At 46.4% G+C, this 72,089-nt stretch overlaps 2 protein-coding genes across 4 annotated transcripts; one reads left to right on the top strand and one right to left on the bottom strand.

Moving 5' to 3' along the window:
• The first annotated feature begins 19,142 nt into the window (after window positions 1-19,142).
• On the top strand, window positions 19,143-48,965 carry LOC120850173 (zinc finger protein 791). 3 transcript variants are annotated; one of them, XM_040222603.3, is made up of 3 exons: window positions 19,143-19,230; window positions 28,112-28,215; window positions 31,685-32,337. In XM_040222603.3, exons 2-3 carry the CDS (start codon window positions 28,188-28,190, stop codon window positions 32,272-32,274), a joined length of 618 nt encoding a protein of 205 aa, XP_040078537.2. In that variant the 5' UTR covers window positions 19,143-19,230; window positions 28,112-28,187; the 3' UTR covers window positions 32,275-32,337. The 3 variants fall into 3 exon arrangements, with proteins under 3 accessions (XP_040078537.2, XP_042142705.1, XP_042142706.1); XM_042286771.1 differs by lacking the exons at window positions 19,143-19,230; window positions 31,685-32,337 and adding exons at window positions 40,048-40,151; window positions 45,453-48,965 and having other exon boundaries at window positions 27,461-28,215; XM_042286772.1 differs by lacking the exon at window positions 19,143-19,230 and having other exon boundaries at window positions 27,461-28,215.
• Window positions 48,966-50,546: 1,581 nt separating this feature from the next.
• LOC121046101 (uncharacterized protein K02A2.6-like) lies at window positions 50,547-51,567 on the bottom strand (the record flags this gene model as incomplete). Its single annotated transcript, XM_040499858.2, has 1 exon — window positions 50,547-51,567. A coding segment is annotated over one exon (792 nt), but the record flags the coding sequence as incomplete, so codon positions are not given.
• Between the last annotated feature and the right edge of the window lie 20,522 nt (window positions 51,568-72,089).

Below are 72,089 nucleotides of genomic sequence, written 5' to 3'. Positions count from 1 at the left end.
TAACGTTTCGATTACGTTTCCGTTCCGCCAAAAAATATCGTTTTTTTCGTTTTTCGTTTTTGGTTTTCGTTTTGTTCCGATACCCTGGTTCCGAGGCCGCCGAGGCGTCGTCTGCCTGCGTCGTCCTCCTCGGCGCGCGACTTTTTTCAATACAAAAATAAGCAAAAAATTCACCCCACGACGCGCGTCTTTCTGCTGTGTGAATGTGCCTTCAAGAACCGTAGTAAAAGAAAAAAAAATAATAATAAGACTCCCCGTGGAGCATTATTAATTTTTCCTTCATGTGGAGAATTGAGGTCTATGTAGATGGATTAGGTATATCCTATCTTATCAAGATGTTCATATTTTGAACACCAAAAGCACTGCTTCTTCCTCCAACAACACTATCTCATAAGAAATGGTTGGTGCGGCGTATGAACAATGCGAAAAAATTCCTTAATCATTGAGTATTCAGTATTCAATATTCAGCTGCACCAGAACCCTTTTGGATCAGTGAGTCGCTCCCGAAGGAACGTCGCAGGCGCTCCTTCGGGAGCGCCTGCGAGTATAGGTGGCGTAAGTCGCCAACCGATTCAGAGATTTCAGGCTTCAACCCTTCAACTTTTACGAGCGTTTCGCCGCAGTAAGGTTGCAACACCTATTGGCTGAGAGAAAAAAGCAAAAACAAGCAAAACAACACAAACCGGAAGTGACGAAAGTTTTTGTTTTGTTTGTTTTTGCTTTCTTCAATTTCATTTTTTGTTTTTACTTTTTGTTTCTCCAAGTGTTTGTTGGGCGCTTTTCGTAGCGGTCGCGTCGGTGCCAGTGGTTTTTCTTGTATTATAAGTTGTCGTGTTATGTGCGGCGGTATTGCCGAGTGGAGTTGATCGTGATATTCAATGCTTGGGAACGAGCGTCGGCAGTGAAGTCCAAAGCGCATTCATGCAAGCTAACAGGCCCCGTCTCGCCACATGGAGGCCCGTGGGACGCTTGTTCGGAACGTAAAAGGTGAGTGGAATTTACCTACTGGTGGCGTTCGATCGTCGATTCTACACCGCTGTGGTGGAATTTGATAGCGCTTGGCTACCTCACGTAGCGTCGGGGACAAAGAAGAAGGTACTAGAGATAATCAACGGGAGTGGCATGTGGCTCCCGGGTGCCGCCTGCGCCGCATTTGCATTCAGTAATCGCACTGAAAGAAGGACCAAGCGCGTTGGGAATGTCAGCTTTTGACGAGCTCGTGCAGTCAATTAAAGCGTTCTGTCGAAAGACGGGATTTACAAACAGATCAGGCTTCGCGAATGGCCCTCCCGGCGCGTCGAATTTGTGGCGGGTAATAATGTTACTGTATCCTGGTAGGCCTGCGATGGTGTTTTCTGCACAAATACTGCATTCTGCCGTGTGGTACATTCACACCTGCAGCAGAACTGCTAAGCGATTCTGCTACAGGTTAATCGCGAACAGTTGTGCTCTTCCATGTTAAAGTGACAACAAATAAGTGCCTCTCTGTTCTACTTCTCCTTTGGTATTCAACTGGTTGTATTTTCTACTACATTTTGTTCAGAAAGCCACTGCGAGACAGGCATTATTGATGTATACTATCCAAAATAATGCTTGACCATGAGACGAGGTAACAGAAATACTTCTTTCTATATGTGCCTGCTTTTTGTGTTTTTGCAAGACAAGGTAACAGAAATACTTCTTTATGTGCCTGCTTTTTATGTTTTTGCAATTCACCGGCTAGACCACTCTTCTCATGGTTATTGTTTTGTTGGGTGTAAATTTTCCACCCCAGGTGTCGGATGCTTGCGGCTGATGGCTTCTACCTACTTGCATCAAACAGCGGGCCTGCACCTTCGCCGAGACAGCAGTAAAACAGTTCTGGGTAACTGCAGCGACCGGGTCACCGATGCCGTTCCACTTCCTACACTGCACTCCGCGTGGGTCAGAGGGCCAGCGCATGCCTTTTACGGGTTGTCGCCAGCCATAGTGAGTATGGCTTAGAGTCACGTCATGCGAGTGAAATGCTTGTCACCTGAGTGACGTCAGTGGGGGGGGGGGGGGGGGGGGGGGGGCGCCGCCGCCGCCGTTGTTACTGGGGCTATGACCGGTGGTCTGCGATCACAGACCACCGAGCACCATTGCATTGTTCCTGGACGAACTAGCCGCTCTTGAGAAAGAACAGGGTGCTTTGGGAAGAGCTATGGTGTCCGCTTTTTCACTAGCTCCAGCTGTCGCCACAGACATTTTATCAAAAGGAGCAACGTCTATGAATGAGTAGACGGCGCTGAATGGCCGCAAGGGGCCTCGCTTCTGACCGAGGGGGTCAAGATAGTCCCGTTTCAACAGAGGTACCTCTTGGGTTATTGTACAACACAGGAAATAAAGGGCTCGAAAGTTTTCTACCCCGACGAGGTATGGGTTATGGCAGGACCAATTTTCTCAAAGGTGCGAGTAGACACAAATGCGGCTTTGTTCCGTGGACACCTTCATGTGTGGTGGCACGAGGCAGTCATTGCTTAACCTTGCTTAAAGATCAACGACTGGACTGGTCAAGGGTGGCTTGCCTGAGAGTGGGACAGTAGACGGCTGTTATATACCAACTTTAGACTTCATTCACCCCTTAACTGACAGGGCACTGGAGGCTACATGCTCGGTGAACCAGCCGATTGTCAGTCTTGCATCACTTATCATGCCCCTTTCTCATACAGATGTGCAGATCGGACATGAGGCAATAAAAGCTTGGCCCACCAACCGCATGGCTCCTACCGCCCTGTCAGCGTAGGGGTGAACGGAGCGTAGGGGCGGCAGAGTTGGTGGGGTCTGCTGAGTGCTTCTGGCGTAGCAGCTCGGCAGTGGTGAGTTACTAGAGCACAAATTGCAATACCGCACTTTACTCTCAATGCTGCGAGCCATTGGAGCCAATCGAGTGCCGAAGGTGTGTCACGTGGCTTGTCCGTTGGGCGTAACGGCACGTGGAGCACAGTGTCACCTGGCAGCGACAGAGTTGGATTGGCTCCGGTGGCTCGTATCGTCGGCTGCGGTACAACACAAGGTGAAACGGAGTAGGATGTGATGGCATGTCGCATCACAGAAGGTGAGCAAAGTAAACAGATAAAAGTTTGATTTTTAGAGTGCCTTCAGAACGCATCACAGGCGTCCCAGGGCGGGCGAGGAGGAATCTCCTCGCCCATCGATATATTGACGGGGGACCGGGGGGAGAATGGCCTCTGGGGACTGGGCGGTGCCGAGAACAGGCAAGTGTGTGCGACCGGATCTCAGGTAATCGTGGGAGACGAGGCCTGGGGGCCCTCTTTGTGTTTAGCTTTGGCTTTACGTGCGAGTGCGAATATCGGTGTAATGTCGCATGTCTTTGCAGTTTAGATTGAGTGTTTTTGAGCGTTGTGTTTTAGGAACAAATAAAAGGGAACGGAATTCCCGCTTTTATGAAAGAACCAGGCTGGACTCTGGTTGTTTGACGGACCACGTGGGATCTGGCGTGTCGGCGGCAGTATGCGAATTCCTATGATGTGTCCTTTGAGTTTCATATATTTTGGTCTTGCATTTTAACCACTATTGTATAACTTGTTCACACCATTGTTTAACATGTTTGTTTCCTATGATTGCATTTACAATTGCACTGTGTAATGCCCCTGGCTCTGAGGGTAAAATAAAGGAATAGAAACAAACCAATTCTGTAAGCTGCCAAGTTCAATTACGATCTCCTCTTTCTGGATATGTACTGTATAGACTGAGCACCGGCCCTGGACAAGCGGGAGTCCATTGCCACAGACTGAATGCCAGCAGAGCTGCCGAGCCTCGCTTGTGTTTGGTCCCATGGTGGTGCCATTAGAGCACTGTGTGGGCCTACTTTTCGAGGCCAGTCCCGGGCCTCCTGGCAACCCGTTCTGTTCGTCCCGACAACAAAGTGCGCTTAGTCAGCATACAAAGACCACTGTTACACTTGTTTGAGCAAGATTGCAGCTTTAGCGGGCTGCTCGACTGCCATGTTGTGGCAGCATTTTTTGAAAATGAGTTTCTTTCGTAGGCTGCACTCAATTAGAAGGCTGGGAGGCATATTGAATCACATTTGTCCAATCTGTCTGCCAGAATGTGTGAAAGTAGAACAGATAGCACATCGCTCTTGGTAGAGCAGCTCAACCTTGACCAAGGTTTACGGTAGGCCTGCGCAGTGCTTTAGATAGAACACATCTAATTTCACTCTCCTTTATCACAGTGTGGAGCTAAAAACTAGTATGCCCTACCAGCTTGTGGTGGTGTGGTGACCATAGCTGGATGCCGGTGCTTTGCTTGGCAGGACTTAACCGAGAAAGTTTTCGCTTTTTGCCAAAAAGTTTCACTGAGGCACAGTATAGTTTGCTGCCTAATGTGATCGTAGAGCATGTATCCACCACTTTGAGCTACATGAGACTGGTTCGATCAAAATGAGAATTATATATTGTCCTTTCAGAAATACAAAGTAGTAAACTTTATAACTCTGCATATAATTCTTTTCTTCTTTTAAGCTTTCTTTTTGTGCAAACAACACCAAAAGCCGGCATTGAGTTAAGGTATGCCTAAAGTCGGCGGGACTTTGAACAACTCTATCGCATTGCCGCAAAGCAAGAAGAAAAAAAACAGCCTATCGTCTGCTTTTTTTCTCTGCTCTCTCTTCGGACTACTGGTATGCCGATAGAGCAAATAGTCGTAACCTGTTATAAAATAAGGTGCGCAAGTTGTGCATATAATGATGGCATGCAGTTAGGTAGTAAAAATAAGTGTCAGACGACACTTCACAAAGCAGAACAAAAAATTGCAATAAAATGCGGCAAAAAAAAAAACCAATATGCCTTTGCTTAGAAGCGGAGGGGAGAGAGGAGCGACAATTTGAAGCCACTTTATGGCGGCTGTGTTATGCAATTCCAAGGTGGCAGCGCCTATGCAACGGAGGGTGAAAAGATCTAGAATTTTAAAAATAAATTGAAGGGATGGCATGAAACCATTGGCAGGGGTCTGCTCTGCTAGCTCGGATGCGATGGGGGTTCACCATCACTCTGATGCAATCACTGTACCAAAGTGCGTGCCCTATTGTGCTGCACTCTATTTGATCAAAATAGAGAATTTGCACCACCAATGTGCTGAAAAATATATTTCCTCTATGCTCAAACTAATTGCTAAGGCTTCGTTATATGCCACTGTCTTATAGCTGATAGTTTTCAACTTTTGAATATTGGTTGATTTACTGTAGGTATGAAAACTTTTGGGAAACTGCAGCAGCTGACCACATGGTCACCCCCTTGCCAAAGCGGGGGGTGACCTGCAGACTGTTTGGAAGCCTAGCTTGTAGCCCAAGCTACTGTTGCATTAGTAGCAGACTGCATTTGGAAGACAGTGTGGCTGTAGCTAGCTTCAGTTGCTGCATTGGAATGTGCATCTATTGACATTAGGTGACCATAGCAGACACAACTTAACGTTTAGGGGGAGACTGGTGTGGTGAGATCAGGCGAGTATGTGGGCTCTTTTGCAGTGCTTTTCAATGCGGCCGCAGAACATAGGATTCTTAATAAAGACAAAGTAGATGGCAGATATTTTCTGGCACCTAATATTTTGACAAGCCTTGCATGAAAGGCTTTTTTTTTTCTTACCTGGAACATAGGGCTGAAGTATCAAACTGCCCGTGATGTCGCAAACGAAAAAGGATATCACCAGAACATCTTGGTGCTAATAGTCGCTGACGAGATGAGAAATGCAGGGCATCTCTTAATGCCCAACCTCCAGCGAGCACTTGTCTCCTTTTCTCATGCTTTCGCTCTGCGTGGATTGTTGAGGCTTGCAAGATGCCAAAGCATTGCCAAATATAGGAAGCTCCTCCCTGCCATTCTCGTCTTACATTTGGTCCTCGAGGCACACTCCAAGTTGGTACAAAAACATATGATGGTCTACTGAACGCCCAGACACGATTCGGGCGATATGTTAGATATCGTCGTTAACGGAATGCGAATGGCTGGGAGTGTCTTACAAATGTCCGGCCTCTATGCATTGCCAAAGGTAGGAAGCTCATGCTGGAGGCAGGGAACTGAGGTTTCTCCCAGCGTCCTCACCTCGTGAGCGACTTTTAAAAGTGGCAATGCTACACCATGCAATAAAGGTTTTTACGAAACAAAATTGTGGTTGATCTTATCAAAAGCATGTTATAAATCAAAATAAATTATATTAACTTGCTTCCGTCAAAAAATAATGGTGCTGTGTATTCGAATTTACATAAAATAGTTTTTCCTGAGCAACCTTCGAAAAAAAAATTGCATTGAATAGTGCCGCTTTTTAACTGGAGTAAAAAGACCCATGTCTGTGTACATCTAGACACTTTCAAACGAGCATACAGTAGGGAAACGAGGCAATGACTGTCTACACTATACATGTCACCAGCGTCCTTTACTTGTACTACGAGACCTCTTCCAGCACAATGGAAGATCATGATTTTTCGGAGATGAAATGCATGCTTGAATAAAGGGACAAACAAACCACTGCCGCCCTTAACAATAAAACAAGATATAAAATCTGCACTCACAGAACAGCCTGGTTTTAATTTCTTTATTGCTTATAACATTTCGGTGTCAACTGGATTGATTGCTGCAATGCTGTTAGTCAACATTAGTGAAAAAAAAAAGATGTGCTTGCATTGACCAAAGTGTGAACATTGTAAAAACATTTTTAGCAAACACAGATCTCCAACAATATCCGGTCCCCCTGGGCAATGGTAGCAATACATGTACAAACATTTTCACATCTAGGTCTGTTGACAAGCTTCTGAAAACGCCAGATGACTTTTTGCGGTGCATCCGCTCAGTGGTGCCTGCCACACTATCAGCCCACCCTATGGACAGATCCGGTGGAATGTTCGATGCACATTAACTGCAGTGGAAAGTGATTTTATTGTGGTTCTTATAGCTCTTGGGCACCTGTTTCCGCATTTAGCGGTGTCGCCGTCTATGTAACTGCCTCGCTAAATCTAACGGGAAATTGAATTGGTGTTGAGGTCACGTGACGTCAATTTTCCCGCTAAGTCTAGCGGAGAAACTGAATTTGTTCATGGGTGTTAGTCATCTAATGTCATTTTCCCCCGCTAAATTTGTGTTGGATCACCTGACGTCAATTTTCCCGCCATATTTAGCGGGGAAACTTAACCCGCTAAATTGGGCAGGAAATTTAGCTAACATTTTCTGCTAAATTGGAGGGAAAGGAGAGGTAAACCCTCCCCTCCTCGTCAAGTGCTGCGTTCTACTTTCGCATTAGAGACTTGTAAATGTCTCATTTTGTTTTAACGCTGCTCTACCGTGCAGCTTGTCAACCGATAGATCTGAGAACATTGGCATGTACCGCCTGAGCGGAGGCATCTGTTTTCCCAAGCACCGGTTTTTAAACCCCCCTTTTCTTGAATCCTTTCAAGAAGACACTCAGTTAAAGGGCAACTCCGGTCCATACTTTCGAGTTTGGGATTATGACTGTTTTCAGTACAGTCAGCGTCCCTGAATTGCAAGGTGTAATTTTTTTCTCGTTATCGTGCGTAGTTTTAAAGATATCGACGCCCCAAAGTTTTGTTTGGGGCGCGGCCAACAAAACCGAAACTAGCCGCTCGAGGCCCCGGCAACACTGGAAATCAGCCGCTATGTGAATGTGACGTCAGGATCGTTCTCGTTCAACGAGTACGCAGGCCAAGCGCTACCTACCTCTGTTGCGCTAGCCGTCTAAAGATAGGAAGTCAGCTGATTTTGTTTTAATTCTGTGTACATGGTAGTTATCCAGCATATGTAGCAAGAGTTAGTGCGTATACCCAAAAGCTAGTGACTGGAAAACCCGTGAACTCGTACAATGCCGTGCTCGGCCGCCGCCGTGCGTGCGCTATGCCGTACCCGTCACTTGTATACCCAAAAGCTTGCGACTGCAAAACGAGTGAACTCGTTCAGTGCCGTACTCGGCGGCTGTCGCCGTGTGTGCGGTCTTCCGTACTCGTCGCTAGGCCTAAATTGTCATCGGGGCTCCGTGGATGGAGCGGCATTGGTCTACGCTGCGCTGCCAGTGACGTACAGTACTGGGGGCCCTCTCGCTTTCGCGCGGCGGGTCAGTCCGAGACACAAAGCTTTGAGGCTCTCCGGCGTGGGCCGCGGCGCCCGAACAGATGTGTGCTGGGCTGTACGCATCTGTTTTTTCATTCTTTTTTTCCTCGGGCGCATAAAAGCCGAAGTCCAAAGTCCACTTGCCGAACAGCGTTCAGCCACACCTTCTCCAATTTCCGGTCCGTTGGAAACTTGTCAAAAAGCACCTCTGTGCTGCACAGCGGGTTGTTTGAGCATCCCATAGCGCTACAAGTTGCACTCAGCATCTTTCGAGGAACAACTGGGCAGTCTTGGGCGCACAGAGTTGCTCGCTAAAATGAGTCTTGGGAGTCCTCGCAAGCAAATAAACAAAAGGCTACGCCGAAGCTACATGGGCTACAGATAAAAGCTACGGCTAAACACGCCAATCACATGCACACTCCACGCAACGCCCGGACCGGAGAAGAAAAAAGAATGATACTGACGTCTTGGCCCAATGTTGCTTTAGCAATCGGCAACCCGCTGGCCGCCCGCTAAGGAGCAGCGGCTCGCATTTTTATTATCGGCATTAGTTGAGAATGCGGCGTCCCACGGACGTAATATTTTGGCCGGGGTCGTATTTTGTGTCACTACAGCGATACCAGTAATTTATTTCGAGTTTTGGCCGGAGTTGCTTTTTAAGAGAATGGCGACAAACAACCTTTTAGCAAATTTGTTTTTAGAAATACGCAATTCACCAAACTTGGCTGCATGCTCTAGCATTTGCTTGTTCCGTCTTCGCCAGTGACAAAGCCGAGCCGGTCAGTCAGCAAGTCGGTCGCTTGGGCGGCCAGCATGTTCAGAGTATGATAGACAAGTTTTCGTGCATGTCACAACCCTGCCGTTTTCACAATAATTTTACGCTCTGCCTGGTTTACGGCCTAACAAAGAAGAGCGGGTGCTCAAAGCATAGGTCAACAAGCCTCACTGAATCGTGCAGTAGCCTTTAGCGTCTTTCAGATTTGCTTACGACGATCCAATGTATTCACTAAACGGCGCTCCTCTACAACTGCTCCAAGGATGGGTTGGTGCAGTACATTCTATTAGCATAAAATAAAGGCACGCAGCTAAAGCACCTCAGTAATGCCTAGCAGGTAGCGAAACAAATTTCTCTGTAACAAAGCGTGCGTGACATCACGTTATTCAGAGTGCAGATGCAGAGTGTAACCACTGTACAGCTTTGTCTCCGTATTTGCATTATCTTCCAAGGTATTGTACAGGTATAGGCGGCAGTGCCGAGTTGACAAGCAAATAAATAAATATTTACACCACCAACATTACCGTCTTGCTTCGGCTTGTCACTAGATACTTGACAGTTGCCCGATGCTTTCCGGATATGCGGAAGCAAAACATATCATCAACACAAGTGCTATCCGCCACCGCTTAGCCAAGTGTTCTTTGCGAACATAACTGGGGTGCCTAACGATATTATAGAACGCCGCAAGTTAAATAATACATTTCAAAACAAAAGCCGTTCTTGCAATTGCGCAACATAAAAGAATAGTGCAGGTAGAGCTGCATGGTACCTACGATTCTTGATATTTGCTAGCAAAATAGCAGGTATTGAAAACAGTAAAATTAACCAGAAAGTGTGATGGGTTTGGGAGGGAAAGAAACGTGAACAAAATTCAAGCAGTTCAAAAGAGACGACCCACCGAGCTCGAGCTAACGCTGTACGAAGAACCAATCTGAACCTGAAATACTACTTTCTGTGCAAACACAAGATACCCACAATATTACACGATAATTAGCCACCAAAATTAACGTACCAATCAGGCAGTGCTGTTCGTAAGTCGCGTAAATCGCCGAAGTCACAGAACGTTCACGAAACAAAACGGCCATCTTGGAAAAAATCAAAATAGTGATGGTGATAGCGATGGGTCTTCTGTAAAAACTCCGAGGACAAATGTAATCAGTGTTTCTTTCGTTTTCTTGTTTTAATTAATATAAGGAACACATATTCACCTTAGCAGAAACTTATAATGGCAACAAAATAGCCTAAAGTTTGAACATTTAGTTGAGCCGAAATACACTTAGTAATGTCTATAAACCTTGTTTCAGTAATTAAATGCAAACAGGACAGACTTGGAAACCCTTGCTGATAGCCTTTCCTTGCAAGTGTGAATGGTCAAAAGCCGATGCAATGATAAGGTGAAATACTTCGGAGATAGCATGCTTAAAGTGGCCAGAAATATTAAACGGGGTATATCTATCGTCTTTCCATCAAACTTTTCGGAGCTTAATCTTCTAAATAATTACCTTCTTCCATGTTTCACAGTAATCTGTGGCATGGATTCACCCCACTATTTTTGTCAAGTGTGGCAAGAGGTATGCACCACCATCAGAAAAAAAATATGACAATTTATTTGGTGGCTTCCAGGAAGCCACGAAAGGGGAAGATGGCAAGACTTGATCCACCAAAAAGGAGTGGGCCTAAGAGTGCAGTCTTGGTCCATGATTCACGACGGTAACCTACGATGAATGCAGAGAACAAAGGAGTCCATCAGGTCAACAGGAACCAATATCTGACCCGAACATGCAGGGCAATGCAGAGCAGGGGCAAATTTATGGGGCAGACTGGGGGGAAAGGGAGATGATATCATGGGCAAAATGTTGCCCAGATCTGTTTTGCTAACCTAATATTTGTTATGTCACTAAACACCAAGGTTATTAAAACGCTCAGTTGGAAAACTCACTCTTGGAACCTGGACCGCCGGCGTCCACCAAGGCCAAACTAAATATGATAACAGCGCCACCCTTTTGCGACAAATTAAAACATGCAAGTTGTTTTATTTAGCTACTGCAAAATGGCCCTGCGAGATGGTGCCACATAGAGTTCCTGTATAGGCTCTTTACAGGAGCCATAGTTGCATGACTGTTTTCCACATACCGCCGCACCGCTACTCACCGAGATGCGATCATGTGAGGAGCAGACTCAAATGCCGTGCACGAAAGTACACATTGCACGCACCCTGGCATACGTTCCCCTGCTTTTGAGCACACTGTGCTGCCATTCGCCTAATTCAGTCACATGAGGAGCAGGCTCCATATGCCGTGCAGAAAAGACGGCGCTACAGGGATGAACACGCAACTCTGGCTCCCGTAGGGAGCCTATAAAGGAACTTTAGCACCACTGGCTCTTCTGCGACTTGACGGAACCACTAAGTGTAGCCGTGTAGTTTCCTTAGTGGCTGCTGCGGGAGAAATGGCGGCGTTGCAATAGACTCCTTCCAAAACCGACACGCCCCATCGCGGCGAAATACCATGCAGTGCACTCTGGGAACTAGTTGGCCACTTAGTTTCGGTTTCGACTTAGCAGCTTCACCTCATGCTATCACTCCGCACCCAAATATGCTGCTCGCGTTTTTGATTATCTGACTCTTTTTACGAATGTACAATACACACATGCTCCAGCGATACAAAACGAAGACCAGGGCACTTTCCTTGGTTCCAGAAACACTGGATATTAAACGTAGTAAGACGTGGCTTAGTCACCTCACCCCACGAGTGCATCTTTGAGCTCAGTGTCAGTAATCCCGTCCAGTACCAGTGAACTACAACTGAAATTTGGTCACCTTGAACCCTAAACGTATTTTGTTTGCCAAACATACGCTTCTTGTTACTTCATTGGGCGAAAAGCAAGCCACATCCTCACAAGAGTATCAAAGTTGAGCCCAGCGTTGGTGCATTAACTTTTAAGGAAACACAATAAATTCAACCTCATTACTGCACAAAAGTTACTATGATGTCTTCCTTATGTCATCACATATCTCACACTCAAATTTTGTGCTGATAGAAGATTAAGTTTTCGCAAACGCTAAGATCGGATAGCTACGACGGAGGCCCTAACAAGCGTCCCCTACTCCTCACCAAGCCTTCTTGGACGAGCTTTTACTGACGCCCAAGATCTGTGCCTGAACGGCGTGTCTGAAATTATCTTGGCATACTCAGTCAGGAGGAAAGCAAACACATAACAAATATTATGGCCATTAGCAACCGTCAAATGTGCTTTGAATAATTTCGTTCGTTCGGCACACCGCGGAATTCATGCCCGTCCGGTGCACTTCCGGCGAACGGTGCGACATTGTTCACACAAGTGCTCGACTTCTGCTTTCTTTTTTTGTATGTGCAAATGTACCTATATTATTGCAGGATAACTTTATGCGCATACGTGATGTTGAATATTAGTGGAAGGCAAGCGGGTGGGGACTTCACTTCGTGCAGTGCTGCAGGGCAGTACAGATAAGAGATGAGAAGTGTGCTCGAATGGAGCTTTTCAATGGCACATCCGAGTTTTACTTCGCATACTCAGGCGTATTAAGAAAAACAGTAATTGCAAAAAGTTATATTTCGTCTATGGACGCACGAAAAACAAAAAAAACTTCCTGGTCAACAACACTAATGTAAAGGCGCGAGCTCGATGTATGCATACTTATTGGTTGCTACAGCTTGTTGATTCGTACACAAGCAAGATCCCCGAACTTTGCAGCGTCGAGATTCCCAGCACTGGCTCGTCCAGATACCTCGAAACGCTAACAAAAAGGCTCAAGTACAAAAATACAACAAGCATTTATACGTCTCAGGCTTGTGCTAAAGCTTCAAGGTCTGGCCATTTAGGTTAGTTTAAAGACCACAAATGGCATTCTCGGGACCAGAAAACATGAAATAACGGCCGTTTATAGTCCACACTCTGTGTATAATCTCTTGTCGACGTGTCGATCGAAACCGAAACCATGCCACTCTCCTCCCTGGCAAACTAGTTCCCAGAGTGCAACGCGCGCCGTGAAGCATGCAGGAATTTATGGAAGTAGTCTATTGCGTTTAGTTCGGTTCTCGAGTATGGATTGAAGCCACTAATCATTTCTGCCTAACAAAAGCTGGCATATGTAGATTTTTCACTGAAAAAAGTTAACCCTGGGGGTCCTTTCCGTGTCGGCGCCTAATCCCAGTACTCCTTCTAGTGTGCGCCGCCTTTTCCACCGCTTGGTGGCGGGTATGGCGGCGGGTCATTTCTTGTTTCAGTACTTTATAAACTGCATTCGGTCCTTAAAATCTGCCCATGATGCATGTGCCAAGAAAATGAGGGAGAAGAGTGGAAGAGAGCACGCGGGGACGTCAGGACACCCGAACTCTGGTTAGAAGGATTGGTGGGTACACCTAAAGCTAGGTGCCTTTGTCTCCACTGCACTCGTCGAGGACGTTTGAATGCGAGTGCCAAACACTGGACGGCAACGTTCTGCAGTCGAACGTGTTCGACGAGTGCAGCAGAAACAAAGGCTGCCTTTATCTCCACTGCACTCGTCAAACGCATTCGAATGCAAATGCGAAACGCTGGACACCGACGTTCTGCATGTGCAGTACAGACAAAGGCAGTTAGCTTTAGGTCTACCCACTAATCGGTTCAATCAGAGCTCTGCGTTTTGACATCCCTGCACTCTCATCCCCTCCTCTCTCTCAACTTCTTGGCACATAGAGTTCTGGAAGTTTAACAACACTGGCTAGTGAAAAATCCAACAGACATGACATCCACAAAAAAAAAGCAGCTTTCTTTGGGATTTTTTAAAGGTGTTCTAAATTGCACAGCACTCATAGGATCTCTTCGCACTTGACCCGTCGCCCGTAGCACACTTCAGGACTAATCGCCAGACGGCCGTCAATTCAGAAGACCGTCCCACACAATCTCGCAGGTCCCCCGAAAATGTGAGACGTGCGGAGGAGTTCGAGATTAGGCCAGCAGGGTGGCATACTCTCCCTGACATGATTCGGAACGAGCAGGCTTAAAGGGGCCCTGCAAGGACCTTTTTGCTGGTTTTTAATTTGCACTAAACCTGAGCGCATTGAACGTAGTAACTTAATGAAACTTTTCTTTTCTCGAAATTTGCTTTATTTTAAAAGTTATAGGCAAATTAAAATTACAAGTACAAGCAAAAAATAACCTCCCTCGTGACGTCCTTGGTTGCTTGAGTGGCCGTGAACTAGAGGAGGGGTAATGAGCCAAGCGAGCGCTCACGGCTGCCGCACTCCGTGTCGACGGCGCGAGAGGGCGTCAATAAAGCATGTTCTTGATAGGCTGTGTGCAGCGGGCAGCCAGGGCGGCTCTCATTGCATTTGCTGCGCGATTAAACACTAATTCGGCATGACACTTCATTGGCCACAAACGACAGCAAACACGGGGTAAAGATCAGTTCAGAATGGGAGCTACTTTGCGCTGCCATACCGCGAAACGGCCGAACCGCAAAACAAAGCTTCTTGCCAAAGGCCACCGGAATGCTTGGGGCCGGTCGGATCCTCCTGTCCTTTCCGTGTCGGCGCCTAATCCCAGTACTCCTTCTAGTGTGCGCCGCCTTTTCCACCGCTTGGTGGCGGGTATGGCGGCGGGTCATTTCTTGTTTCAGTACTTTATAAACTGCATTCGGTTCTTTTCTGATGTAAAATACTGAACAAAAACTACTTTTATAAATAATTGAAACGGTTCGCGCCACTTATATTTTGTGTTTCGACTAAAAACGAGCTTTTAGCGGCTCTGACCAGTAGTAAGCCCAGGACCAAAGACGTCACATATTGCGCCGTTTCGGCAACGTGGGTCGCCCTCGTAGGTGGAGGAGGTTTCCGCGTCGTTCGGTTAAAATATGATTCACTGATATTTAGTTACTCTCTCAATGCCCGCTGGCTTGCCCGAACCCCAAAAGACGGAAACTGCAAAAAAAGGTAGACGCTTAAATATGATTGCAGGGCCCCTTTAAAGCCAGATGACTCCAGAAGGAACATCTGCATGTCCGCAGCTTACGTCCCCTTGGGGGAGGGAAACCTGTGGCTCCCACAACAGACAATCGCTGTTCTTTAAACAACCTTATAGAGACTTCTTCAATACAGCCGTCAAACAAAGCAATCGTGCTCAGCGGCTGAAGAGCTGCGCTTGTTTTGACGTTCAGTAGGTGCACCGAGAACTCCAACTCGAGTTACTCCGTTCGGAGCTGAGGGAGCCGCTACTGAACGCACCATCACCACTACTGCAAGGGAGGTCATGTGGAAATATTGTGTTCCTGAACTGTTCCTGCCGCTTCAAACACCTTAGAGCTGTCGGAGCTGCTCGTCAGTTTCAAGTCGTACCCAAACCCAGCAATGCGCGTCGCTGTGGAGGGGGAATAACTCATCAGCTGCCCAAAAACTATGTGAGTAACTTATCCCATGAGTAGCGGGCCTTATAGCAAGCTCGTTTCAAACGCACTGGCATTATGCGAGTCATCTCCCAGAGTGCACCGCACTCGCGGAGTGCCGCACGAAGAACCGGTCTCAAACTAACTTACCCAGTGCAGCCCGATGCTGTCACCATCTGCATTGTAGTAAGAGTGCAGACCTCAAACTGAAATTAGCGCCCCGCTGTTCGACATGACGGGCAGGAATGCGATTGTGAGTTGCTGCAATGTGTAGCTTATATCTGTGATGACTTCAAACAGCTCGGCTGTAAGAGATATTTACAGATGGCATTAGTTCCTGTAACCAGCTCAGTACAAAACAGCTGTAACTTTTTGCTGAACGATACACTGGAAAAAAACTGTTTGTGCAAAAGCTTGATCAGAGCAAACGCAAGAAATTTGAAGGCTAGGCACGCTTTGCGGAACAAAAGGGTGCCCACACGACGCTTTCTCTGAAGCGTGCTCCTTCTGTACGAACAGCCCAAGTTAATTTTAGGGTTAGAATATTGTTTGCCAGTTTCACGCTGTTTTGGATGGGTGTGAACTTGGTGGCGGGCTCAGTCTCGTCGTAAGGCGGTACTCGGTCTTGTTGACTGATATTGCCGTTTCGTTTGACACTGCGATGTGCAACACTCTCGAAGCTAGCTAGCTGTAGGGCACGTTTCATTCTTGATTATCGCCGCTTGTCCAGAAAGCTCTGCAACACTTGTTACAAATGCAAGCTATTACCCTCGAGAATCCAGACATAATTTTTAAGAAGTGCAGGACTGTGGAGAGGCAGCGCAACTTGCTTCGATCGGAATCATGGTGCGATCAACAAGAGCCTGTTTCACTTCTCGTCAAGTGACAGCATAGTGACTCGTGCCCCCGAACGCTTGGATGCCCATCAAGCACCAACGTCCTAGACACATTCTGTGGGAGAATATTGCAAGTGTAATACTAGGGCTACCTTTGCTGCTTGTAGTGCTACTAGAGTTGGAATGAAATTCCATGTCCAGCATTGAGTCTCTGCCATGGTGTTTGCCAAGCTGAAAAACTGTGCTTGTGTGTTAGCAGCCAGTCAAACAACTGTGCCAAAAACAGCCCGTCATTGAGACAAGGGTGAAACTTCCTCATTTTGAATGCGATTCAGCTGGATGAGCGAGAGCGCCCGCCAGGGTCACGGACCTGCACCAATAGCTTTATTCCCCTCAAACTTTTTACTGAAAAGGGTGTAGACCTATATTCAGGATTTGGAACAGTTTGATTTGGTCCTCTCTGTAGTCCCTATATTTCCACTCAAGTCCGGAAATATAGGGATTACAAATGTCGGGATGGGCAGGCCTTTGGGCTCTTAAGGACACTGAAAGAGGCAACAAAAACCTAAAGTAGGCACTCTAAAAATCAAACTTTTATCTGTTTACTTTGCTCACCTTCTGTGATGCGACACGCCATCACATTCTACTCCGTTTCACCTTGTGTTGTACCGCAGCCGACGATACGAGCCACCGGAGCCAATCCAACTCTGTCGCTGCCAGATGACACTGTGCTCCACGTGCCGTTGCACCCAACGGACAGGCCACGTGACACACCTTCGGCACTCGATTGGCTCCGATGGCTCGCAGCATTGAGAGTAAAGTGCGGTATTGCATTTTGTGCTCTAGTAACTCACCACTGCCGAGCTGCTACGCCAGAAGCACTCAGCAGACCCCACAAACTCTGCCGCCCCTACGCTTCGTTCACCCCTACGCTGACAGGGCGGTAGGAGCCATGCGGTTGGTGGGCCCAGCTTTTATTGCCTCATGTCCGATCTGCACATCTGTATGAGAAAGGGGCATGATAAGTGATGCAAGACTGACAATCGGCTGGTTCACCGAGCATGTAGCCTCCAGTGCCCTGTCAGTTAAGGGGTGAATGAAGTCTAAAGTTGGTATATAACAGCCGTCTACTGTCCCACTCTCAGGCAAGCCACCCTTGACCAGTCCAGTCGTTGACCTTTAAGCAAGGTTAAGCAATGACTTCCACGTGCCACCACACATGAAGATGTCCAGGGAACAAGTGAAGCTAGTGAAAAAGCAGACACCATAGCTCTTCCCAAAGCACCCTGTTCTTTCTCAAGAGCGGCTAGTTCATCCAGGAACAGCGCAATGGTGCTCGGTGGTCTGTGATCGCAGACCACCGGTCATAGCCTCACCAACGGCGGCGGCGGCGCCCCCCCCCCCCCCCCCCCGCCCACTGACGTCACTCAGGTGACAAGCATTTCACTCACATGACGTGACTCTAAGCCATACTCACTATGGCTGGCGACAACCCGTAAAAGGCATACGCTGGCCCTTTGACCCACGCGGAGTGCAGTGCAGGAAGTGGAACGGCATCGGTGACCCAGTCGCTGCAGTTACTCAGAACTGTTTTACTGCTGTCTCGGTGAAGGTGCAGGCCCGCTGTTCGATGCACATAGGTAGAAGCCATCAGCCGCAAGCATCGGACACCTGGGGTGGAAAATTTACACCCAACAAAACAATAACCATGAGAAGACTGGTCTAGCTGGTGAATTGCAAAAACATAAAAAGCAGGCACATAAAGAAGTATTTCTGTTACCTCGTCTCATGCTCAAGCATTATTTTGGATAGTATACATCAATAATACCTGTCTCGCAATGGCTTTCTGAACAAAATGTAGTAGAAAATACAACCAGTTGAATACCAAAGGAGAAGTAGAACAGAGAGGCACTTATTTGTTGTCACTTTAACATGCACTTTAACATGGAAGAGCACAACTGTTCGCGATTAACCTGTAGCAGAATCGGTTAGCAGTTCTGCTGCAGGTGTGAATGTACCACACGGCAGAATGCAATATTTGTGCAGAAAACACCATCGCAGGCCTACCAGGATACAGTAACATTATTACCCGCCACAAAATCGAAGCGCCGGGAGGGCCATTCGCGAAGCCTGATCTGTTTGTAAATCCCGTCTTTCGACAGAACGCTTTAATTGACTGCACGAGCTCGTCAAAAGCTGACATTCCCAACGCGCTTGGTCCTTCTTTCAGTGCGATTACTGAATGCAAATGCGGCGCAGGCGGCACCCGGGAGCCACATGCCACTCCCGTTGATTATCTCTAGTACCTTCTTCTTTGTCCCCGACGCTACGTGAGGTAGCCAAGCGCTATCAAATTCCACCACAGCGGTGTAGAATCGACGATCGAACGCCACCAGTAGGTAAATTCCACTCACCTTTTACGTTCCGAACAAGCGTCCCACGGGCCTCCATGTGGCGAGACGGGGCCTGTTAGCTTGCATGAATGCGCTTTGGACTTCACTGCCGACGCTCGTTCCCAAGCATTGAATATCACGATCAACTCCACTCGGCAGTACCGCCGCACATAACACGACAACTTATAATACAAGAAAGACCGCTGGAACCGACGCGACCGCTCCGAAAAGCGCCCAACAAACACTTGGAGGAACAAAAAGTAAAAACAAAAAATGAAATTGAAAAAAGCAAAAACAAACAAAACAAAAACTTTCGTCACTTCCGGTTTGTGTTGTTTTGCTTGTTTTTGCTTTTTTCTCTCAGCCAATAGGCGTTGCAACCTTACTGCGGCGAAACGCTCGTCAACTTTTGGCTTGCACTTTGCTTGTCAGAGCCGTATATGCAGAGCGTATATGTTGCTTGCAGAGCCTCTGGTTGCTTGCAGTTGCTTGTTCATTGATCCATCACTCATTTATAATTGCAAATCGCAACGCAAGCAACGCAAGTATGGTACGCAAGTTACGCAACTGTCGCAACTCTGAGCCGTCTGAGCGTCTGAGCCACAGTGGTCTGAGCTGTCTGGGCGACAAAGCAGTAGCAGCAGGTAGCAGCGGCGCAGCGGTTCGCAGGGTCAACATGTGAAAGTGAAGTCGGTCTGGCGTTCAGAAATTTGACTTCTTATTCAAGGAAAAGGTACTGTTGTCAAAACTACATTGTTTGGTGTTAAGTGCCGTTCACACACTTGTAACCGAGTAGGACGGAGGGAGACCGTCTTGCGACGGCGGAGGACGCTCCACAGCAGCACCTTTGCCGTTGCAAGAGGCTTAAAAACCGATCTTCTCTCTCTCGGTTCTTATCGGTGGCAAGTGTGTGAACGGAGCTTTATTCACAAGGCCCTGCTGACGGCCCTGACTTCATCTGACAGACTGCTACCTCGTCCACCTTTCGCGCTTTCGCGCAAGAGTTGTGTCAAGGGGTGTCCGAACAGGATACTACAAAACGCACAACTCCGACAAATCGTGCGGCGCTCCGCTTCCGGCCGCCGGGGGGAAATTTACCCTAGAGTCACTAAATAAGCTACGCTTTCAGAGTCCCGCATTCCTTTTCTTTGGCACTTTGCCAACAATGCAGTCGCTCTATTCAACAATATCCTGGTTCGCTGCGGCATCATTGGACAGCGGCAGTCACGTTAGTCGCTATTATCATCGCGTTTTTTCTACGCCATCATCTTGGGTCCAGCGATCCGCTGCCTACTGCTGTTTTACTGTTTACTACGCGCGCACGCTGAAGTCCGTCGCGCAGCATGCACTTTTTCCTTTTTATGTCGAGATATGAACAACACGACCTTGATTCGCTGTTTGTGAGAGTAAAAGCGCTGAAAACAACGAACGAGTAAAAGAGACGAACAACACATAGCGCTCTGTTTTGTTCTGTTCTTTTACTCGTTTGTTGTTTTTAGCGCTTTTACCTTCACAAACATGGATCACCGAGTAGCCCAAGTGCATACCCTTCTATTGATTCGCTGCCACAGCTGCGGCTACGGCAGCTGGAGCAGGCAACGGCTACAGCTCGGCTTGGCTCAGCTGCAAGCACTCCTCCATCTGCGCGTGGACCCAAGCTGGCTGCGCCTGACGCGCTTCAGATGTGTAGTTTGGGAGTTTAGGTACTCTGAAAGCATAGCTTTATTCAGTGACTCTAATTTACCCCTGTCAAATCTGCCGGGGGGAAACTTCCCCCCGTCAAATCTCCCCCTCGCCACCTACACGGTGGCCTTGCTCTGCTCATCACGTGGGTCCGGAGAGCCACTCACATGCTCTGTTGGCTGTCGGTCAATCGCTCAAGGCCCCCACCGCTTTGAAAATCCCGAAAACGGGAAAGGGAGCAAGCCAGGCGGACGCACGTCGTGTCCGAAATCGTGTCATCTTCCAGCAGTTCTGTGGATTGGATCGGATTCCCGCGGCTCTTGTTCCCAGCGTACCTTGTATAGACAAACAAACAAACCTGGTTGGTTTGGAGTTTAATAAAATAAATGATAAATTCTTAAGTTCTCACTGTTTTTACATACAACTAAAAGTCTCACTGTTGCACACTGCATTTTTTTTTTTTTTTTCGAGCTACGAACATGAATTTTGACAAAGAAAGCTGAGCCGGGATGGTCGAAATGCGCGCTTTGACGCAGGAATCTCCCAAATCTACCCAAAGCACGTGTTGTATGTTTTTCAACTAAAGGAGGCAATGAGAACGAAAATGCAAGCTATTTAGTATTGAGCTATAAATATATACCTTTTTTCTTTTTGATTAAGCAAGTTTTTTGTTGAAAACATTAGGCATGTGGGTATGCCAAATGTTCGGACCTCTTTGGCCTTCCTGCCGAGGTGACAGCGGTAGAAAGATTGGCGACTTCGTGAGCCGCGGGAGATAGACAGGCATCAAGCACACCATTGGCAGGTGGCGAGTGACGTCAAATCTGACGAGCACCGACGTCAAAAAAAAGTGGAGCAGGCGATTAGGGAAGTCGTGAATTTGGCTTGGCCAGTGTGCAAACAGACATTCAAGTGACGACTACCCGACACTTCAATTTTGACGATTTTTGCAGCAGTCATGTGGCCTGACGATTTTTGTAGTAGCCTGTTTGGACAGGCCTTCACCTGAAGCTGTGAGAATCGCATTCTTTTGCTCCTGTATCATCTGCCTCGGAAATAATATGTTCGATCGCTTACACCTTACTGACGTGACCTTTTCACCCTCCGTCGCATGGACGCTGCCATCTTGATATCACGTGGCGAAAATAATACCTGGAGAAGGGGAACAAGAGGGACAAAGGACAAACACAAATCTCCAAACACAGCTAGGTGACTGGTGCGTGACCGAAAAAATCCGCCTGGTCCAGTTATCGAACCTGGGACCTCTCCATTACAGGTTGAGCACTCTACCAACTGAGCTAGGTAGGGGTTAGACGTCAGTAGAGCAAACGGGTTTTATCAGCTGCCACCAGTAACACTAACAAGGGTGCAGCTTGCAATTTAAGCTTATAATTATAATGCACTTGAATGCAAAGGTGCAAGCGAGCTGGACAAGAATGAAATTCTTGTCCAGCTCGCTTACACCTTTGCATTTAATCACATTATAATGATATCACGTGATGCGGCCGCCATAAGCGGCTTCAACTGATTGCTTCTCTTCCCTCCGCGCCTTGGCGAAGGCATTGCATTCGTTTTTTACGTCGCATTTTACCGGGATTTTTTGTTTTGTTTTTTAAGTGTCATTTGGTATTTATTGTTGCTACCTAAGTGTGCGCCATCATTTTGTGCACAGCTTCACTTTATTTTATGACTAAAGCTATACGCAGTATGTAGTGCACTTCGGCCGGAAATGGCTATACACACAACGTGGAGAGCTCATGCCATTTGGGTTACCCTTATCGAATGGCGCATTATCACTGGTGAGCTCATTAACACCCCCCCCCCCCCCCGCCTGCTTTCACACTGCTTCGTGTGCGACTGCTAATTACAAAACTTCACCCCGTACATGCCGCTTCGCGGCGTCCAGCCGGCAACCCAAGCCCTGCTGTCCCCAATTGCACTTCCAGAAAGGGAGTCCCATACCATTTAGTTCTGCAAAGTTTCGTCGAGAACATTCTTTTTTTTTTTTCCTTTTTTCAGTGTTGATAGCAAAAGAGAAATGTCATAAATATTGCCAAATGCTCGACAAAACAAAATTTTTTAAAAAAAGAAAAAGAAAATAAAGTAGACCCACACCGTAGACCAAACCCGCGTCCACTTGCGTATGAAGCAGACATTTTACCATTATGCTATGCAACCGCTTAAAACACTCGTAAACATTTGTTTTATACGAGTTTTGCGTAGTGTATATAGCCCTTTCTGGCCAAGGTGCACGACAGTGTGTGTATAGCTTTATTCCTATTTTATAACAGGTTATGCCTGTTTGCACCGTCGGTGTACCGGATATGTGTGAGCAATCAGCATTAGCACTGGTGCACATTGAGTATGTAGATGTCTCTAAGACGAACGAGGCTTGAGAGGCCAATTATTTATGGCAGCGCAAATTTGCATAAGTGTTAATGGCGCAATAAGAAATGCAAGGTATATTTAGGTCACGCATTTGATATTAAAGATGAAGGCAAATATAGTCAAGGCCAAGATTCTGAGACATTTTGGGTAGTTAAACTTGCCGCCACGCAGCGCTTCAAGCCCTATTTTTTGTGTGGCTCTGTATTTTCGAGCGGATTCTTCCCGTCTACCTTCTTTCTCTCCATTCCCTTTTCCTCCTCAAAAGACATCCTGCTCTTATCAGGAGGGGAAGACGAGCAGGTCGAGAGCGAGCCCACTATGCTTAGCTTCTCATTGTAAGCTGGATCATTTTTTTTTTTTCTGTCTGGCAAGGGGGGTTGTTCTTTCTAGCTCATCCTGTTTGGATGCTTTTCCCCTTTTTGCTAACACTCTGCCTGCTCTGCCAGCCTTTGCAACAGCCGTCAAAGCTAGAATTTATATATGCAGTGTATGCTTGTTTTCTCAATTACGATTTGTACATTAGAATGTAATTTTAATTTAAAATTTCGCCTATTAAAATATTTTTGTTAAAACAGAGGAGTAGCCTATTGATTTTCACCCGCCATGAATCAGGTGACAAGGACAAAGAAAGTTTTTTTTTGTCCAATGTTTGCGAGCTCAGGCTGAACTCGAGCAGGATTTACCAATGAAGCACTCTAAGTGATCCATCATTCGCAAACACTAAGCCGTGTAGCCTCTTGCAATCCCTTTTACCTTAAAATGGACCGCAGCAGACGCTACGAGCCATCGAGGGTAAGTCGGTTCTGAGTGCGTGACACGTGACATGCACTAAGTGGGGGGCACGCAGAGCACAAGGTTAAATGGAACTCTTACAGCACTGCAATGGCTGGAAAGACTCGCAGCATCCGATGTGGTCCATCCCAGGGTATACAGAACATTATCTTGTACCAAAGCAGTATGACTGACTTCCCGGATTACCCTAATAACATTCTCTAAGCAGCTTACAAAAGTGTCATTGTATGTTGTCAGAGCCTTGAACCGGACCAAAAAAAAAACATTATCACGGGACAGGGCGAAGCGTTATGTGCTTGTTCAAGCGTTGTGACAACCAGTCCTCCGAAGACAAGATATAAAGCTACGACCCACGTGAGCCAATCGGGGCATTGGAGCGAAGCACTTGACAACGTACCATCAAAACACTATCCTCCCGCAGAGAGCTGTCTTGTGCATGGCTCCGTTGCTCTGATTGGCCAACGGGGACCGTAGCTTTCACCGTTTGCCAAGTTATGGTGAAACGGAGATACACTCAGTCCCTGTAGCTTTTCTATCTGATTGTTTTTCTGTTCCACATACTCGGTTCATGACACGGCACACCGTTGGTTGTGACATGTTCGCCAGGTTGCCGGCAACAACCCAAAATGTCCCAGCGCCAAAAAACCGCAGCGCGATAAGGAGCTGGAGCATCGGTGGGACCGGCAGTCCTCAATTGGATGCACTTGTCTCCAGCGGGAGGGTCCCCAGGAGACTCGCCACTGTCACCACCTTGAAGCGGTAGTGAGCCAGAAATTCCCGTTCGCTAAGCAGCGCCATAGGGTTGTGTCTGTTCCTCAAACAGCGCCATGCCACCCGTGGCACCAGTCTTCGCGTTCATACAGAAGTTTGTCTGTTCTGAGGACGAACGTGACGAAGTCAAGGAACGACGCATCGGCCGTTGTGTTGAGTACCGCTTCCTCATTCAAGACTCGAGTGAGCGCGGGCGCTACCTTGAGATTTCGAGTGAAAAGTGGAGTATTTACTCCAGTCGAGTGGAGTAAAATTTTTATGAAGCGCATACCGCCCTGAAGTCGAGTTTTGAGTGTAGCAGCATCTAGGAATTTGGCAGTAAGACAACGAATTACTTGTGGTAACTCAAGTTAGCGTATTAGTAGCGGCAAAGCTTTCGCAATAAGAAGTGCATATGTTTACGATTGTGCATTCGTGATCTTAAAGGTCGACTTGCAAAATATTTTTCAACCAATGATGAAAATTCCCATTTTCCTCTCTCCCACTGCTATCTTTATGCTGGAGGACTTCTTTTGTTACTGCATCTTGGGGCTGGATACGCCGGGCGCCTATCCCGGTTCATCCAGCCTCGAGTTGCAGCCACAAAAGGAGTCCTCCCAAGTTAAGAGTGGGAGAGGGGGAAATAAGAAGTTTGGCGGAGAGGATTTTCACCTTGGCTGCTTTTACCTTTGACTATGGGAGAACTCGTGAATAAGATAAGTAACAAATGTTTAACTTGGCTTTTATTCGATAATAGGAATACTGTCACATGTGCATCAGGCGATTTATTTGTTTGTAATACCTCACCTATATGTGTTCGACGTTCTCAACCGTTTTTGTGATATAAACATTTGCTTGGTGGATTTATGAGTTTAGTAAAACTGTATACCGTGTATTTTCCCATGTCTGCAGCCTTTCAAGTGATTGGATGATTTTCATAACATATACCCAGTTCAATTCACTTTATTTACTTCAAGACAAAAGTTGGAACTTCCTACATAAGGAAGTGTCACATAAAGCTTGAGAGTGTCCAGGGTTTGCAGTTTGTGGCGCCTAAGAAAAAGCCATTGACCGTAAAATACTGCAGAAGCACCCACTTCAGTCAAGTGCCCACTATTAACATTTCCCAAACTTGGCAATTCTGGAAATTTTAAGTTAACTGCCCGATTTGACTGGACAAGCACCCACGTCTAGATTATTTATTTACTCTCGAGGCTGAGGCATTACAGAGAAGAGTGGGTGAAGCAAACAAACAAAAAATAAATGTCAACATAAATACAACAGCAGGATTACAAAAAAATGGTTGCAAATGGCAAATTTGAAGCGGACGGTGTTGGTGATCAAGGCTGTAGAGGTGGGGAGGTGGTTCCAGTCGGCGCAAGTCCTAGGAATGAAGGAGTGGAAATGTAAATTAGTACGGCTGCTTGGCACGTCAACCTTGTACTGGTGGTCGCTGCGGGAGTTAAAGTGATAAATCTTAGAAATAGACACAGACAAAACATTTTACGACGCAATGAAAGATTGGGTAAGTTAAGATTAAATTTCATTGAAGAGACACTTTTGGTACGGAAGTAATTAGAAAAAATTAAACGTGTGGATTGGTTCTGGATGGCTTCTATTTGTAAAATAAGAGAGTTGATATTAGGGTCCCAGATTGATGATGCATATTCTAGCTTTGATCGGACTAAAGATTTATAGAGCAGATTTTTCAAGTTAGTTGGGGCTAAAGAAGAGTTTCTCCGTAGATAACCAAGTGAACGAGTAGCATTAGTTGTGATAACGTCCACGTGATATTGCCATGAAAGGTTGTCAGAAATTGTAATGCTTACATACCTGTAGGAGGAAACTCTTAGGAAACATCAATAAGTAAGTAGTCGCATGGCATTATTAGAATTGTCGACATTATTAGAATTGCATGAAATTCTCATCGACTTGCATTTGGTTGCGTTAAGTTTCACTAGCCAGGTACCACACCAAAATGAAATGTTATCCAGGTCAGACTGAAATGAAGGGTGGAAGGATCACCAGGATCCAGAATTTGGCGATAAATAACACAATCATCACCAAAAAGTTTTATAGATGAAGGAAATGCTGTTAGGTAGGTCTTTAAAATGTCAAATTACAATCCTGTGTCATGTTAAAAATATGAGCAGCTTTTGCTCTAAATTTTTGAAGACTTCAAAGAATTATTTGAAGTGGCAGCTCGTGCTATAGCACTGATACAAGCAATGTTGAGTGATAACACGACACGCTAAACCCCCAATATTGGTTTTGCGTTTTCTGCTCCGATAGCCGTGCTCGATAAAGAATGTTCATAAGGCTAGCTTATATATTGTTGTGTAGTACGGTTATCGGAGGGCTAAAAACGATTTACTAAAACTTCCTAATATCGACACTCACCCTTGCTGCCCTTTCAACTGATGTGGTTGTTGGGATATGTAAATATAAATTTCATCCACATTTCGTTGGCCATCATATCCTGCAAGTTAGGCGCACAATAATTTGTGCGCGCTGTACGAAAACGGAGATCTGCTAATATTCTCAAGCCTTGATCTTTTCCATCGTCCCCCTTTGAGGCGAGTTGAGCGTGATTGGCTGGCTTTTTGAGGATGCTGAATGTTTTGTGAATATGCAAATGATCCTCAGATATTGAAACCACCACATCTTGCGCACGCGTTCTGCACTCTTTATTTGAGAAATTGCGAATAAGTATGAAAAGTATGTTCAATGGGTGTGGGGTCTCCAGTAAGCGTTTACTTTGATACAGGCTGCCGCCAAACAACTTCGGCACCTCAAGTCGGTGACTGCCTGCCAGTGCCACAGCCTTCCAGCTTCGTAAAACATCCACCCTGAGGGCTAGAGTTTGGGAGGGGCCAAAATGCCTGCTGCTGATTATGGGCTTTTCTAGTCTTATCCTCTTAGAAGAAGCCGCTACAAAAGGGGACCTTGTCCCCCTCACCATGTAGCTAGACAAAAGGGAAAGGGCAAAACAGAGAGAGGGGGACTTTCTGCCAGGCGGAAGAATACTTTTGCAGGTCCCCCTTTAAAAGAAGCAAATTAGTTAATTTTACTTGGCTCCTTTAAAGCTCGATGCTCATAATATTTTTCAACCAGGGTGAAAATCATCCTCGCCACATTTTCCTATTCCCCCTCTCCACTTCTATCTTGACTGCTAAGGACTCCTTTTGTTGCTGCATCTTGGGTGAGACGGGATAAGCTGGGAGCTTACCCCTTCTCATCCAGCCCCAAAACACAGCAACAAAAGGAGTCTCCCCTGCTTCTTTCCCCCCTCCCTCCAAGCCATCAAGTTAAGAGTGGGAGAGGGGGAAATAGGAAGAGTGGCAAGCAGGATTTTCATCCTGGTTGAAAAATATTTTACAGGTTGGCCTTTATGTGTGTTGCCATGACCCATCTGTCTGCAAGGACATGTCTATTTCTGCATGTGCATAGCACCTAGAAAATTAAAAACAAGCTATATCAAAACTAACACGAGATTTATAAGAGGGAGATCAAGCACTATAAACTGAAAGGTAAATTCAGTTTTAATAAAAAATAAAAAAATAGCTTTCCTTGGGTGCATTTTCCCTTACGCTTTTAGGCACACTCAAACCTTTTTATGGTTTGAGTGTTCAATCGAATTCAAAAAACAAATTTTGCAGAAATATGGGGACAACTAATAGGTTCCAGAGATATAGTTATCTCAGATTTTATATCCTGCAAGTTTTGACCCTTTTAAATAATCATATTTTTACCGTACTGGCAGTGCAAAAAGGAGCAGGTTTTAAGACACCTTCAAACTTTTAAGTCAGGTGGCACAAGCTGCCTCCCAATAACAGGCACGCAGGCATTTCCTCATCCATTCGTCATTGTTGTTTCGAAATGGCCAAATTCTTGATGTGTCTAGTGTGCGTCATTCTCACAGCTTTCACATTAGCTTGATATGCTTGGACGATGTGTTCGCTTTGTTCATTACTGTCATTGTTCATTCGTTTGGTTCCTAGCATCTCAAGTGGTCCTGTGCGTTCCTCCGTGATCTTGCGAGACTCCTCACGAACCTGACCTTGGCCAGCAATTTCAATGGAACCGGTTCAATCCTCAAGTCGGGGTAAATTTCTTTTGTTTCCGCCTCTTTTATAAACGGGGGACGGTGACGATGTCTAGACTACAGGCGCTCATACGCCAGGGCAGCGCTTCTTGTACAACTCCCCACAGACACCTGGGCGTCTGTGCCGATTCGGAGAGACTCCACCAGCAACGCATCCTCTGGGGAGCTAACAACCCCAATGAAAACATGCAGGGTGATATCGGTTTTTCTTGGAGAGGAGGGAGGCAAGCAGCAAAATTGAATGTGAGGAGAGGTTCGTGGCAACAGCAAATGGAGCGTTGGACATAATAAATGTTGGCCTTTTATACACGAGGGGTTTGGACATAGAATAGAGGAAGTGGGCTGTCTAACAGGTGCTGGGATAATGATGGGAAAGAATGAAGAGGACAGAAAGGCAGTGAAGGAAGCTGAAGGTGAAATGAGGGAGATGAGATTGGAAAAGAAGCCTACTATGCAGAAAAATTGGGATTACGAAAAGATGACTTTTTTGACAATCCAAAAGGAAGTTTTGCTGTCATAGCAAAAAGTGGTGTGCTGAGAACCAGGCTTTATAAGTCAAGATGACAGGGGTCATGTACAAATTTTACACAGTGGGTATAAGTGGAAGGTAACAGCAGAGCCTGTAGGTACGGTAAGTCTGGTACATACCTAGAGTGTGGGAGTCTTTTTTATTGCTTTGATATTAGAGGGGTTGATAAAGGAATAGGGCATTTCCAAGAGATGAAGCGGACTAAGAGACAGCGGGAGAAATGGAGGAACAGGATCAGGGAGGTGATAGAAATTAACAGTAAGACGAGGAGTGAGTTTAGTGATACTTTGGGCAAAGTGGCTTGAGGATTGGCTCAGATCAAAGTGCCGCACCCTAATTTATCCGTCCATCAAAGATGGAAGAGATTGTCGTGGCAAAAAGATTTACATCTTCATTTCACACACTGCTGTTTTGCTGGTTTCCAGTAAGCCGTCTCCCATTTCCAGCTGGTTTCCTCAGAGACCGGAAAAAACTGTGGGTAGCACTTATCAAATGGTCATAGTGACCGTTACCCAGGGCGCAACTTCCCTTATGGGCTGATGGCCACTACATTGAAAAAAGCAGAGCTTGCCGCCTCTTTAGGTGGAATCAGCCAAAATGATCCCAAGTTAATAGGCGTGTGGTGCTCAAAGGGGGACAAGTATGCTGTGCTACCCATGAGTTGCACCATAGCCTCCTAGATCTTTCCATGCCTGCCTGTTGCCTCCAAGATGAAAGGGTGCCAACTGTTGCGTCTAGTTCTGGCGTGTGCCACCAAGTAGAGCTGCCTTCTTGGAGTGTCCCGGTGCAGATGCGGCTTTGTGCGCGTTGTGTGGGATAGGAATATGCGGCAATGTGCGGTGGGAGCAGTGCGGACATGGTTTTTCAGAGTTATAATGATGGTGGCCAACCACACCAATAGAAGCTGAGCAAGTGCAGATTTATGTTTAACATACATAGAACGGAAATCAAACATATTTATTCTGTCTACTTCCAGTATCTCAAAAGTTTAGCACCTCTCACGGAAGTGGCTTTGTAATGAACATCTTGGCGAGGTCATTTTTTCCTGTCACTTTTGACGCGAAGTGAGTAAATATAAGTTTAAAAAACTTGGGCAGCAGCACCTCCAAAAACCTTCAGTGATGTCCAGGAGATGAGCTCATTAGGAGTTTACACTGCGGCGGGGCTTGAGTAGGGTTCTCGACTGCCTCTTAGAGCGGCTGCTTTAGACATCTTCTCGTACCTAGAGCAATTTCTATGAACTTCTTCAAACAGTAGAGCACTCTTGGTAGCTTTCTCGACCTCTGTCCTGTCCTGATGTTAAATCGTGGAGTCTAACTGCGGTCAGGCAGGACTCGCCAAAGGGGTCGGGCAGGCATTAAAAAAAATAACGAAGGCTATGATAGCGCTTTTCTGCATTGCCGTCTGAACCCGTCAATGACGTAGAAGAACTTGCAGCATCGTAAAGTTTATTTTTCTCACGGGCACCGAGAAAGTGACATAACTAGGGTTCTGTTTGTTTTTATTATATTTTTCAGTGAAACCAGAGGGTATCCTACTGGGTTTTTTTTTTTACCTGAAAGCCAGAGTTTTCGGAAGATTTCATTAATCGTCCACAAAATTCTGTTTTTTATATCTTTGTTTAGAGTTTTTGGGCCAGGTTGGGATCACAAGTCAGCAAATATATTGAAACATAGCTTTCACAGGCAATCTGATGTCATAAACAGAATGCTAAAAATAAGTACATACAATTAAAAAAAGAATTGGCAATGACCTTTATCTTCCAAGACCTATAATGCATGGAATGCAGTATACAAGGAGCAATTTATAAGATTTGTTTAGATGACATTACATAGTTGTTTCAGTAAGTTAACAAATTTCCCCGCACTTGACATAGTGACGTCATAGGGTCACATGATAGCAATTCTCAGAAAATCTGGTGAGAAAATTTACATCACAATACCAAGTCATAGAGTCTCATGAGACGGATGCTACGTGACCCAAGGCCACTTGACGTGACATGTCAGTTTCACATGACCTGACATCACATTATGTCATATGACGTCGTATATAAATTTCCATACCACATTTTCCAAAGAAATTGATGTCAGCTTTAAATTGTGTCACATGACAACAGTTCACACTAAATTTAGCATGATGCCATAATCTGGTGTGGTCATATGACATCAATTTTTCTGCTAAATTTATCATGATGCCATGCTTTGGAAGTGGTCACTTAACATCAATTTTCGAGTACAATTTAGTATAGAAATCATCATGGTGCCATGTGACACTGACTTCACGTGACATTGAGATGTCATGCGGTCAGACCAACATGAGCAAGTTCATGGGGAGTTTCCATCTAAACCAATCACTTTAAAAGTAGCATTTCTGAGAAATAATATGTGCTTAAAGAGGTTTATTCGGTCACTAACAAATCATTTAAGTGAGTCAACTCTTTTAGAGCGGAGCTCTTAGGCACCCGTTTTCGGCTTGAGTGGCGCCGCCACCGGTGTAACTGTGAGTTGCATGTAACTCAGGTTGCATGTAACTCAGGTTGCATGCAACCTGCCAGCTTTGGCATAACCACACATTGCATGCAGTCCAGGTTGCATTTAGTCCAAGTTACATGCAACCCGGCGTCGCCCCCGAGGTTATGTGACACCCCGAGGTCACGTGACCGCCCCCGAGGTCATGTGACCCCCCCCCCCCCACCCGAGGTCACATGACCCCCCCTAGTACCCTTCCCTCCTCCTCCTCCTCAAGAGCTGCGCTCTAATTCGGCGTTACAGGGAGTTGTAAACTGCTCTCATTTTTCAGTGCTTTCTTGAACAGAAGTAAAAATAAAAAATAAAATAAACTATTCGGCTGAAGCAGAACTGCAATAATGGCTGTTTATTTCTAAACCATGTGGCAATCTTGGTTGTGCTTGTGTGTACTAATACACATGAGGCCTTGTAGGTGAGGGAGCTGCACTTTTGGGAGAGATCAGCTGCCCACTAAAAGCCACCGAGGACATCTGGTTCGGATGCTGTTTCTGCACCTATGTCACCAGAGAGCATCGTGGGATTGTGAGCCATCTGGTTGCTCATGTTGATGACGAACCTTATAAGTGCCAGCTGTGTCCCCAGGCCTTTGCTGACAATAGAAGTCTGTCTCATCACAGTGAAACGCACATAGTTGAAAACCGATTTAAGTGCAACCTTTGTGCACAATCATTTGCTCGGAATTCAGCTCTGAAGAGGCATAAGCTCTCGACACACGCTGGTGAGAATCCATTTAAGTGCAAGCTTTGCCCAAAAGCCTATGCTAGCATTACTAATCTCAGGAGGCATAATGTAACACACACTGTTGAAAAGCCATTTAAGTGCCTGCTGTGCTCCCAAGCCTTTGCTGACAACAGCAGTCTGTCTCATCACAATAAAACACATATAGTTGAAACTCCTTTTAGGTGCAAGTTTTGCCCAAAATCATTTGCTTTGAATTCATCTCTGAGAAAGCATAACTTAACACACACTCGTGAGAGGCTCATCAATCCGAGATGGCAGTAATGACATTGCTGTAAAGAAATTACTGTAATAAATTACTTTTTGTGGTAATGAGTAATGTAATGAGTTACTTTTCTGTGCTGGGAATTTAGTAGTGTAATGAATTACTTTCAGGCAGTAATTTCGACAAAATTACTCGTCACTTTTCTCCCAATTGATGAAATTGGTTTGCGAGCTTTAAAAAAAATAGAAAATATATTTTGCATAATGAAATTTCGTGAAAAAGACATCAGAGCAAATAAGCGACGTCCATCTGAGCGCAAAGCCTCGTACAAAGAACTCGGCAGACGCACAAAGGCAGGCTGGAGAGGTGAAAGAGAAAAAAAAGTGAAAGCCGTGTACAACTCCCTGTAACACCGAATTAGAGCGCAGCTCTTGAGGAGGAGGAGGGAAGGGTACTGGGGGAGTGAAGTGACCTGGGGGGGTCACGTGACCTTGGGGGGTCACGTGACGATGCCGATGATGTCATCAGTGACGTCACTGATGACGTCGTCAGTGTCGATGACGATGCGGACTCCGATGACGTCATCAGCGATGATGACGATACGGATGTCGGTGACGTCATCAGTGACGTCACTGATGACGTCATCTGTGATGATGACGATGCGGATGCCGGTGACGTCATCAGTGACGTCACTGATGACGATGCGGATGCCGGTGAGGTCATCAGTGACGTCACTGATGACGTCATCAGTGATGATGACGATGCGGATGCCGGTGACGTCATCAGTGATGTCACTGATGACGTCATCAGTGATGATGACGATGCGGATGCCGGTGAGGTCATCAGTGACGTCACTGATGACGTCATCAGTGATGATGACGATGCGGATGCCGGTGACGTCATCAGTGACGTCACTGATGACGTCATCAGTGATGATGACGATGCGGATACCGGTGACGTCATCAGTGACGTCACTGATGACGTCATCAGTGATGATGACGATGCGGATGCCGGTGACGTCATCAGTGACGTCACTGATGACGTCATCAGTGATGATGACGATGCGGATGCCGGTGAGGTCATCAGTGACGTCACTGATGACGTCATCAGTGATGATGACGATGCGGATGCCGGTGACGTCATCAGTGACGATGACGTCATCGGGGAGGTCACGTGACCTCGGCGGGGGTCACGTGACCTGGGGGGTGTCACGTGACTTCGGGGGGGGGGGGGTCACGTGACTTTGGGTGTCACGTGACCTTGGGGGTCACGTTACCTTGGGGGGCCAAGTGACCTTGGGATGACCTTGGTTACGCCGACGGCGACGCCGACGCCGCTCAAGCCGGGAACGGGCCCCTAAGAGCTGCGCTCTAAAACTTGCGTGTAGTGTAGACATCACTGGAAGGCCACCGCTCACGAACTCCACGCAAGACAGATTCAAGGCGTCACGTCATCACAACGATACGCTGCTTCTGCTTCATTCATCCCTAAGCTGACAGTGCAGTGGGAGTTACGAGCTCACCAGAGCCAATCAACCACCTACCTTTGATCACCTGACCTGTCCTTTTCTATGTGCGTGGGTATGGGCGAGAGCGTGGTTACATCACGAAAGATAGGCGAGTGACTGTTCCAACTAGCACGTAGCTTCCAATGCATTGTCAGCTTAGGGGTGAGTGGCTTATAGACTACAAGGCGAAGGGCACATCACCAGTGAGGTCAACATATTTTAAAACCTGAGAGGATGGGACAAACAAATCCCCAGCCTTCTTGCTCTTTCATCAAGCAAGGTCAAACCGTAAGCTTCGACCATTATGAACAATGAAGGACTGGAATAAATGTTTATCCCAAATGCCTTGTCAGTGCCCCAGAACGTTTCGTTTGTATCCTTGGCCTCGTTAAGTAATTGTGCTTTTTGTAGTCGGAAAAGATGGGAATCAAGCAAAGCAGGTGCCGCTCGATGTATGCCTCGCTGCCTATCCTTGGGATGTTTATTTGGGAATAAGCTTCTGGGCAGATATCGCCACCCATTTGTTGGGAAAGTAGATACTTTAGGAAGCTCGCGCTATCCCTTTTCTTGACTAGCCCATATTGAAATTGTTTTATACATAGTTACTTCCAGTTGAAAATTGCTATTGTGTGCATGCAGTGTCGCTTTTGTAAACTGTGTTTGGATGATTGCGATTCTTTTGTTATATAATGACTGTGATTGGAAAATTGTGTGATTATGTTGTTACAAATGCACACACCACCTACATGTAATGCATCCTCAAACATGCCTTTGAAGTAAATAAATGAAATGAAAAAGTGCAAGCTTTGCCCAAAAGCCTTTGCGCAGAATGCATGTCTGAAAGCCCATAATCGAACACACTGATGAAAAGCCATTTCGGTGCAAGTTGTGCCCCTGTGCCTTTGCCCACAAGAACTGTCTGCTCCGCCACATCCGAACACACACGGGATAAGGTGTTCAAGTCCAAGCTTTTCCCCCGAGGGTTTGCTCATAATTTCCTTTTGATCGCCCATAATCACACACACACTGGTGAAAAACCTTATACGTGCAAGTTGTGCCCCCCAGACTTTGCTCACAATTTCAGTCTGCTCCACCACAATAAAAAATACTGGAGAAAGACCATACAAGTACAAGCTATGCCCTCAAGTCTTCCTGGAGAAATTCATCTGTCCAGTCATTATCGAACAAACACTAATGAAAAGCCATTTAAGTGCAAGCTTTGCCTCAAAGAGTGCTTATAATTCTTTTTTGACTCTCCACATTCGAGCGCACACGGGTGAAAAACCTTGTAAATGCAAGATGTGACTGCATGCCTTTGCTAAGAATTCCCTAGTGACCAGGCATAATTTAAGACAAAGGAGAAAAGCCCTTCCAGTGCAAGATGTAATTCCGGAGTCTTTACTCGGGAATGACATCTGAGAGGCCATAATCAAAGACACATGCAAGGTTTGAATAGATTTCTGATTTACCAGAATCAAACACACTGGCAAAAAAACATAAATGCAACTCTGTCCCCAAGCGCCTGTTCCCATTTGAGCCGCCATAATGAAACACAGTGGTGGAAAAACCTAAGTGCAAGTTTTGATCCTGCCTTTGCACGAAATTCACATCTGAGAGACCATTATCGAACACACGCTAGTGAAAGCCATTTAAATGCAAGCTCTGTCTTGAAGCTTTTTGCCCAGAAGAGGAGTTTCACCTACCATAATCAAACACACAGTGGTGAAGATGTTTACAAGTCTAAAGAATGCCACAGAAACTGCTCAGAATAGGAGTCTCATTCACCAGAATCGGACGCACATGTGCGGAACACCTAACGGTTAGCCCGTAAGTTAAGCCTGTCATACTTTGGAATGTGTGTATAATTATTTCACTTGTACAGAATTTTATGCCAGTTTACTTGAAATACTTTAAAGGGGCACTGACACCCCAAAGGTCGTATTTATTTTTATTGTCTAAAACGATGCAAGTTGTAGTCATAGACACGCAAAAAAAAACGCATCGCGAAAAAAAATTTTGCCGCGCGCGCGCGCACCTTTTTATTTTTGGCGTTTGATTTTCCCGCCTCTCGCCTCCTCGCTTCTTTTGATCGGTGACGTCAAAAATCAGGAAATTTAGAAGCTTTGTAGGCGACATCTCTAGAACATTTAATTACGGCAATCTTAAAACATGTTTTTTAACGCAATTGCGAACGCACTACGGCCCTTCTTTTTGAAATTCCAAAAATCGGGAGTTCGTTGTGGTGCCGTCTCCTGGATTTGTATCCTCCAACGGAAAACAGGCGACACCGCTCAAAACCGGTCCGCCGCAACGCCGGCGCTAGCCGGCGCTCGCTCCTATCCTCCTCGCTTTGGGTCGCCATGGCAACAGCAGGGAGTGGTGACAGGAAAGTGGACTCTCAGGTCTCCTCAATTTTTGACGTCAAGGCACCGGCGCCGATCGCGCGGGAACTTCGAATTCGGCATTTGGAAATTGTTTTTTTACTTCACGAATACTGAATTCCCAAATCTCAAATTTTGAGGGTAATGTCCCGGCATCGTTTTCAATCGTTTCGGATAATAAAAAAAAATATGATTTTGATGTGTCAGTGCCCCTTTAAAACAACTTATTTTTCACGGGCTCAATATTTAGCGTTTTAGGTCAAAGCTGAAGTTGTTCTAATTTTCGCGATACAGTGGGATCTCAATATAGATTCCAATGTGTTCACATTCTACCGGAATTGTTTGCGAATATTAATTCGTTTGCAGTATATGTCTACCTGAGTGCGTACAATGCTCACAAGCCTTTGCTTAAAGGCCCGTTCACACTCTTGCGACCGAGTACGACTGAGAGAGACGAGATCTCTTATAACTTCTTAAATGTTTCTAGAATGAGGGAACACACTGACATTGTGGCGCCATCTATGCGGTGACCCTAGAACTGCATTTCACAAAAGCGAAGGTTTTGCGGGATTTCCAAGGTCAAATGTGCGTAATACCCATAGAAAGGCTCGTTTATAACATTGACAAAAGTTTTTCGAGCCAAAAAAGGAAGGATATTGCGCGAGAAATAAAAAAAAAATATGCCGGACCGCCGAGTTTACACTGCTTCCCAATAGATGGCGCCAGTGTGTTCTCTGGTTTAAGAAGTTTTAAGGAACCCAGGTTTAAGAGGTCGCAAGCAGTCGCAAGAGTGTGAACGGGCCTTAAGTTAGAAGTTAAACTTGCCATACTGATGTAATTATGCGTAATGAGCTTCACTTTTTACGCATAAGCCAGCAGCTTCCCTGGTCATTTTCTAAGCGGTCTTTCCTCGTTGGGCACATGCCAACACATGCGGCTGACTAACCCTAAGTGCATTTGCATAAAGATACTGGCAGCAATAGACCTTTCGAGTGCAGTGATATCCGAGAATGTTGGTCGGAATATCCGTTTGCTTAGCCCCAGAGATTGTGCACACAGCCAAAGGCCAAATTCATGAAACAATTTTATGCCAAAAATCTGCGTCCGACAAAACGTAAGAACAAATTCGTATTGACGAAACAAAATTGTCGTATCCCAACAAAAGTAACATTAAAAACAAGCATGTTGGTAAATATACTTAAACAACCGGAAAGAATAAACACAAATTTGGGACGAAAGCTGACGCATACAACTCTTTCAACTCTCAACGACATTTATTTCTGCTGCGTTCAAACGACAACCTTCAAGCAGGTTCAGGGGAGGGAGCAGAGAAGAAAATGGGAAGGGGGAAGGTTAAAAGAGGAGGGGGAAAAACAGGTTATTTGCGGCCTTCCCTCAAGGCCTCTGGTCCCTTCCTCCCAGTTCGGGACGGAGGAACGTTATCTCCCTGTCGGAAAAGGCCGGAGAAGTCGAAGCAACATTAGTGACCGAGCTCATAATGGCGTACGACTCGGCAACTTCCCTGCCAAATCTCTGCTGGCATCCTCCCAATACGCTCGTATCTTCGTATCTGGGCGAACAACTGCCGCACGTCATATGGTGTACGACTATTGGAAGCATGGAGGGGGGGGTTTGCTCACATCTCACGAGTGTTCCCTCAGGCAGTCATTTAGGCACCTGCCCGTCTGCCCTATATATATTCTCCCCACACGAAAAAGGGAGGGTATACACTACCTCCTTCCTACAGTTAACAAACTGCTGTCCGTGCTCTTTGTTAGCCGCCTCGGTGCCTCCGAGGCGAGAGCGCTGGCCTACGGATCCCCATGTGGCGGGTTTCAATCCCGGCCGAGGTGCCCGCAGTCTGACAGAGGCTTATTGCGGAAAAGGTGCCGTGTAACCGAGCCTTCGGTTGCGCGTCAGAACATCCTCAGGTGGTCGAAATTAGTCCCCAGTCCTTCGCTGGGGCGTGCTAGATGCCTGTCATTGGTTTGGCACGTAAACCTCCCAAATTTGACTTTGATTTTTCGTGCTTTTTGTTGCATTGGGTCGTGGAGGGGGGGGGGGTATTGACTTTTCTGCAGATTTGTTGAAGTTTTTGCTTGCAGCTAAGCACTACCCTTACGTCGAAGGGAGAGGCTAGTCCATTAAGGCGATGTGCATGGTGGTGCGAACAGGGGATAACTGTGAAACGTTTTTTGTGAGGAACACGAGCGGCTGGTGGTGCCTGGGAGGCGGTGATCAGCCTCTTTAGTGTGTTTGCCACTACGTCTTCAGGGTATCCTGCCCTCTTCAGCCTCTCTGTCTGTAGAAGCACGTTGTGCACGGTGAGAGGGGGGCACAACTTGGTTCCAGAGGATTATAGGAGAGATTTTACGAGACCCCGTTTTACTGCTTTGGAGTGGGCACTCGTGAAGGGTAGGACCGGCTTTTGTGTGCACTGTTTGAACTCCCAGCATATCACATCGGGGTGCATTTTCAGCTGCAGGTCCAAGTATTCAAGACCTCCTTCAGACGGGTCTTCTTTCTTGAAGGAGAGGCCGGTGGGGCTCGAGACGAAGGCCTCAATGACAGATTCGGGTGGGGTCTGTTTTTGGTGCACGATCAGATTATCATCTACATACCGGAACACCCTGCTCTCCGGTGCAGTCTCCTCCATTCGGCTCTTAATAGCCCGGTCCACATACATCAGGAAAATCTTGCTCAACACAGGGGCCAGACAGGAGCCTATGCATACGCCGGTCCTCTGAATGGAAACGTTTCCCTCGTACTCCACCAGTGTCGAGCGAAGGTATAACTCAAGGAGAGAAATGAAACCGCTAACAGGTATTCCCGACGGATTCTGAAATTTGCAGGCTCCATGTTCGTGAATGGCGTTGCTGACGGAGTCTAGCAGATACTTGTTGTCTAGATTGTAGAACATGTCCTCTATGTCCAAAGAAAACATTGCTAGTGGTGTAGGAGAGTCATGCAGAGTCTCAAGATGGGTTATCAACTCAGTGGAGTTACTTACATGAAAAGGCTGGGAGAGCGTCAGGGACGGCAAGTTTCCGAGGAGGAAAGTGACCAAGTTCTGCCAGCATCCGTTTTCGGAAATAATGCTGCGAAGCAGGACACTGGGCTTTTGTGTCTTGGCAGAGAAGAATGCAGTGAGATACTGCTTAGCTGTCAAGGCGATCGCCCTTTCCGACAGGGAGATGACATCCCTCCGTCCCGAACTGGGCGGAAGGGACTAGAGGCCTTGAGGGAAGGCCGCGAATAACCCGTTTTCCCCCTCCTCTTCCAACCCCCCCCCTTTCCTTTTCTGCTCCCTCCCCTGAACCTGCCTGAAATTTTTTTTCTGTTTTTTCTTCATGTGCATAGCATCTAGATGGTAAAAAACAAGCTATATCAAAACACAAGATTTAGGAAAAGGAGATCAAGCACTATAAACTGAAAGGTGAATTGAGTTGTAATAAATAATAATAAAATAGTTTTCCCCGGGTGCATTAAAGCAACATTGAAACCTTTTTATGGAACGAGGAACATGCCGGCCATCCTGTATGGGTGGATTTTAGGGTCCCGCAGTTCAATTGAATTTATAGAGCGAATTTAGCAAAAATGCGGCGACATATAATGGGTTCCAGAGACATACCCTAGTTACCTCGGGTTTTGTATCCTGCAAGTTATGACCCTTTTAAATGGTCATATTTTTACCATACTGGCAGTGCAAAGAGGTACAGGTTTTAAGATACCTTCAAATAAGTCGGGTGGCGCAAGCTACCTTCCATTACTAGGCACGGTGGCTTTCCATTTCCTCGTCCAGTTGTCATAGTTGTCTCAAAATGGCAACAGTCTCGGTGTCTCTCGTGTGCGTTATTCTCATAGCTGTCTGATTAGCTTGATGTGCTTGGCGGGTCTGTTCGTTTAGTTCATTACTGTCATTGTTCATTTCGTTTGGTTCCTAGCATCTCACGTGGTCCTGTGCATCCCTCCGTGATCTTATGAGACTCCTAACGAACCTGACCTTGGACAGCAATTTCAATGGAACCGGTTCAGTCCTCAAGTCGTGGTAAATTTCTTTTGTTTCCACCTCTTTTATAAACGGGGGACGGTGACGATGTCTAGACTACAGGCGCTCATACGCCAGGGCAGCGCTTCTTGTACAACTCTGCACGGGTGTATCTCGAAACAACCCATTCTTATTTGAACCCTTCTCTTTTGAACCCATTCGCAAAACGCCCTTCTCGTTTTAACCTTTCGCGTTTCGACCCTTTCTTATTTATACCCGTCTCATTTGAACCCTTCTCGTCTGAACCCATTCGCAAAACGCCCTTCGCGTTTTAACCTTTCGCGTTTTGACCCTTTCTCATTTGAACCCGTTGTCATTTGAACACCGTAGTGAGGTATAGAAAGAAGGAAAAACAGTTGAGGATGAAGGTTGAAGATGAAGCGAAGCGGCACCACCTCTTGCATAGCACATGAAACAATTTTCCTTATGCCTGCGTGCCACACCGAGTCTGTTGACGTAGCTACGTGGTCACATGGTGACGTGGTTTCAAAAGTGCTAGAGCAAGATTCGGTACTTCATTTCTCTTCTGTCGCTGTATGTCGTTGAGATGTCGTCGTGTGGAGCGGATGGATCATTGTGCTAGTCGTGTGTTATTGCTTGTGATGGCCAATTCGGGTGGTCATTTTCCCTGAAAAAAAGTTCTCCCATATCTTCGGCAAAGGCGTTTGCGTTGTCAAAGGCTGGCGGGTGCAACCTTTTCGGGTTGCGATTCTCAGGCATGTACCGGCAATTTACCAGCAGAAGTTTTCCCGAGCTCCAAGAGGTCGGGCAGCTTGTCTGCCAGACTGTATCCGGTATCGTCACATCCGAATCGGGATAGGGAACCAAACGAAACAATGCTCGCTGAGGCGGCAAATAGCGGGTTCGAGTGGCAAACGAAGCCGTCGAGACAGGCACCCTTTTGTGCTCTGAGACAGATAGCAAAAACAACCAAGAGAAAGATAATTTATGTTTCAAAGAAAGTCAACATTTTTGGAAGAATTTACCCAGCCTGAGTAAGGTATGTTTGCTCTGAGACACGGGCTGCATCATACGTCACTTTATTTTACAACTCTGTAATAACAAGTTATTACACCGCTGAAAAAAAGTATGCATAGTGATGCAGTTTGAAACTTGAACACGCATTACAATTTCAAGGAGGGTGGGTGCAATGAGAAGACTGAGGATTCCAAAAAAGGTACTAGAGAGTTTTAGTAGATCGTTCCGATAGCCCCGATAACGATACTATGCATGCGCAAGGGAGGCGGTGGCGGAGTATCGGGTACCGTTATCGGAGTCATGGGAATGATCTACTAAAACTCTCTACTAGCAGTAAACAGAATATGGAAAGTGACGCTGGCAAGCCTCCGTGGCAACAGTTAATCGAAAATCCAAACAAAGTTTATTGAAGTTTGACGCGCGTGCGGGCAGCACCACACTGATTTATACATCTGCCCTTTCATTGATTTTATATTTTAATATTCGGTCAGCTGTACGGACTGTGGTAATGCCAATATTTTGAAAAGTTTTGTGAAGCCGCTTCTGTTTACACACATCTCAAAGAGTCATAATTTATGTTGTTGGCGTATGCAGCGTGCTCATGGTACCATAGAATGATCGAAGAAGAAGTTAACAGAGCTCACTCGCGACCCAGTCAAATAAAAACGCCAGTTCATTGTGCTTTGCATTCGGGTGGAGAGGGTCACGTGATGCGCCGCTGGCGCGTTTTTGGTCGCCGGTGCCACAGGCAAGGGCTCGAAGGCAATTAATTACCCGAATTCGCCATAAATACCGCAGAAAGATTGCGAGATCATGATGTTGGATTAATTTGGGTTCGAAATGAGAGAGGTTAAAATGAGAAAAAGTCTTTCTGACAATGGTCAAAACCAGAAAGTATGTTTCGAGAAAATTTGAAATGAGAAAGGTTAAAATGAGAAAAGTCGTTTTGAGAAGGGTCAAAATCCGAAAGTTTGTTTTGAGAACGGTTGAAATGAGAAAGGGAGAAACGCGAAAGTTGTTTTGCGCTGGGTTGAAATGAGAAGGTAAAAACGAGAAGGTAGAAATGCGAACGGGTTCAAATGAGAACCACCCCTCTCCACAGACACCTGGGGGTCTGCACCGATTCGGAGACACTCCACCAGAGACGCATCCTTTGGAGAGCTAGGAACCCCCATTGGAAACATGCAGGGTGATATCGGTTTTTCTCTGAGAGGAGGGAGGCAAGCAGCAAAATTTAATTTGAGGAGAGGTTCGTAGCAACAGCAAATGAACGTTGGACATAATACATGTTGGCCTTCTATACACGAGGGGTTTGGACATAGAATAGAGGAAGTGGGCCTTTTAACAGATGCTGCGCTAATGATGGGAAAGAAGGAAGAGGACAGAAAGGCAGTTAAGAAGGCAGTGAAGGAAGCTGAAGGAGAAATGAGGGGGATGGAGATAGGAAAAGAGGCCTACTATGCAGAAAAATTGGGATTACGAAAAGGTCACTTTTTGACAATACAGAAGGAGGTTTCGCTGTCGTGGCAAAGAGTGGTGTACTGAGAACCGGGTCTTATAAGTAGAGAAGACAGGGGTCATATACAAATTTTACACAGTGGGTATAAGTGAAGGTAACAGCAGAGCATGTAGGTACGGTAAGTCTGGTACATACCTAGAGTGTGGGAGACTTTTTCATTGCTTTGGTATTAGAGGGGTTGATAAATGAATAGAACATTATTAAGAGATGAAGCGAACTAAGAGACAGCGGGAGGAATGGAGGAACAGAATCAGGGAGGTGATAGAAATTAGCAGTAAGATGAGGAGTGAATTTAGTGATACTTCGGGCAGAGTGGCTTCAGGATTGGCTCGAGTCAAAGTGTTGCACCCTTATTTATCGATCCATCCAAGATGAAAAAAGTGTCACGGCACACAGTTTTACATTTTAATTTCACACACTGCTCTTTTGCTTGTTTCCAGTAAGCCGTCTCCCATTTCCAGCTCGTTTCTTCCGAGACCAGAAAAAACTGTGGGTAGCACTTGTCAAATGGTAATAGTGACTGTTACCCAGGGCGCAACTTTCCTTATGGGCTGATGGCGGAGCTTGCCGCCTCTGTAGGTGGAATGAGCCGAAATGATCCCAAGTTAATTGGCATGTGGTGCTCAAAGTGGGACAAGTATGCTTTGCTACCCATGAGTTGCACCATAGCCTCCTAGATCCTTCCATGCCTGCCTGTTGCCTCCAAGATGAAAGGGTGCCAACTGTTGCATCTAGTTCTGGCGCTCGCCGCCAAGCAGAGCTGCCTTCTTGGAGTGCCCTGGTGCAAATCCGGCTTTGTGCGCATAGTGCGGGACAGGAATATGCAGCAATGTGCAGTGGAGCAGTGCTGACACGGTTTTCCAGAGTTATAGTAATAGTGGGCTACCACACTATTAGAAGCTGAGCACGTGTAAATTTATGTTCAACACACATAAAATGGAAATCGCACATATTCTTTCTTCCGGTACTTCAAAAGTTTAGCACCTTTCGCAAACGCAGCTTCGTAACGAACATCTTGGCTAGGTCATTTTTTCCGTCACTTTTGAGGCAAAGTGAGTAAAAAAAACTTTCAGCCTTTCTACCCTGGTGAAGAAGGAAGGGAAGCCCAGCGAAGCTGCACTACGGTGGGAATGAAGTAATGGCCGTCCGCAAGTCGTCAAGCCATGGTGGAAAGGCTGGAAAGGTTGCCGCGACCTATGAGCGACAGCGGCAAGCAGACAACCGGCAAACACAACACTCCGGACAGCTACCGCCATCTATAAACGACGGCGGCAACCAGAGTGTTGTGTCGACATTTAGTACCAGACACGATCCTGGGGTACCTAGCCCCTAACAGCTCCGCTGTAATAGGTTGAAAAATCTTGGGCAGCAGCACCCCCAAAATCTGTGAGTTATGTCTGGGAGATGAGTGCGTTAGAACTTTCCACCGCAGCGGGACTTGAGTAGCATTCTTGACTGCCTCTTTGAGTGGTTGCTTTTGACATCTTCCCCTAGCTAGAGCAGTTTCTATGAACTTCCTCAAACAGTACCGCACTCTCGGTAGCTTTCTGGACGGGTAGATGAGGCCACCCCTGTCCTGATGTTTAATCGGGGCAACTGACTGCGGTCAGGCAAAGCTCGCCGGACTGGTTGTGCAGGCATTGAAAAAATAACGGAGGCTATGGTAGCAATTGCCATCTGGACCTATGAATGATGTAGAAGGGCTTGCAGCATTGTAAAGTTTTCTATTGCACACTGGCACTGAGAATGTGACATAACTAGGGTTCCATTTGTTGTATTTTATTTTTGAGTGAAACCAGAGGGTGTTCTACTGAGTCTATTTTTTTACCGGAGAGCTAGAGTTTTCGGGAGATTTCATTAACCGTCCACAAAATTCTGTTTTTTGTGTGTGTTTAGAGTTTTTGGGCCACGTAGAGATCGCCAGTCAGCAAATATATTGAAACATAATTTTCACAGGCAATGTGATGTCAGAAACAGTATGTTAAAAATAAGTACATAAAATTAATAAAAAAAATTGGCAGTGACCTTTATCTTTCAAACCCTATAATGCATGGAATGCAGTATATAAGAGCAGTTTTTTATAATTTATTTAGATGACATTAAGTAGTTGTTTCAGTAAGTTATTAAATTTCCCCGCACTTGACACAGTGACGTCGTAGGGTCACGTGATAGCAATTCTAAATCTAGTGAGAAAATTGAAATTGCAGTTTCAAGTCATAGAGTCGCATCAGACTGACATTACGTGACCCCAGGCCACCTGACGTGTCGTAGGTGTCACATGACCTGACATCACATTACGTCGTATGACGTCTTACAAATTTCCATGCTACATTTTGCAAAGAAATTTATGTCAGTTTTTATTGTGGTGTCGCATGACAATTGTGCACTAAATTTAGCATGATGCCATAATCTGGTGTGGTCATGTGACATCAATTTCCCTGCTAAATTTGTCATGATACCGCACTTTGGAAGTGGTCACTTAACATCAATTTTCCAGTATAATTTAACATAGAAATCATAATGTCATGCGGTCAGACCAACATGAGCAAGTCTATGGAGAGTTTCTATAGAAACCAATCACTTTAAAAATAGCATTTCTGAGAAATAATATGTGCTTAAATAGGTTTATTTGGTCACTAACGAATCATTTAAGTGAGTCAACTCTCTTCAATGCTTCCTTGAACAGAAGTAAAAATAAAAAATCCATTCAACAGAAGCACGACTGCAATAATGGCTGCTTATTTCTAAACCATGTGGCAATCTTGGTAGTGCTTGTGTGTACTAATACACATGAGGCCTTGTAGGTGAGGGAGCTGCACTTTTGGGAGAGATCAGCTGCCCACTAAAAGCCACCGAGGACATCTGGTTCGAATGCTGTTTCTGCACCTATGTCACCAGAGAGCATCGTGGGATTGTGAGCCACCTGGTTGCTCATGCTGATGAACAGTTGAAGTTCCAGCGTCCCCCTGCAGCATCTGGCTCCACATTCCAGGTGCCAAGCAACACTCAAAAGCACAAGAGTGAAAAGTTGTTTAAGTGCAAGCTGTGTCCCCAAGCCTTTTCTCACATTTCCATGCTGACCAGGCATTATGGAACACACCCTCGTGAAAAACCTTATAACTGCCAGCTGTGCCCCCAAGCCTTTGCTGACAACAGCAGTCTGTCGCATCACAGTAAAACAAACATAGTTGAAAAGCCATTTAAGTGCAAGCTTTGCCCAAAATCATTTGCTCTGAATTCATCCCTGAGAAAGCATAAGTTCTTAACACATGCTGGTGAGAAGCCATTTAAGTGCAAGCTTTGCTCAAAAGCCTATGCTAGCATTACTAATCTCAGAAGGCATAATATAACACACTCTCTTGAAAAGCCTTTTAAGTGCCAGCTGTGCCCCCAAGCCTTTGCTGATGATAGCAGTCTGTCTCATCACAGTAAAACACACATAGTTGAAACACCGTTTAAGTGCAAGCTTTGCCCAAAATCATTTGCGCTGAATTCATCTCTGAGAAAGCATAACTTAACACACGCTGGTGAGAAGCCATTTAAGTGCAAGCTTTGCCCAAAAGCCTTTGCTCGGAATGCATATCTAAAAGCCCATAATCGAACACAACATTGATGAAAAGCCATTTCGGTGCAAGCTGTGCCCCTGTGCCTTTGCCCACAAGAACTGTCTGCTCTGCCACATCCGAACACACACAGGATAAGCTGTTCAAGTGCAAGCTTTGCCCTCGAGGGTTTGCTCATAATTTCCGTTTGATTGCCCATAATCACACACACACTGGTGAAAAGCCTTACAAGTGCAAGCAGTGCCCCCCAGCCTTTGCTCGCAGTTTCAGTCTGCTCCACCACAATAAAAATACGTGGTAAAAAAAAACATATAAGTGCAAGCTATGGCCTCAAGCCTTCCTGGGACAATTCATCTGTCGAATCATTATCGAACAATCACTGGTGAAAAGCCATTTAAGTGCAAGTTTACCCCAAAGAGTGCTGATAATTCCCTTTTGACCCTCTATAATCAAGGGCACACAGGAATAAAACCTTGTAAATGCAAGCTGTGTCTGCATGCCTTTGCTAAGAATTTTCTATACTGACCAGGCGTAATTGAACACAGAGGAGAAAAGCCCTTCCAGTGTAAGTTGCGATTCCAGTCTTTATTTGGGAATCTCATCTGAGAGACCGTAATCAAAGACACAGGTAAAAAGGCATTTCAGATTCACCAGAATCAAACACAGTGGCAAAAAACCTTGTAAATGCAACTGTGCCCCCAAGCCTCTGTTCAGAATAGATATCCGAGTGACTACAGTCAAACAAAGGAAGGTGATAAGTCATACAAGTGCAAACTCTTTTCCCAAACGTTTGTGCAGTTCCCATTTGAGCCACCGTAATTGAATACAAGGTGAAAAACCTTTAAGTGCAAGTTTTGATGCTGAGCCTTTGTACAGAATTCACATCTGAGAGGCCATAATCAAACACACACTAGTGGTGAAGATGTTTACAAGTGCAAAGAATGCGCCAGAAACTGCTTAGAATAGGAGTCTCATCCTCCAGAATCGGATGCACACGTGCGGAACGCCTAACGGTTAGCCCGTAAGTTAAACCTGCCATACTTTGGAATGTGTATAATTCTTTCACTTGTACAGAATTGTATGCCATTTTATTTGAAATGTATATGTGTAGCGGGGCGGTTGCACCATTGGCGTAACCGCCCCACTAAATTTAGCAGGAAATTGAATTGATGTCGAGGTCATGTGATGTCAATCTTCCTGCAAAAGTTAGGGGGGAGAAAATAATGTCGCGTGACTTTTTGTCACGTCACCCATGAACAAATATTTTTTCCGCTAGATTTAGCAGGCAAATTGATGCCACGTGACCTCAACACCAACCTGAATTGGTGTTGAGGTCACGTGGCCTCGATTTTTCTACTAAAATTAGCAGGAAAATTGTGAGGGAGGGGAGGGTATGGGAAGGAGGGCGAGCAGAGGTGGAGGAGGGGGCATATTTTCCCCTCCTCCTCCTCAAGAGCTGCACTCTACTTTTGCATTACACAGAGTTGTGAACGTCTTTTAATTTTTGGCATTGCTCTTGAGCCTCGTGCAAACGCCACTACTTGTCATCATACTAAGGCATTAGGGAGTAGAGAATGATTTCTTGCCAGCAGTGATCAAGAGGCAGGTCTTCGTAATGGTAAACATTGTTTCACTTTTTTAGAGCAGCTAACTCTCTTTGTTTTGCGTAATGATGCACACTGGGCCATGTTTTTGCTGTTACTCCGAGATTATTTGCACTTCTCTAAATTGTCGGTCAAAGGTGCGGTCTAGCATGTTTGTAAAAATGTTTTCATTGGTTTCTTTTTTTTTATATTTCTTTTTATATGTGTTGAAGATGCGAGCGTGAAGAACGCAAGTGTATGACCAGAACTTTTTGCTTTTGTAAGAATTTGCAGTTTCAATTTTGACCCTTGATTTTTCATCTCGCACATTTTACTACTAAGCAAATTTTTAAAAAAATTTTATTTTGATATTCTGTATCATGTTAAAACCTCATTTTAGCGATCAAAACAGGACAAAAAAATATGTATATGACACAGACAGGTGCCAACTTCCAGCTGATTTAATGAAACACTAATCATCGTCAAACTGTCGATCCCAATCACCTAAACGTATACTGATAGATAACTTATCCGTGTCGTATGTGTGTCTTTTTTCGTCCTGTTTTTGTTTGCGGCTTTTAAACGATATGTACCAACTAGCCCAAACCAAATTTTTATTGCATGTCATTTTAGCATTTATCTTCATGGAGGACTGATTGCGAATTGTGCACGTGCACCGCAGTGCTCTCTGCTGCTGATTGGGACATCGCTAGTTGAATCCCCGCAATGCCCGTCAGGTGGTGCTATAAATCGACTTTGTACAAGTTTTTGATGCTGTGTAATGCCCCTTCAAGACTGCGCTGGCAAAAGCTATATAGGATTTGGAACTAATTGTGTCCATACTCAATGTCTTTTTGTCTTTCCCTGCACTGGCATCTGTGTAACGTATTTATATGACACCTGCTTTGAGATTATCACTCTCTCAACTGCTTGGGTGGTTACACTATTTTGTTGCTTTGATAGTGTCCTTTGAAGTGTTGATCAATGCATGCTTATATTTGCATTGTGTAATCCATCTGTTAACATATCTTAAATCATTGCTGTCTATTTTTTTTTTTTTACTCTTATCTGGTTTGTTTTGAGCAAAATCTACAGATGATAATTATGTAAACAGACTTCTGTTTTGTTGTTTCTCATAAATAAAGGTTTACACTTAGCTCTCTAGAAGGTTCCCACTTTGCCTTTCTGCATGGTGTTGGGACATCACTGTAGTCGTTTCGTCGCCAGGAAGTTGACTGCCAAGTAGATGTGCATACTGCAACAGATAGAGTTGTGGTTTCTTGTGCCGATTCTTGGGTTAGAGGTGACATGCTTTCAGTATTTTTTTTTGTAATGCATGTCAAGACATTGTGTTGCGTTGAGAAAAGACGTGGGAAGGAGACTCGGGGAGTCTACGGGAACTTCAAACTGGCTTTATTGCACTCTTCAGCACCAGCTCTTCAAAATTTTTTATTGTTAGACTGGCTGTACTCGAGTGGTAAAGCATATTCAGCAGATCCAAGCATTTGTGGTACGATATTTGAATAGCAGCGTCGAACTGAGCGTTCGCAGAGATTTCTTCATTTCTTCTTACTCAACAAATGTGTACTGTTCTTAGCACATCTTCTGGAAGTCATTGGCTAAAAGCTGGATTGTTATGTGATGGTTTTTATATAAGCACCAGGAGGCCCCACTCGGGTTGTGGCCTTATCTAACTGCTCCATCGTCGAGTATTAGCGATTTTTTTTTCTTGCCCTCATGAACAATTATTTAGATTTGTGCGTATGAGATTTTTACCCGAAACTGTAAAAACCAAGTGCTCACATTCTAGTCATTTTTAAAGAGGCTGGAGTAAAACCAAGAAATTTGCTCTAAATGTTTGTTTACTATGACGGATGCCGCTCTACAACGGGATTGCTTGCAGCGTTTTCAACCGATTTTCTGCTTGCTGTTGTCGGCTGGCTGGTACAGCATCCGACTTTGATCGCCTTTCCTCTGGTCTTCTTGCCTGAAATGAAGGCTGCAAACTTTGCTTCCGCTGTTTGGAGCCTATGCTTGATTTTTTGGGCATAGCAAATACCTTTCTTAAAGCTAGCAGTCTCAGCGTGTAAACGAAATACTAAGAATATGCTTTCACTGCAGATTATTATTAGTAGTATTACTGTGCAACCATTGTGGTGGCACTGCTGCTGAGCACAAACCGTCTGCAGTATTCACTTCGTTCCACCAAATTTGTTTTTCATCACAAGATCATGTAACGGTAACCACTGACTATCACTGGCTGTAACAATTTTTACAGGCAATCAACAACCCCCCAAGAGCAAGCAACCTATGCCACAATATTTACTGCAACTATTTTGCCCTGGTTCACATTTGGCACCATTTTGTCTGAGGCCATTTTGACGGGGACCATTTCAGCTGGGACTATTTTTACTGGATCCAGGGGACAGACGCCCAATTCTATATAAAATCTCTATTGCCTCCACTAGACTTCGTTGGTGGTAATGGATCCTCCAAGCGTCCATGGGCGCATCATCACCAAGGTGCTTCCATTCTTGGCATACTCTCGTTTAGCCTGAGCATGCTCATCGCCTGGGGCAGCTTGGGGTAGCACTTTATTGAATACTCGATCTGCAGGTGTTCTACAAGTAGGCCTAACAAGTTTAGTGCATCGTCTAGCTTAGTATGAATGAAGGCCTCTCTGCGTTCTAAAATTAAACATATAATGCCACAAATAAAATTGGCAGATGAATTGACAATGTTGTGTCTTGACGGGGCAACAGACACAGTAGACCGGAGGACCATGGCCCGAGGTTTATTCCATGGAGCGTGGAACTAGAACGAACCTCTCGTGCTATCAAACTGACACGACGATAAAGAAGAAGAGCGAAGGAACTAAAGCGCCGCCACTATAGTCCCAGTAGCGCGCGCTTGGCGGTAACTACACAACACTCCTCCCCCTTTAATTACGTAGCAGCGCCAACGGCAGTATTATACAAAAGTTAGGAGCGAGCTTGGTATCTGTCAGGCGGACGCCGTTCTCTCGATGGGTAGCGTCCTTCAGAAGTAGATCGGCCTGTAGGAGGTACAGAATCCCGTTGCGGGATGGTGTGAGGCTGCTGTGGCCCATGCTCTTGTACCGTGGCCGGGACACTTGGCTCGCCTGGTGAAAAGACCAGGAACCCCTCAGCGTCGTCGGTGTCCGAAGGTACCGGCGTTGCCGTTGGCCGTGTTTGGCTCAAAAGTTGATCGAGGTGCCGACGCCAGATGAACTTGCCTCGAGGCGTGGTAACCTGGACTTGGTAAGATACTGGACCAGTCTTCTTGAGGACGGTACCACGTAACCACCTCGGCGAACTCCTGTAATTTCGCACTAGGACATTGTCACCAGGGCAGATTTCTTCTCTGCTTGTCCTCCATTGCTTACTTTGTATAAATTGCTTGTGGATCACTTTCCCCTCTACCGTAGGCTTGATTACATCCAACCTGGAACGCAATCTTCTGCCCATCAACAAGTTTGCTGGCGTCTCTCCTGTTGTTGAATGTGGAGTATTCCGGTACGTCAGCAAAAAGTGTTGCAATGCTTCTTCCAGAGACTCACCAGCGGATGACTTGCGTAGTGCAGACTTCAGTGTCTGCACAAACCGTTCTGCCAGGCCGTTTGTGCTCGGGTGGTATGGGGCGCTCACGACGTGTCTGACCCCGTTGTTCCTCATGAACACCTTGAATTCCTCGGACACCAGCTGCGGCCCGTTGTCTGAAACGATTGTTTCCGGAATTCCGAACCTGCAGAAAAGTTCACGTAGGCACCTCACCTACGGTCGTAGTGCTCTGCATGGTGAACACCTCTGGCCACTTTGAGTGCGCGTCCACCACGACTAGGAACATGGTTCCGCGGAACGGGCCTGCAAAGTCCAGGTTTAGTCGTCTCCACGGTGCTGTCGGCCATGCCCAGGGGTGAAGAGGCGCTTTGCATGGATCATTACGCTGTTCCTGGCATGCTTGGCAGCTTCGTACCTTTCTTTCAAGGTCTGAGTCAATTGATGGCCACCAAACATAGCTGCGAGCCAGCTCCTTACTTCGCACGATGCCGGGATGGCCTTGATGCAGTTCGTCGAGCACGGGCTCCTGCAGCTGGGACGGAACAACAACCCTCATGCCGTACATTAGGCACCCTTGATGAACACTCATCTGCAAGCGTCTGTCAAAGAACGGTCTGAGTTGTTGTTCTTGCACGTGCGTCGGCCAACCCATGCTTGTGTATTCAAGTACTTGACAAAGTAACGGGTCGCGCGACGTAGCGCGTGCAATCTCCTGAGAGGACACCGGCATTGACTCTAGCCGCAGTGCATAGAAGGACTCTTCGCCCTCGCAACTATCGTCTTTCCCACTTTCGAGAGGGAACCTAGAGCAAAAATCGGCCTCTGCATTGTCACTGGATCTCTTGTACACCAACGAGTACTTGTACGCTGACAAGGTAACAGCCCAGCGCTGCAACCGTGCTGCCGCGATAGACGGAATGCCTGTCTTTGGGCCCAAAATAGTCTGTAGCAGTTTGTGATCCGTGACGAGAGTGAAAACTCGACCATAGATGTATAAGTGGAACTTTTTGATCCCAAAAATAATGGCTAGTGCCTCCTTTTCAAGTTAGCTGTACTTCTTTTCAGCTTCGGTCAGTGTGCGTGATGCATACGCCACAGGACGAGTGCTTCCATCTTCAGTCACATGAGACAGAACAGCGCCTATGCCATACTGGGATGCGTCGCACGCAACTTGCAATGGCTTACTTGGGTCGTAGTGTGCCAGAATCGATGGTGTTGCTAGCGCTGTCTTGATTTCCTCGAACGCTGCTTGACACGCTTTGTCCCAACACCAGCGCTGGTCTTGACGCAGCAGCCTGTAGAGCGGGCTCGCCAGGGTGGATAATCGTGGAACAAACTTCCCGTAGTAATTTACCATACCCAGGAATGACTGGAGCTGCTGCTTGCTTGAGGGTGCAGCAACCTTCAGCAGAGCCTCGATCTTCTCTGGTGTCGTGCTGACACCTGCAGCACTGATCACGTGGCCCAGATAACGCAGCTCCTTCTGGAAAAACGCGCATTTTTCCTTCTTCACACGAACTCCACGCTCTGACAACCGCTTTAGGACTGCTTCCAAATTGGCCAAATGCTCTTCCGGCGTCCTACCGGTGATGAGGACGTCATCCAAGTAGCAACTGACGCCTTTCAGATCTTTCAGCATTGTGCTATCTATCAAACTGCTATCAAACTGCTATCAAACTGACACGACGATAAAGAAGAAGAGCGAAGGAACTAAAGCGCCGCCACTATAGTCCCAGTAGCGCGCGCTTGGCGGTAACTACACAACAGACAACAAATGAAAAAGTTTAACGAGTGGAACTTGTATCTGCAGCTAAAGCAAAAGGGGACCATACTGATTGTCTTGGTGACCGTAGGGTGACTGCCTCTGTGCTTGCCCAGTCACGGCTTTTACATTCTCATCGCCTGAGTAGCTTCCAGGAGGTGACTGCTTGACCCTCTCAACTTCGCTCTAAACTTCAAGAATCGTTGCATTAGCAGTACTGGCACACAGTAAACTAAGCAGAGTGAATTTGAGGTACACCGTAATATTTAATGAAGAGTGTGGTCGATGAAGAATACTTCTGACCTATAGTGTAGTCTGTTAGAGGTTAAGAATGGCAGGGCAATCTCCCCTCCCCACAAGGCTACTCTTTCCAGATTAGCAGAGGAAGAGGCGAGTTGGGAGGATGGGACTATTAATCGTTGCGAGAAGAAAGCTTATTGTGAATGGGCTTGTCCCTCTTCTCTTAAACTTGAAAAATTGATTTTATCGTCAAGTATGTATGCATGTAGCATTATTGAGAGGCTGATCCAAGGGAATCCAGAGTTTCCCGTATGTGCGGGGTTCCCCAGAAAACGTTGCTGGGTTTTTTTAATTGCAAAAATAAACTATATGTTGCCAAACTCTCATTCTCTGACCAAATTTAGCCATAATGGTTCAAACCAGATGCCAATCATTCAGTGCTAACCATTATCTTTTTCAAGTTTCAAGTGAGTTTCTGAAAATTTTTAAGTGATTTTCTGAAATTTTCATAACGAAAATGGGCTCCATTGTCTCCTTGAAAATTTTAGAAAACCGCTTATGAATTTTGAATAAGATCACGGTTAGTGATGGAACTTTGGCACCTGGTTCGAACCTCTAGTGCTACATTTCGGCGGAGAATGAGCGTTCGGTGTTGCATAGTTTATTTTTGCGGTGAAGAAACGGCGTAAATTGTTTTTGAGGGACATCCTGTATTTTGCGAGATATCAATAATAAGACTCCTCCACTAAATGTGGATGTCTCGTACGACGCGATGGTGTCGGTTAGGGCACACTTCAGGCCTAGGGCTGTTGGCAGAAGGCGCCATGCGGGACGGACATCCCTGCGTTTTGGAAAAAGTCTGACTAAAACCTACCTTCTCGTCAAAATGCCACAACGCTCTGTACGAAAGCAGCTGGGAAAGCTATGAAAATCAATTTTTATGTTTTGTGCCTGCTTGGTTTGTCTGAGAATGTGAATAGGCACTGGGAAAAGGAAAAACCAGGCACTGTCGAACCACAATTGCTTGTGTGGTAAGCACTTGGGGTTGAATTCACAGATACTTGTGGTCAGCGGATTTATTTGTTTTGTTCCAACAGGAATGCTAGAAAACCGTTGCCCTGTCCAGACCACTCGTGGGCCCATTCAGTGCATCCTCACATTCAAACGGTCGTTTGATCATTCAAACTAGCTGTTATCTGCCCTTTCAAACTCATTCAAACTGTTGTCTACTCATTCAAATGACAGCAGCCAGTACACCTAACGCTGACCCAAGTGCAGGCCTCAAAAGACTAAGTGGGCTTGGTCTAAGAAATAAATACTAGATGTCGATTAGGTGGCGGACTGGCAAGCGCCCCTGTGTATGGGTTTTATCCTCTCTGCCCTGCCTGGCACGCCATTGAGGGCAATATTCTTTTTGCGAAAATAAATTTATTTATATTTATATACATCTTCAACATCCTATCATCATTTGTACAATGCCGTTTCATCATCATCAGAAGCGGCGCTGCAGGCCTTCAACGTATGGGCGATGTGCTTTTTTGCTGCGCTGCGGCTCTTCTGAGCTGAAATAATTGTATCATTGTTACCAATGGTCATCACCGACTTGTAATGCCCGATTCCCTTCATTCAATTCTTGCGATTTTCAGTTTCGATGTCGAGCATCGCAGCTAATGTCCTCACTCTTGTAGTCCGGGTGATGTTGCAACTAAAAATAGCGAGCAAAGTCTCAGATAATGTAAATTAAGTTTAAGCGCTCGTATTGCAGCATTCATGCAGAATGAATCGTGTATGTCACATTACACGAAGCTTTGCAGTGTAACGAGCCTTATTAATTTTTCTTAGGCCACCAAATTAGTAAAACATTAAAATCAACAATTTCAACACAGAAAGAAGCACGGGAACTCACACCGACGCCAACAACATCACATTCCAACAGTTTGTTGATGCTGGATGGGGCACTTTGGGTAGGTAACGTAGATTAGCTCAGTTACGGAACTTCGCATAGACGCTGCATGCATGAACAGTACCCCCCCCCCTTCCCTCACTCACCACGACTCGCCTCCCGTCGTTTGACACGCTGGACAGCTACTATGGTAACTGCAGTGCATTCTATGGATGCATTCCATAGAATGCATAGAGTATGGCGTTCTACCATACTCTATGGAACACAATTCGTAAACGAAAAGCTAGATGGCACTTCAAACGACAGGAGGCGGACTGAAGTGAGTGAGGGGAGTACCCCTTTTGCGGGAGTTCCACAACTGAGGTAATCTAGCAACGTTGGCTTTGGGTTCATATCACATGAATGAATGATGTTTTAGCGAACAGTGCCATTTGAGCGAATGTATGCTTTTGCAAAGGGAGTGGCTACGCAGACGGTCGTCGCTGGTGCCACATCAATGTTATTAGATTAGCTCAGTTGCGGAACTGTTCATAGACGCTGCTTGCACGAGCAGCACCCTCCTCACTCACCACGACTTGCCCCTGGTCGTTCAAGGCGCCGAACGGCTGCTATGGTAACTGCAGTGTGTTCTGTGGAATACAAATGTTTCGAAGCACAGCGTCTAGATGGCATTCCATCATACCCTATGGAACACACAGTTATGAAACGAAAACCGAGATGGTGCTTCAAATGATGGGATGCGGACTGGAGTGAGGAGGGTACCCCCTTCTGCGGGAGTTCCACAACTGAGGTAATCTTAGTATTCCGGGCATTTCCGATCTCCACGACACTGTGCAGAAGTCTTTTCCCAATCGGTTTTAGTTTGCGTGCTTTTAAAATGCAACGTGTTCGGGAGGTTTTCAATTGGTTATTCTATCCATATTATTTGCATTTTCTGGGTGTCAACTGGTTTACGAAAATCCTGCAGAGTTTTCCAGCCGGCTTCACAACTTTGTCTCTGTAGATTTCCACGAAATTACACCGTTGAACGTTAATACAATCGCAGTCAGGTGGTCAAGTGTGTCGATTTCATGACACGGGCAAGTTTTCTGAGCATCAACTCTCAGCTAAGATGCCACAGTAGCCACGGTGTTGTGCAGTTGACTGCACAATGCAGGCTAGGACGAACAAACTATCAAAAGATAAGTTGTTAAGATTAATGAGGGATGCCGCCAAGCTTGTGCCGTCGCTGTTAAACGGGGTAAACGCGTTGGTTTTGTGCCCAGTAATGACACCAGATTTTTTGCAGCAAACATTTTGAGAGTGGTAAGTATGAGTGCTATGTATGCTTCTAGAGATCATTATCGCTTTATTTTGTAAAGCTGCCTGTACACATGTCCTCAGGCCTTTGCAAGCGGCCCAGCCCATGATACAAGTTGCGTTTTGTTTCGACTACCTTCAGGTGCACCTTCTGACAACCCCAACCACCGAGACTGGCTGCACACATCTTTGCTTATCGGGCTTCTTCATCCCGACGGAGCTAACCTGCATTATGGCGGTATCATCGTGTGTCTTCGCAGGCGCAAGCCGAAGCGGCAGATGCATGCAACGTGGCCGATGCACTTGACACATCAATGGACGAGAATGCGGACTCGACAAGAAAATTGGAACCTGGCACTCCTGTACAGCACAAAGAAATAACAGGCGTGTCGTGCAGAACGGATTTGTCAAGCGCTGACATTGACCCTCTTTTAGAAAACAGAGGGCTGAAAATAGAAAATCAAGCTCTCAAAGCAAATACTGTGTATGATCAGATCGGCCTTCAAAATGATGCCAAGCAGCGAAATGTTCTGGGCTCTGCTCTAGTACATTCTGGTACTCTACACTCTAGATGCCAACTCCTGATGGTACTGGTGAAGCTCCGCCTTGCCCCCCCAACAAGGATCTCTCAACCAGGTTTGAAATTTTTCCTAAAACTGTATCAAAAGTCTTCCATGCCTGGATTAACATTCTCAGTGTTGACCCCTCTCGGTGCATTCTCTGGCCTGAAAAGGACACAGTAAGACAGCTGCTCCCAAAGCTGTCCAAGGTACCGATGCTACAGACCTTCGGTGCATTATTGAATGGTCGGAGATTTTCATGGAGCAACCGTGCACCTTTAAGGCAAGGACACAAACAGTCTTCCCCTACAAACACCACTCTACAATAAAGTTCTTAATCGCCATTTGTCCAAATGGAGGGATCTGCTTCATTTCAAAATGCTGGGGTGGGAAGGTGAGCGGTCTGGAGCTCACAAGACACTGTGGGTTTTTGGACTTCATTCAGAGCGGGGCCTCGTGATGAGTGATGGGGATTTCCCATTCAAGAGCTTCTAGCTGTTCGTGGGGCTTTTCTGATAGTCCCAGAGTATACACGGGCGAAGATGCAGCTAACACGCCGAGAAGCTGAAGTATCCCGAAGGATCGATCCAGTGTTCAGGTGCAAGTGGAGAGAACTATTGGGCAGCTGAAGAAGTTCTACCCCCTACAGTGCATTATTCCTGTCGCACTTAAAAAGCAGGGCAGGGGCGTGGCAACCATTAAATCGTCGGGCTGCCCTTGCAAATATGCGCAGTTCTATCTTTGGCAAGAGGGCGGATGCTGCAGGTTCTTGATCTGGTCTTCAAAGAGCACACATGATCTTACAAATTCAAAGAGCAATAAATAACTTGTTGGAGTGCAGCTCTCAGGCGCCCGTTTCCGGCCTGAGCGGCGTTACCGTCGCCGTCAACGTCAGCGTAATTGCGTGGTGCATTATGGGACGCGTGACGTCACTGATGACGTCATCGTAATGATGTCATCATCACCGGGGTCATGTGACCCCAGTGACGTCACGTAAAGTCATCATGATGACGTCAAAGTCATCAGGTCACGTGCCCCCCATGAAATCACGTGACCCTGGTGACGTCACGTCAGGTATGTGACCCCGGTGATGTCATGACTCCCGTGAGGTCACTAGGGTCACGTGACCTCACGGTTACGCCGACGCCGCTCGAAGGGAGCAGTAACACGCAGGATGAGGAGGAGGTATACGCTCCCCTCAGTACCCTTCCCTCCTCCTCCTCCTCAAGAGCTGCGCTCTAATTCGGTGTTACAGGGGCGACTTTAATTTTTTTATACATATGAACACAAAGCACACTGCATTACAAACAGACAGAAAATAATATTGCAAAACAATCGGAACATGCGGTGAAAAGTGAATTGCTAGTTACTGGCGCTAAATGGGTCTCCAGATTGAAAGACTAGTGCAATTGCACTGCTTATGTAACAGGAAAATATATTTAGCAGAAAATGCAAATTAAATTGCACCATTTCGCACGGCAGTAATGCCCGTAGTTTAAAGGCGCCGACAAGGTCGAAAAGTCGCGGTTTTATTTATCATATGACTTAAAAATTTACAGGTTCTCTTATGACGACTTGAAGGCAATGCCCAAGCGCCGACGCATTAAAGTCAGACGCATGATTAACATTCTCTTTGTTTCATATGTTAATTCCAGATTTCATGCACACAATTCCTCTCAATTCTTAATTCTCATTGATTACTTTCACTTCTCTTTAATTCCTCTTAATTCGCTTTGTCACCCTTAACATGGTTTGGTGCCTTTCGTGTCGTCGACGTGTTTCCGCTCAAGGACTTTAAAGGTCGCCTGAACGATGAGCCATAAAGGGCTCATTCAACGCGCACCGCCGATTTCGACGGCGCAACGACACGGCACGCCGCACACCTCGCGAGACCGTTGCCCACTGATCAGTCGATCAGTCATCACTGCCGTTGCCGAACCGAAAGTCGCCTCGCCGAAAAGCGCGCGGATAGCTCTTGGCCCGGTAACAAATGCCATACTGGACGCGATCGCCCCACTAGAGTGCCTTTTCTAGGCACTGTAGCTGCTGTAGCCCTGTAGCCCCACGACCAACTCATCGCCCAAAGCCAGTGTTGCCAGATGGAGAAAAAAAAAGTCAGCAGATTGATCCCCAAAAAGTCAGTAGATTTGCACAAAAATCAGTAGATTCCACGAAATATGTGTTTTGCCATGTTTTGCTATCTCCATTAATACACACTTCAAAGAAATAGTATAGAGTAACAAATAACATGGTAATAAACACAAATAAAAATGAAAGAAAAAAACAAGACCAGTTCTTAAAATGACACCATAAATGTTTTTGTTTTAGTCATTATTGACTGTTTCGAGGATTATTCTTTAGAATCGAGACTGAGGCACTTTTGGGATCACAGATGAAGGCGACAGTGCGACGTTCACCTGTCGCTATTATTGAAACCAAACCGAAACAAGACGCTCCGGCAAGTGCGCGCGAACATGTCCAATGGAAGTCCTCTGCATGCTGCCATCTTTCCTCACTGGGCTGTGGAAGGTTTTTGAAGCAACGCTGTTGGTCCGGAGCACTGTTGAGGCTACGCGTTGTCTGGTACGGGCTTATTTCTTTTTCGCCTGACCCAAAGTTTGCGTTCAAACGTGGCGAAACTTCATTCGTTAGCTTTTTAAGCCACCGAGGAATAGGATTATATCATTTTCTTGCCACAGCCTGCCAAATAAAAGAAAATAACTGAAATTTGGATGTCGATCCCATGCATTCCGCCGAACGAATGAATGAAGATTGTGGCTCTCTCCGCTCAACTCGAAGCTATAGGCAGCCGGCAATGGCCAGGCGGCGCCACGAGAGCACTGCATTCAGCGCCACAAGCGGAGGCGTCTCTGTTATTGGGGCGGCCAGTTTCCCCGTCGGGCCTTTGCGAGCGGCGGCGACTCTGATTTCAGCAGTCCCCGTGTGTACCTGCGTCCCTGGCTCTTTTATGCGGTTTTTTAATCGGGAGCCTTGCTAGGTCCAAGTGCTGAGAGAATACTCTAGAGCCGTCATTTGGACACGTTTGAGTTGTCTTCACTACTTGTGGCCGTCAGGCGCCCGATCGGTCTGTGCTTGGCTCGTTTCCCAGGAAGTGACACAATACAACAAATGGGTTTATTGTACATCCCGGTTGCCCGTCTTCGAAAGCCGGCACTCCGGACCCGCCGACCTTAGCTGTCTCCCGTCGTTCAGAGCTCACAGTCGGAGCCCGTGTCCAGGCCTGCGGATCGCCCTTCCCACGCCAGCGCTGCGTAGGCTAGCTGTTCTGGGCTATCACTGCCAGGGTCTCGCTGCGGAACCACTCCGGGATCGTCATGGAGTAGGCCAGTATGGTCAGGGTTCGCCGCTTCCGTCGGTCCTGATCCGAACTTCGCTGGTGGAATGCTCCCGGGAATCGCCATGGGCCAGACCAGCCAGAACGGCCCTATCGTTCCTGCCCGGCCCCAGCCTCGCGCAGCAGGCTCCTCGCCGGCTGGCCCCCGCTCGCGCCTCGCTCGGCCGTCCTCTCCTCCCGACGCCCACACACACTAGAATAAAATTTGGGTAATTAGAACCAAACTCTGCATGCTACAGAACCGTACGCACATTGCAAAGCCTGGTGTAAAATGGCGACAGGCAACGAAGTGTACGCGTAAGAAGGGTATTTACGTTTCGCATGAGATTTCTCTATCCTGCTTTCTGCATGCCGTCACAATTGTTACCAGACTCAGCATTAAATTTGGTTGCTGAAAGAAACAAAATTTTGTGCTACGAAAATCTATTATTTAAAAACTAGCAGGTTTGGAAGGTTTTGGTTGCGACTACGCGTGCCGAACGGCATGCATTAGGAGTGCCGGAACGGACCGACGAGCCTTTCGCTTGAAGACCTGATCGCCCGATTCTCTACGCCACAGCGAAGCAACAATCGCCCCGTTTGTTCCTATCGTATTTCCCTAATGTGGCTGTCAAAGCGACTCGTAATACAACTTGTATAAATATGTTATTTTGCCGAGTAATCCGCAAAATGAGTTCGTCCGACCACTTTCCAAGCCTGCACATGTATTTCCGTTCACTTCCCTCCCAACAGTTTCTGTAAAATTCACTTACTTGTTGCGTCGCACTGTAGTATTCCACTTCTGTCGCCGTGTCGCTTCCCAACATCTCGAAGGGAAGCCGGGGAAGCGGTGAAGTTTGATCCTTGAGTCACCCTCGCGACTGTGGCCGTCTTTCATGCAGCAATAGCAATGTTTATTTTTTGGAAGAACTCCACGAGTAGGCGAGATGTCACAGGAACCCGGTGAGGTTATAAAGACGTGAAGTTGGGACTTCCTTTTACGAAAAACGGATTCAGAAACACTCACGCCGATCCGAAATGCAACGTTCACACGTGGTTTCTGGATGCGCCCGCCCGCAGCCCCCGCGACCCGCGTAGTCCTGGCCTACCCAGTTTCTTTATTTGGCTGCCGCTAGATGGCGCAACGTGTAGCGTCAAACACGAGCGTTTCGCCGCAGTAAGGTTGCAACGCCTATTGGCTGAGAGAAAAAGCAAAAACAAGCAAAACAACACAAACAGGAAGTGACGAAAATTTTTGTTTTGTTTGTTTTTGCTTTTTCTAATTTTACTTTTTGTTTTTACTTTTCGTTTCTCCAAGTGTTTGTTGGGCGCTTTTCGGAGCGGTCGCGTTGGTTCCATATCAGCGGTTCCAGCGGTCTTTCTTGTATTATACATTGTCGTGTTATGTGCCGCGGTATTGCCGAGTGGAGTTGGTCGTGATATTCAATGCTTGGGAACGAGCGTCGGCAGTGAAGTCCACAGCGCATTCAGCGCATTCATGCAAGCCAGCAACAGGCCCCGTCTCTCCACATGGAGGCCCGTGGGACGGTTGTTCGGAAAGTAAAAGGTGAGTGGAATTTACCTACTGGTGGCGTTCGATCGTCGATTCGACACCGCTGTGGTGGAATTTGATAGCGCTTGGCTACCTCACGTAGCGTCGGGGACAAAGAAGAAGATAATAGAGATAATCAACAGGAGTGGCATGTGGCTCCCAGCCTCCCTAGTGGCTCCCAAGTGCCGCCTGCGCCGCATTTGCATGTTGGGAATGTCAGCTTTTGACGAGCTCGTGCAGTCACAAAAGCGTTCTGTCGAAAGACGCGATTTACAAACAGATCAGGCTTCGCGAATGGCCCTCACGGCGCGTTGAATTTGTGGCGGGTAAATATGTTGCTGTTCGTCCTGGTAGGCCTGCGATGGTGTTTTCTGCACAAATACTGTATTCTGCCTCGTGCTACATTCACACCTGCCGCAGAACTGCTAAGCGATTCTGCTACAGGTTAATGGCGAAGAGTTGTGCTCTTCCATAGTGTGCATGTTAAAGTGACAACAAATAAGTGCCTCTCTGTTCTACTTCTCCTTTGGTATTCAACTGGTTGTATTTTCTACTACATTTTGTTCAGAAAGCCACTGCGAGACAGGCATTATTGATGTATACTATCCAAAACAATGCTTGAGCATGAGATGAGGTAACAGAAATACTTCAATATGTGCCTGCTTTTTGTGTTTTTGCAAGACAAGGTAACAGAAATACTTCTTTATGTGCCTGCTTTTTATGTTTTTGCAATTCACCGGCTAGACCACTCTTCTCATGGTTATTGTTTTGTTGGGTGCAAAATTTTCCACCCCAGGTGTCCGATGCTTGCGGCTGATGGCTTCTACCTACGTGCATCAAACAGCGGGCCTGCACCTTCGCCGAGACAGCAGTAATACAATTCTGGGTAACTGCAGCGACTGGGTCACCGATGCCGTTCCACTTCATGCACTGCACTCCGCATGGGTCAAAGGGCCAGCGCATGCCTTTTATGCGTTGTCGCCAGCCATAGTGAGTATGGCTTGGAGTCACGTCATGCGAGTGAAATGCTTGTCACCTGAGTGACGTCAGTTGGGGTGGGGGCACCGCCGTTGGTGCGGTTATGACCGGTGGTCTGCGATCATAGATCACCAAGCACCATTGCACTGTTCCTGGATGAACTAGCCGCTCTTGAGGAAGAACAGGGTGCTTTGGGAAGAGCTACGGTGTCCGCTTTTTCACTAGCTCCAGCTGTCGCCACAGACATTTTGTCGAAAGGAGCAACATCTATGAATGAGTAGACGGCGCTGAATGGCCGCAAGGGGCCTCGCTTCTGACCGAGGGGGTCAAAATAGTCCCGTTTTAACAGAGGTACCTCTTGGGGTATTGTACAACACAGGAAATAAAGGGCCCGAAAGTTTTCTACCTCGACAAGGTGTGGGTTATGGCAGGACCAATGCGGCTTTGTTCCGTGGACACCTTCATGTGTGGTGGCACAAGGCAGTGATTGCTTAACCTTGCTTAAAGGGGTTATGACACGCCAAAAATAAAATATTACATAACTATACTGCTAGGACCCATTGTATGTTCCTATAATCCTGCTAAATGTGTTTTGAAAAAGGCGCGATCATTTCGTGGATAAATCGATTTATATGCGGGCCCCTCAGATCCGGGCGGACCTGGAGGCTGATGACGTAGCCAGCCTCCAGCATGGTGTCTACTTGCACGCACTCACAGACTTGGCTCTCTTGGCGTATCGAGCCTCAGCTTCCTCGTTTACCTTCCACGTTTCCAGCATCCGGTCTGTGACGATTACGTCTACGGCATCGATCGCCTTGTCGAAGTGTTCAACATTGATCGAAGCAGCGATGAGAGTGATTGCTATCAAGAGATGTTGGAAGCTGTTCATTTTGACTGCGACCCGCTGGCGACGAGCTCCAGCGACGACGAGTTCGCCGTGGTCACAGTCGTCCGGGAATGTCTCGCAGGCGCATGCAGGGTGGAAGGTCAACCGGCCGGGGGGCGAGAGCGAGAATAGCTTTCAGTTTACCGAGCTGTTTGAGCGTCGTACCGCGACGAGAAGAGCTTGGGCGATCATGGGGGTGCCTAGAATGAGAGAGTGTTCATGGTCAGGTGGTTTATGGACACCATGGTGTGACTAAGTTGAGCAGTGTTGCCTGGTCGCCAGATGAAAATTATAAAAATTCGTAAATTGAATATTGCAATTATCAGAGCTCTAAAAATTGCGTAACTTGGTGTATATACTAAGTAGCCTATGAGCATTCCATTTCAAGAATAGTCTATCCGTTTAATTTTCGTGTCATAGATCAACGACTGGACTGGTCATGGGTGGCGTACCTGAGAGTGGGACAGTAGACGGCTGTTATATACCAACTTTAGACTTCATTCACCCCTTAACTGACAGGGCACTGGAGGCTACATGCTCGGTGAACCAGCCGATTATCAGTCTTGCATCACTTATCATGCCCCTTTCTCATACAGATGTGCAGGTCGGACATGAGGCAATAAAAGCTTGGCCCACCAACCACATGGCTCCTACCGCCCTGTCAACGTAGAGGTGAGTTGGTGGGGTCTGCTGGGTGCTTCTGGCGTAGCAGCTTGGCAGTGGTGAGTTACTAGAGCGCAAAATGCCATACCGCACTTTACTCTGAATGCTGCGAGCCATCGGAGCCAATCCAGTGCCGAAGGTGTGTCACGTGGCCTGTCCGTTGGGCGCAACGGCACGTTGAGCACAGTGTCATCTGGCAGCGTCAAAGTGTCGCAGAGCTTTCTGGACAAGCGGCGATAATCAAGAATGAAACGTGCCCTACAGCTAGCTAGCTTCGAGAGTGTTGCACATCGCAGTGTCAAACGAAACGGCAATATCAGTCAACAAGACCGAGTACCGCTTTACGACGAGAGTGAGCCCGCCTCGCACCCATCCAAAACAGCGTGAAACTGGCAAAAAATATTCTAACCCTAAAATTAACTTGGGCTGTTCGTACAGAAGGAGCATGCTTCAGAGAAAGAGTCGTGTGGGCATCCTTGTGTTCCGCAAGCCGTGCCTAGCCTTCAAATTTCTTGCGTTTGCTCTGATCAAGCTTTTGTGCACAGTTTTTTCCAGTGTATCGTTTAACAAAAAGTTACAGCTGTTTTGTACTGAGCAGGTTACAGGAACTAATGCCATCTGTAAATATCTCTTACAGCCGTGCTGTTTGAAGTCATCACAGATATAAACTACACGTTGCAGCAACTCTCAATCGCATTCCTGCCCGTCATGTCGAACAGCGTAGCGCTAATTTCAGTTTGAGGTCTGCACTCTTACTACAATGCAGATGGTGACAGCATCAGGCTGCACTCGGTAAGTTAGTTTGAGACCGGTTCTTTGTGCGGCACTCCCCGAGTGCGGTGCACTCTATGAGATGACTCGCATAATGCCAGTGCATTTGAAACGAGCTTGCTATAAGGCCCGCTACTCATGGGATAAGTTACTCATATAGTTTTTGGGCAGCTGATGAGTTATTCCCCCCTCCACAGCAACACGCATTGCTGGTTTTGGGTACGACTTGAAACCGATGAGCAGCTCCGACAACTCTAAGGTGTTTGAAGCGGCCGGAGCAGTTCAGGGACACAATATTTCCACGTGACTTCCCTTGCAGTAGTGGTGATGGTGCGTTCAGTATCAACTCCCTCAGCTCCGAACGGAGTAACTCGACTTGGAGTTCTCAGTGCATTTTAGAACACCTTCAAAAAAATCCCAAAGAAAGCTGCTTTTTTTTTTTGTGGATGTCATGTCTGTTGGATTTTTCACTAGCCACTGTTGTTAAACTTCCAGAACTCTTATGTGCCGAGAAATTGAGAGAGAGGAGGGGATGAGAGTGCAGGAATGTCAAAACGCAGAGCTCCGATTGGAGCGATTAGTGGGTAGACCTAAAGCTTTGTCTGTACTGCACATGCAGAACGTCGGTGTCCAGCGTTTCGCATTCACATTCGAATGCGTTTGACGAGTGCAGTGGAGATAAAGGCAGCCTTTGTTTCTGCTGAACTCGTTGAACACGTTCGACTGCAGAACGCGGGCGTCCAGTGTTTGGCTCTCGCATTCAAACGTCCTCAACAAGTGCAGTGGAGACAAAGGCACCTAGCCTTAGGTGTACCCACCAATCCCTCTAACCAGAGCTCGGGTGTCCTGACGTCCTTGCGTGCTCTCTTCCACTCTTCTCCCTCATTTTCTTGGCACATGCATCATGGGCAGATTTTAAGGATGGGGGAGTAAAGCCCCCAAGGTTAACTTTTTTCAGTGAAAAATCTACTTATGCCAGCTTTTGTTAGGAAGAAATGATTAGTGGCTTCCATCCATACTCGAGAACCGAACTAAACGCAATAGACTACTTCCATAAATTCCTGCATGCAACACGGCGCGCGTTGCACTCTGGGAACTAGTTAGCCAGGGAGGAGAGCGGCATGGTTTCGGTTTCGATTGAAACGTCGACAAAAGATACACAGAGCGTGGACCATAAACGGCCGTTATCTCATATTTTTTGGTATCGAGAGCGTCATTTGTGGTCTCTAAACTAACCTAAATGGCCAGACCTCGAATCTTTAGCGCAAGCCCGAGAAGTATAGCTTGTCTTAACGCATGCTTGTTGTATTTTTGTACTTGAGCCTTTTTGTTAGCGGTTCGAGGTATGTGGACGAGCCAGTGCTGGGAATGTCGACGCTGCGAAGCTCAGGGATCTTGCTTGTGTACGAATCAACAAGCTGTAGCAACCAATAAGTATGCATACATCGAGCTCGCGCCTTTACATTAGTGTTGCTGATCAAGAAGTTTTTTTTTTTTTTTTTTTTTTTTTGTGCGTCCATAGACGAAATATTACTTTTTGCAATTACTGTTTTTCTTAATACGCCTGAGTATGCGAAGTAAAACTCTGACGCGCCATTGAAAAGCTCCATTCGAACACACTTCTCATCTCTTATCTGTACTGCCCCGCAGCACTGCACAAAGTGAAGTCCCCCACCCGCTTGCCTTCCACTAATATTCAACATCACGTATGCGCATAAAGTTATCCTGCAATAATATAGGTACATTCGCACATACAAAAAAAGAAAGCAGAAGTCGAGCACTTGTGTGAACAATGTCGCACCGTTCGCTGGAAGTGCACTAGACAGGCATGAATTCTGCGGTGTGTTGAACGAACGAAATTATTCAAAGCGCATTTGACGGTTGCTAATGGCCATAATATTTGTTATGTGTTTGCTTTCTTTCTGACTGAGTATGCCGAGATAATTTCAGACACACCATTCAGGCACAGATCTTGGGCATCAGTAAAAGCTCGTCCAAAAAGGCTGAGGAGGAGTTGGGGACGCTTGTTAGGGCCTCCGTCGTAGCTAGCCGATCTTAGCGTTTGCAAAAACTTAATCTTCTATCAGCATAAAATTTGAGTGTGAGATATGTGATGACATGAGGAAGACATCACAGTAACTTTTGTGCAGTAGTGAGGTTGAATTTATTGTTTCCTTAAAAGTTAATGCGCCAATGCTGGGCTTAACTTTGATACTCCTGTGAGGATGTGGCTTGCTTTTCGCCCAATGAAGTAACAAGAAGCGTACGTTTGGCAAACAAAATACGTGTAGGGCTCAAGGTGACCAAATTTCAGTTGTAGTTCACTGGTACTGGACGGGATTACTGACACTGAGCTCAAAGATGCACTCGTGGGGTGAGGTGACTAAGCCACGTCTTACTACGTTTGCATACGCATGCATAATATTTGGTGTTTCTGGAACCAAGGAAAGTGCCCCGGTCTTCGTTTTGTATCGCTCGAGAATGAGTGTATTGTACATTCGTAAAAAAAGTCAGATAATCGAAAACATGAGCAGCGTATTCGGTCACGGCGTGATAGCATGAGATGAAGCTGCTCAGTAGAAACCGAAACTAAGTGGCCAACAAGTTCCCAGAGGGCACTGCGTGGTATTTCGCCGCGATGGGGCGCGTCGGTTTGGAAGAAGTCTATTGCAACGCCGCCATTTCTCCCACATCAGCCACTAAGGAAACTACACGGCTACACTTAGTGGTTCCGTCGAGTCGCAGAAGAGTCAGTGGCGCTGACTCTTCTGTATAGGCTCCCTACAGAAGCCAGAATTGCGTGTTCATCCCCATAGCGCCGTCTTTCCTGCACGGTATAAGGAGCCGGCGAATGGCAGCGCGGTGTGCTCAAAAGTAGGGGAACGTATGCCAGGGTGCGTGCAATGTGTACTTTCGTGCACGGCATTTGAGTCTGCTCCTCACATGGTCGCATCTCGGTGAGTAGCGGTGCGGCGGTACGTGGAAAACAGCCATGCAACTATGGCTCCTGTAAAGAGCCTATACAGGAACTCTACGTGGCGCCATCTCGCAGGGCCATTTTGCAGTAGCTAAATAAAACAACTTGCATGTTTTAATTCGTCGCAGAAGGGTGGCGCTGTTATTGTATTTAGTTTGGTCTTGGTGGACGCCAGCGGTCCTGGTTCCAAGAGTGAGTTTTCCAACTGAGCGTTTTCCTTGCATGTTCGGGTCAGATATTGGTTCCTGTTGACCTGATGGACTCCTTTGTTCTCTGCATTCATCATAGGTTACCGTCGTGAATCATGGACCAAGACTGCACTCTTAGGCCCACTCCTTTTTGGTGGATCGGGTCTTGCCATCTTCCCCTTTTGTGGCTTCCTGTCGTAATTAAATAAATTCTCATATTTTTTTCTGACGGTGGTGCATACCTCTTGCCACACTTGGCAAAAATAGTGCGGTGAATCCATGCCACGGATTACTGTGAAACATGCGAGAAGGTAATTATTGAGAAGATTAAGCTCCGAAAAGTTCGATGGAAAGACAATAGATATACCCCGTTTAATATTTCTGACCACTTTAAGCATGCTATCTCCGGAGTATTTCAGCCTATCATTGCATCGGCTTTTGACCATTCACACGCTCACGGAAAGGCAATCGGCATGGGCTTTCAAATGTGCGTTCTGCAGATTTGAAACATTACCAAGTGTATTTCGGCACAACTAAATGTTCAAACTTAAGGCCATTTTGTTGCCATAATTTTAAGTTTCTGCTAAGGTGAATATGTGTTCCTTACATTAATTAAAACGAAAAAAAAAAAAAACTGATTACATTTGTCCTCGGGAGTTTTTACAGAAGACCCATCGCTATCACCATCACTCTTTTGATTTTTCCAAGATGGCCGTTTTGCTTCGTGAGCGTTCCGTGACTTCGGCGATTAACGCGACTTACGAGCAGCACTGCCTAACTGGTACGTTAATTTTGGTGGCTATTTATCGTGTAGTATCGTGGGTATCTTGTGTTTGTACAGAAAGTAGTATTTCAGGTTAAGATTGTTCTTTGTAGAGCGTTAGCTCGGTGGGTCGTCTCCTTTGAACTGCTTGAATTTTGTTCACGTTTCTTTCCCTCCCAAACCCATCACACTTTCTGGTTAATTTTACTGTTTTCAATACCTGCTATTTTGCTAGCAAATGTCCAGAATCGTAGGTACCATGCAGCTCTACCTGCACTGTTCTTTTTATGTAGCGCAATTGCAAGAACCGCTTTTGTTTTGAAATTATTTAACTTGCGGCGTTCTATAATATCGTTAGTCAGCCCAGTTATGTTCGCAAAGAACACTTGGCTAAGCGGTGGCGGATAGCACTTATGTTGATGAAATGTTTTGCTTCCGCATATCTGGAAAGCATCGGGCAGCTGTCAACTATGTAGTGAAGAGCCGAAGCAAGACGGTAATGTTGGTGGTACGAAACTGAATAGTACTTTTTGTTAAATATTTATTTATTTGCTTGTCTGCTCGGCAGTGCCGCCTGTACCTGGACAATACCTTGGAAGATAATGCAAATACAGAGACAAAGCTGTACAGTGGTTATACTCTGCATCTGCACTCTGAATAACGTGATGTCTCGGTAACCACGCACGCTTTGTTACAGAGAGATTTGTTTCGCTACCTGCTAGGCATCACTGATGTGCTTTAGCTGTGTGCCTTTATTTTAAGCTAATAGAATGTACTGCACCTAAAACAAGCAGTTGTGGAGGAGCGCCGTTTAGTGATACCATTCGATCGTCGTCGGAAAGACTTAGCTAAAGGCTACCGCACAATTCAGTGAAGCTTGTTGACCTATGCTTTGAGCAGCCGCTCTTCTTTGTTAGGCCGTAAACCAGGCACAACGTAAAATTATTATTGTGAAAACAGCAGTGTTGTGACAAGCACGAAAACTTGTCTATAATACTCTGAACATGCTGGCCGCCCAAGCGACCGACTTGCTGACTGACCGGCTCGGCTTTGTCATTGGCAAAGGCGGAACAAGCAAATGCTAGAGCATGCAGCCAAGTTCGGTGAACTGCGTATTTCTAAAAACAAATTTGCTAAAAGGTTGTTTGTCGCCATTTTCTCTTAAAAGGCAACTCCGGCCAAAACTCAAAATGAAATAAATTACTGGTATCGCTGTAGCGACACAAAATACGACCCCAGCCAAAATATTCCGTCCGTGGGACGCCGCATTGTCAACTAATGCCGATAATAAAAATGCGACCCGCCGCGAGCTGCTGCTCCTTAGCGGGCGGCCAGCGGGTTGCCGATCGCTAAAGCAACATTGGGCCGTGACGTCAGTATCATTCTCTTTTTTTTTCTCCGGTCCAGGCGTTGCGCGGAGTGCACTTCTCTGAGCCGCTACCACCGCTACTTCGGCTTGTGATTGGCGTGTTTAGCCATTGCTTTTATCTGTAGCCCATGTAGCTTCGGTATACCCTTTTGTTTATTTGCTTGCGAGGACTCCAAGACTCGTTTTAGCAAGCATCGGTGCGCCCAAGACTGCCCAGCTGTTCCTCGAAAGATGCCGAGTGCAACTTGTAGCGCTGTGGGATGCTCAAACAACCCGCTGCGCAGCACAAAGGTGCTTTTTCACACGTTTCCAACGGACCGGAAATTGTAGAAGGTGTGGGTGAACGCTGTTCAGCAAGTGGACTTTGGACTTCAACTTTTATGCGCCCGAGGAAAAAAAAAAAAAGAACGAAAAAACAGACGCATACAGCCCAGCACACGTGTCCGGGCGCCGCGGCCCACGCCGGAGAGCCTCAAAGCTTTGTGTCTCGGACTGACCCGCCGCGCGAAAGCGAGAGGGCCCCCAGTACTGTACGTCACTAGCAGCGCGGCATAGATTAACGCCGCTCCATCCACGGAGCCCCGATGACAATTTAGGCCTAGCGACGAGTACGGAAGACCGCACACACGGCGATAGCCGCCGAGTACGGCACCGAACGAGTTCACTTGTTTTGCAGTCGCTAGCTTTTGGGTATACAAGCGACGGGTACGGCATGCGCACACACGGCGGCGGCCGCCGAGTACGGCACCGTACGAGCTCACGGGTTTTCCAGGCGCTAGCTTCTGGGTATACGCACTAACTCTTGCTACATATGCTAGATAACTACCACGTACACAGAATTAAAACAAAATCAGCTTCCTATCTTTAGACGGCTAGCGCAACTGAGGTAGGTGCCGCTCGGCCTGCGTACTCGTTGAACGAGAACGATCCCAACGTCACATTCACATAGCGGCTGATTTCCAGTGTTGTCCGGGCCTCGAGCGGCTAGTTTCGGTTTTGTTGGCCGCGCCCCAAACAAAACTATGGGGCGTCAATATCTTTTAAACTACACACAATAACGAGAAAAAAATTGCACCTTGCAATTCAGGGACGCCGACTGCATTAAAGGGAAGATGGGGCACTTCTACATTTGAGAAAAAACGCTTGAATTGCGTTCATTTGGCCTTTACAATAACAGATATCAAAATTATATTTCAATGCGACGCGCCGGAGAGCCACAAGAGCAATTTCAAAATAGGGCTGAAGCCCCGCCCCCCTAGCCTTGGGCAGCCAAAAGAGCCGTCGATGACGTCATGGACAGCGACTGTCTTTCGCGTTTTTCTCGCGTTTAACAATACTTACGCAGCAAATGGTTTGGGTATTCGGGTTCACGGGGTAAAAATACACTAGAATTCACTTCTAACTCATTTTTTCCAAGAAGCTCCGTAGCTTCCCTTTAAAAACAGTCATAATGCCAAACTCGAAAGTAT

Source organism: Ixodes scapularis, unplaced genomic scaffold (assembly GCF_016920785.2).
Source record: "Ixodes scapularis isolate PalLabHiFi unplaced genomic scaffold, ASM1692078v2 PGA_scaffold8__174_contigs__length_109621045, whole genome shotgun sequence".
NCBI lineage: Eukaryota > Metazoa > Arthropoda > Arachnida > Ixodida > Ixodidae > Ixodes > Ixodes scapularis.
The sequence above is the reverse complement of the archived record's forward strand: the minus strand, read 5'-3'. Positions and strand labels throughout refer to the sequence as shown.

Bases quoted from the DNA above. Each gene is read 5' to 3' on its own strand.
- LOC120850173 (XM_042286771.1), top strand. From the start codon at position 40,124: ATGGAACCGGTTCAGTCCTCAAGTCGTG. The intron at 40,152-45,452 runs GTAAATTTCTTT...GAGGCCTTGTAG, and splicing joins GGTTCAGTCCTCAAGTCGTG to GTGAGGGAGCTGCACTTTTG.